The 72,089-nt window shown below is 40.0% G+C and overlaps 5 protein-coding genes across 5 annotated transcripts in view; 2 read left to right on the plus strand and 3 right to left on the minus strand.

Moving 5' to 3' along the window:
- The first annotated feature begins 391 nt into the window (after nt 1–391).
- Nucleotides 392–1,995, plus strand: LOC109870766 (trace amine-associated receptor 13c-like). The gene has a single exon (XM_020461379.2). It carries the CDS (start codon nt 449–451, stop codon nt 1,409–1,411), a length of 963 nt encoding a protein of 320 aa, XP_020316968.2. The 5' UTR covers nt 392–448; the 3' UTR covers nt 1,412–1,995.
- Nucleotides 1,996–12,326: 10,331 nt separating this feature from the next.
- On the minus strand, nt 12,327–13,420 carry LOC109870767 (trace amine-associated receptor 13c-like). Its single transcript, XM_031805665.1, has one exon. The coding sequence runs from the start codon at nt 13,360–13,362 to the stop codon at nt 12,406–12,408; it is 957 nt and encodes a 318-aa protein (XP_031661525.1). The 5' UTR covers nt 13,363–13,420; the 3' UTR covers nt 12,327–12,405.
- On the plus strand, nt 13,381–30,846 carry LOC109870768 (trace amine-associated receptor 13c). Its single transcript, XM_031805559.1, has 3 exons — nt 13,381–13,426; nt 19,553–19,786; nt 28,546–30,846. Exons 1-3 carry the CDS (start codon nt 13,381–13,383, stop codon nt 29,385–29,387), a joined length of 1,122 nt encoding a protein of 373 aa, XP_031661419.1. The 3' UTR covers nt 29,388–30,846.
- An 11,333-nt stretch (nt 30,847–42,179) lies between these two features.
- On the minus strand, nt 42,180–43,847 carry LOC116357737 (trace amine-associated receptor 13c-like). Its single transcript, XM_031806088.1, has one exon. The coding sequence runs from the start codon at nt 43,523–43,525 to the stop codon at nt 42,572–42,574; it is 954 nt and encodes a 317-aa protein (XP_031661948.1). The 5' UTR covers nt 43,526–43,847; the 3' UTR covers nt 42,180–42,571.
- A 14,149-nt stretch (nt 43,848–57,996) lies between these two features.
- The window catches only part of LOC109871406 (trace amine-associated receptor 13c-like), a 19,760-nt gene continuing 5,667 nt past the window's right edge, over nt 57,997–72,089 (minus strand). The window contains exon 6 of the mRNA XM_031806117.1: nt 57,997–59,229. Coding sequence (XP_031661977.1) covers nt 58,394–59,229 — 836 coding nt within the window. The 3' untranslated portion in view covers nt 57,997–58,393. The remainder of the gene's footprint in view (nt 59,230–72,089) is intronic.

Below are 72,089 nucleotides of genomic sequence, written 5' to 3' on the forward strand. Positions count from 1 at the left end.
GGCACATGGAGGCCACACACACTACTGAGCCTCATTTTGACTTGTTTTATGGACATTACATCAAAGTTGGATCAGCCTGTAGTGTGGTTTTCACTTTAATTTTGAGTGTGACTCCAAATCCAGACCTCCATGGGTTAATAAATTTGATTTCCATTGATAATTTAAAGAATGTATGTAAAGAAAAAGTATTTAATAAGAATATTTCATTCATTCAGATCTAGGATGTGTTATTTTAGTGTTCACCTTATTTTTTTGAGCAGTGTATTTTGTGTGTGTGTGTGTGTGTGTGTGTGTGTGTGCAGAGAGACTATGGGGAGGGGAGTGGCTGTCAGTAACTCAGGGATAAATAGAGAGGCAGAGCTCAGAGTTTGTCAGAAGGCGGACCTGACAGGGTCACACACAGGACCAAGCAGGAGCAGGACCTCAGCATTTTTACCTTTTATTACAAATGGAGGAACATGAAGATGTTCAATACTGTTTTCAGGACAGAAACTCTTCTTGCAGAAAGGCTTTTCTATCGACATCTATCTACATAACACTGTACATCTTCTTCTCATTGATTTCAGCAGTTACAGTATTTTTGAACATGCTGGTGATCATCTCCATCTCTCACTTCAAGCAGCTCCACACTACAACCAACCTGCTCATTCTCTCTCTGGCTGTGTCAGATCTCCTGGTGGGATTGATTGTGATACCAGCAACGACTGTAGCAATAATGGAACCATGCTGGGGTTTTGGGGAATATTTCTGTGTGTTTGAATTCTACATTGCTTATTTATGTACTTCTTTATCTCTGGGCAATTTGGTCTTGATATCTATTGACCGCTATGTTGCTGTGTGTGATCCCTTATTGTACCACTCTAAAATAACAATAACAAGAATTATGTGTTGTATATCCATTTCCTGGTGTTGTTGTATCATATATGATGCTGCTATTATACAAATATTTGTAAATGTACAGGTATCCAGTAGATGTTTGAAAGAATGTTTTATTGTGAAAGGGTTAAATTGGGTTAATATAATTGGCCTTGTATTTACAATGGTTGTCCCGTGCTCTATTATTTTAACACTTTATATGAAAATCTTTGCGGTGGCCAGATCACAGGCCAGAAAGGTATTTTCAAAAGAGACCGCCAGTGTGTCTGGTGTTAAAACTGTACAGGCAAATAAGTCTGAGAGAAAAGCAACAAAAACTCTGTCTATTGTTGTTTTCAACTATCTCATTTGTTGGATTCCATCTCTATTTCCTTTTGTTTTTTCCTTTTATTTTAGTGACAATTTATTATCATTTATCATCAGCTTTCTGCCACTTCTTAATTCCTTAATTAATCCAATAATTTATGCTTTCTTTTATCCATGGTTCAAAGTGACATGTAGACATATTTTCACTCTGAAATTAAGGAGTTCGTAGTTCCTATGTTTCTATTCCTAAATTGGACCAAAAAATTGTTATACTGTTTTGTTGTAATTGCTTCTTTCATATAACAATACACTGATATTACTTATCTCAGTGTTGTCATCATCGATACATGTGGTGTTGATAAAGAATGATTTAGCTGGACTGGATTATAATGACTTGGAGAAGGCATAAGGCATAAGCTTGTTTTATAAAATACATTGTTGTCATATTGGGTTGTATATTCCAAATACCTAAGTCTGTTCTTGTTCCATGTTATATAATGTGGACACCAGGAAGAGGACAGCAGGAAGATTAGCTGATGCTTTTGCAGTGGCTAATGGGGATCCTAATAAACACCAAAATTATAAATAGTATGTAAGTATTCTAAAAGTACATTCTGAGGATGTCATGAGGCATTCTAGATTTTGTTTAACATCTCCATTTAGTGGCTCAATTGGGACACAATGACTTCATCAAGTGTAGTAAAGTTTAAATATACAATACTGCATGATGTCATATTGTAACGGCTGTCATCGGTGTAAGAAGGAGAGGACCAAAGCGCAGAGTGGTTAGTGTTCATCTTATTTAATAAAAATCCAAACTGAAATAACAAAAAACAACAAAGAAACAGTTCTGTCTGGTGGAGACACACAAAGACTGAAAACAACCGGAACAGTTCTGTCTGGTGGAGACACACAAAGACTGAAAACAACCGGAACAGTTCTGTCTGGTACAGACACACAAAGACTGAAAACAACCACCCACAAAACACAAATGAAAAGAGGCTACCTAAATATGGTTCTCAATCAGGGACAATGATAGACAGCTGCCTCTGATTGAGAACCATATCAGGCCAAACACAGAAATAGAAAATCATAGAAAAACTAACATAGACAACCACCCACCCAACTCACGCCCTGACCATACTAAAACAAAGACAAAACAAAGGAACTAAGGCCAGAACGTGACACATATAACGTCCAGGTCTAACTCAATGGTGTATTGTGTAAGTACTTGATGGTAAAATATAAGAATATGCAATTATGTGTAACACTTTATAATGTTGTGGAGTAATAAATCATTACTCCCACATTTGTTAAATGTTAGTCAGCTAGTTATTCTCACATTTATAAATGACTTCTATATGCATTAATGATTAAACACAACAGCGCAGGAGACCACAACAGATAGTTCAACCTCAACATACTGGGTATTAACACTACCACTACTCTCACTACCACAACTCTCACTATATCACTGCTACCAGGTCAGGGGTCACACCAGAGCAGGTCTCTCAGATGTTGTTTCGTGTGAATAAATATAGGAATTGGATAACACAATAAATAACTTACAATGGATTAGTAAATAGTTCCCACATTTGTTTTAGTAAGCTAGTTATTCACTCATTTATTATTCACTTTTAAATCATTCATAAGATGTTTAATGAATGCACGTATAAACCATTTACTAATCATTAGTAAAGTAGTTTTGCAGTCCCTAATCTAAAGGGAGGACTATTCAGACTTTCTTACTACTTTATAAATGTTTTGAACAGTGACCAGTGTAATTTATCACAAAAAGATGGATATGCCATTGGTAGATATTCTAGCAGTACCTGATGCTCCTTAAGGTTTCAAAATGACCTAGAACATATCAATGGTTAAACAATAAACAAACAACACAGAGGATGTTAAAGGAAATATATTGAACATTCTATTCCAAAACAGTCAAACTGTTGTAATAGTGTGCTGAAGGAAGTATTGTGTTTTGTCTGAAAATTATAACATTCGTGTTTGTTGGCAGTGACTTTCAAAACCAAATTGTGGATTGCAGTCACTCATTAGAGCAGTTCATAGACTGATTACAGGGGAAGGGAACCAATATCTAAATACATCATTTAATTGAACATTACTTTTACAGGGTTACCACCTTTAATACACTACTAGTAAAGGTGTCATATACAATTCATTTACAAAATGCTGGAGTGAAGAGGCCAGTTGAAAAACAGTTTTACTGCAGAATTTTACTCCCACTGGGCCAACACTGGTTAAATCAACATTGTTTATTATGGAGTTGACATTGAATTGACATCTGTACCCATTGGGCAGAGATTGCTTTCAGTAGGTGCAGTGGCCATAGGATTGCAGTATAATTCACAATCTGTGACTGAGAGGGATAACTTCATTCTATATGAAAGAGAAGTATGTCCGTTCTACAAATTACATTTCTATCTGAACTTTCTGTGTTAGGTGAAAAGTGTGCCTTTGCCAAACTTAGAAGAAACCATCTTTGGGTGGCAGGTAGCCTAGTGGTTAGAGCATTGGGTCTGTAACTGAAAGGTTGCTTTAATCGAATCCCCGAGCTGACAAGGTAAACATCTGACCGTGAACAAGGCAGTTAACCCACTGTTCCTAGTATGTCATTGTAAATAAGAATTTGTTCTTAACTGACTTGCCTAGTAAAATACATCAAATCTGTCTGAATAATACCAAAGCCTTTTCATGACAGGAAACTCCCTGAATACAGAGTATTCAGAAAATATTCATACCACTTCACTTATTCCTCATGTTATCGTGTTACAGCCTGAATTCAAAATGTAGCAAATATTTGATACATTTTTCTCATCCATTTACACACAAAACCCCATAATGACAAACATGTTTTTAGAAATGTTTGTAAATATATTGCAAATTAAATTAAATACAGAAATATCTCATATACATAAGGGTCCAATTTTAAATTACATTCAGTTTATAAAGGATTCATAAAGCCTTTTTAAACACTGCATAAATCTGTCACAAATCATCTATAACCGTATGCCAACTTCTATAAAAGGTTCATGAATGTGACTTAACTGTGTGACATAGGCATTAATGTCAAATGTGTCAAATGCTAAATTTGATATATTATATTACTCAAAAAAAAACATTTCTAGGATGGTCCAACCGCTTTCCCTCTTGGTTACATAGACAATATTATACCTGACCTCAACTTTTCTGACCTCAAATAGAAAAACAACTAAATTGGATTTTCTGTGTTCCTTTTCTGAGGGATTTACCATCATTAAATGGACAGGCTGAAATCAACACCAACGAGCGGTGGAGAGGAACCACTATCACAGCTCGGCCATCCCGAGTTCAACGAGCCAGTCAATTGGGCTTTTCTGCAGTATATTAGAGCATGTCCAATGCATCATGGTAAATGCCCATTGAAATACATTCCAAATGGACAATGTTCAAGTGTACACTTCCAATGTATTTAATGAGGGATTTAACATCACCAAATGGTCAGGCTGAAATCAACACCAATGAGCGATTGGACAGTGTCTTCTGCAAGTTGACTGTGTCCATTGCCAATGTATATCCATAAGGACTTCCCACCACTACGAAATGGACATGATTCAGGGCTTGATACATATAATTTGGTCAGTATAAATGCCATTTGGACATTTCGTATGCCAATATATAGGCATTAATGTCAAATGTGTCAAATGCTAAATTTGATATATTATATTACTCAAAAAAAAACATTTCTAGGATGGTCCAACCGCTTTCCCTCTTGGTTACATAGACAATATTATACCTGACCTCAACTTTTCTGACCTCAAATAGAAAAACAACTAAATTGGATTTTCTGTGTTCCTTTTCTGAGGGATTTACCATCATTAAATGGACAGGCTGAAATCAACACCAACGAGCGGTGGAGAGGAACCACTATCACAGCTCGGCCATCCCGAGTTCAACGAGCCGGCTACGGCTGGCTATGCTTTCCACCTGGCTACCCCTACCCCGGGTCAACAGCCCTGCGCTCCCCACAGCAACTCGCCCAAACCTCCCCCACTTGTCCTTCACCCAAATCCAGATAGCTGATGTTCTGAAAGAGCTGCAAAATCTGGACCCCTACAAATCAGCCAGGCTAGACAGTCTGTACCCTCTCTTTCTAAAATTATCCATCAAAATTGTTGCAACCCCTATTACTAGCCTGTTCAACCTCTCTTTTGTATCGTCTGAGATTCCCATAGATTGGAAAGCTGCCGCAGTCATCCCCCTCTTCAAAGGGGGAGACACTCTAGACCCAAACTGCTACAGACCTATATCTATTCTACCCTGCTGTCACGTCTTTGGCTATGCCGGATTAAGTGATATGACATGCTATTCTATAAAATCCTTTCTTCGTAATTAATATTACCTGATTGAGCTAATCATGTAAATGTAATTAACTAGAGAGTCGGGGCACCATGAAATAATATTTATAGAGCTGTTATTTTCCGAATAAACTCTTAAAGACCTAGTAATATTTTATATCAATAGCAGTCAATACTAATTGTCACCTTAATTCAGTCTCATCTGAAAGTTGTTCATTCTTGGTTATCTTCTAACAACTGGCTAACAAGTTGAATCAGTAATACAACACTGGGTTTAATTATCTAAATACCTAACTAATCACACAGAATTACACATACACATAATTAATCATAACTTGATTACAAATGACGTCATAAAGGAAAACGTCATTAGGGGGCGGAACAGATATGACAGCTTGTTACACAAAAGAAAATGGGCTGGGTTTGAGTGAAAGAGCAGGAAGACTGAGTAACAAAGGAAGAAGCTGTGCTATCGTAAATACCGTATCTTATGCATTCTAAATTACCGCCCATTTGGAAAAGGAAAATGCAATAAATATTTACTCTGAGCTGCGCTTCAGTTGGTGGTAGAAACCGAGTCCTTTGTCCTTTGAAGAATGTCTCTGGTGGTCAATTGAATACGTTGTATTAACGCCGTTGTGTCATAGACGGGAAGCTCTGTCTGTTCCTTCCTAACCCTCGTTTGCAGCTGCTGTTGCTAACTCAACAGCTAGGAGGTATCACTTCTGTAGTGAATAAGAGTTCAAAGTTCATACCATTTGCAACCAAAGCTCACGCTGATATTGGCTTCATTCTGTATTTATTATCTAAACCATTCTGACATCGGACCGTCATCCTCACATCCTCGGAACAGGAGGTTATATTGTCGTCAAGGCTGTATATAGTGGAGCGAGAAGGTTGTGTCTGAAAAGTTTTATAACCCATGACTCTTCACAGGGGTGGGCCACTGATTGAGCAGAGCCCTAGCATTATGAAAACCCAATTCTCACATTTTAGAAGCTAAAATCACATTTCATCCCATCACAAATAATTTAATATTCAAACATTTCAATTGAACAACAATTCCATGTGAATCCGATAACTCTGATGTGTAGACTTTCCACTGTAGAGTTTATGTCATCTTATCATTGATGAGAATGTCTCAGATGACAACCGAACTGACATCATATTCATTAAGTCCCACAGCATATGTTCAATTGGTCGGATTACCAGAATATACTGTAGTTCATTTCCCCCCAACTTCTGATGTTCCCAGAATCTCTATGTTAACCAAGGAGTTTGCAAATGTAACATCAGTAGGGTAGAGAGAGGAAAAAGGGGGGAAGAGGTATTTATGATAGTCATAAAACTACCCCCAGGCCAACATCATGACACTGCCTTTCTAAGGTCTTCAAAAGCCAAGTAAACAAACAGATTACCGACCATTTCGAATCCCACCGTACCTTCTCCCCTATGCAATCTGGTTTCAGAGCTGGTCATGGGTGCACCTCAGCCACACTCAAGGTCCTAAACGATATCATAACCACCATCGATTAGAGACATTACTGTGCAAAAGTAGTCATCGACCTGGCTAAGGCTTTCGACTCTGTCAATCACAACATTCTTATTGGCAGACTCAACAGCCTTGGAATCCCAAATGATTGCCTCATTTGGTGCACCAACTACTTCTCAGTATGTCAAATCGGAGGACCTGTTGTCCGGACCTCTGGCAGTATCTATGGGGTAGCCACAGGGTTCAATTCTCGGGCCGACTCTCTTCTCTGTATACATCAATGATGTCGCTCTTGCTGCTGGTTATTCTTTGATCCACCACTACGCAGACAACATTCTTCTGTATACCTCTGTCCCGTCATTGGACACTGTGTTAAATAACCTCCAGATGAGCTTCAATGCCATATATACCTTCCGTGGCCTCCAACTGCTCTTAAATGCAAGTAAAACTAAATACATACTCTTCAACCATTCGCTGCCCGCACCTGCCCATCTAGCATCACCACTCTGGACGGTTCTGACTTAGAATATGTGGACAATTATAAATAGGTGTCTGGTTAGACTGTAAACTCTCCTTCCAGACTCACATTAAACATCTCCAGTCCAAAATGAAATCTAGAATCGGCTTCCTATTTCGCAACAAAGCATCCTTCACTCATGCTCACAAACATACCCTCGTAAAACGGACCATCCTATCGATCCTTGACTTCGGCGATGTCATTTACAAAATAGCCTCCAACACTCTACTCATTAAATTGGATGATGTCTATCACAGTGCCATCCGTTTTGTCACCAAAGCCCCATACACTACCCACCATTGCGCCCTGTACGCTCTCGTTGGCTGGCCCTCACTTCATACTCATCGTCAAACCCACTGGCTACAGGTTATCTACAAGTCTCTGCTAGGTAAAGCCCCGCCTTATCTCAGCTCACTGGTCACCATAGCAGCACCCATAGCAGCACGTGCTCCAGCATGTATATCTGACTGGTCACCCCCAAAGCCAATTCTTCCTTTGGCCGCCTCTCCTTCCAGTTCTCTGCTGCCAATGACTGGAACGAACTGCAAAAATCTTTAAAGCTGCATACTCTTCCCTCCCTCACTAGCTCTATTAAGCACCAGCTGTCAGAGCAGCTCACAGATCACTGCACCTGTACATAGTAAATTGCCCATCCAATCTACCTCATCCCCATACTGTATTTATTTATCTTGCTCCTTTGCACCCCAGTATCTCTACTTGCAAATTCATCTTCTGCATACCCTACCATTCCAGTGTTTAATTGCTATATTATAATTACTTTGCCACCATGGCCTATTTATTGCTCTCTTATCCTACCTCATTTGCACAAGCTATATATAGATTTTTCTACTGTATTATTGACTTATGTTTGTTTATTCCATGTGTAACTCTGTGTTGTTGTATGTGTCGAACTGCTTTGCTTTATCTTGGCCAGGTCACAGTTGCAAATGAGAACTTTCTTAACTAGCCTACCTGGTTAAATAAAGGTGAATAAATAATATATATATATATATTCCACTCATTAACTGAATTTCATTGATACGGTGTGAGAATAGAGACAGGATATACTGTGTCAGTTGATGTCATGTAAAAAAAAATAAGGTGCTCGTCAACAATGTTGCGTGGGACAGAAATGGCACACAACACTATTCTAGTTTTGTATCCAATTACAAAACTAGAATATTCATACAAACTTTATAAAGATAATACAACTATTAGACTGACATTTTACTTAACATGCTCACAACCTGCCATTGAATAAAGGGAGAATACTGTAAGAACGGCCAATATTCTGAATTCTGTCCATTTCAAAAGTGCTGAACAAATAGGCATATTGTTTGTCTTAGCTCGCTCATTAATGTCTTAATCGAATTTACAGCTTGCCTCTTATCCGCTCATCGTTCCTTAATGCCGTAGTTTGTACATCTCAATTGTTATATTGCTTATATAGTATATCTCATCAGTATCTTATTCATCATTTTAGTCAATGTTGGAATGATGCATTTCTATGTTTTTCTTTCCTTGTGTGTTATGTTTAGCTCATGTGCTTTTCTCCACGAGGAGGGGATACTTGGTCTGTAACCATGTTTGAAGTGGAAATTTCTATCGGTGTCCATTTTGAAAGTGCTGAAGGAAGGCCTGTCTCGTCACAGCTCGTTTGATTGCAATTGCTTATACTTAGAGCTAAGTATAACTTTTTTTATTAAAAAAAATGTCACCTTTATTTAACCAGGTAGGCTAGTTGAGAACAAGTTCTCATTTACAGCTGCGACCTGGCCAAGATAAAGCATAGCAGTGTGAACAGACAACACATGGAGTAAACAAACAAGTCAATAACACAGTAGGAAAAAAAAGAAAGAGTCTATATCCATTGTGTGCAAAAGGCATGAGAAGGTAGGCGAATAATTACAATTTAGCAGATTAACACTGGAGTGATAAATGATCAGATGGTCATGTGCAGGAAGATATACTGGTGTGCAAAAGGCATGAGAAGGTAGGCGAATAATTACAATTTAGCAGATTAACACTGGAGTGATAAATGATCAGATGGTCATGTGCAGGAAGATATACTGGTGTGCAAAAGGCATGAGAAGGTAGGCGAATAAATACAATTTAGCAGATTAACACTGGAGTGATAAATGATCAGATGGTCATGTGCAGGAAGATATACTGGTGTGCAAAAGGCATGAGAAGGTAGGCGAATAATTACAATTTAGCAGATTAACACTGGAGTGATAAATGATCAGATGGTCATGTGCAGGAAGATATACTGGTGTGCAAAAGGCATGAGAAGGTAGGTGAATAATTACAATTTAGCAGATTAACACTGGAGTGATAAATGATCAGATGGTCATGTGCAGGAAGATATACTGGTGTGCAAAAGGCATGAGAAGGTAGGTGAATAATTACAATTTAGCAGATTAACACTGGAGTGATAAATGATCAGATGAACATGTGCAGGAAGATATACTGGTGTGCAAAAGAGCAGAAAAGTAAAGAAATAAAAACAGTATGGGGATGAGGTAGGTCAATTGGGTGGGCTATTTACCGATGGACTATGTACTATGATATAAGCATGATATATGATATAAGCAAGTCAGTCATATCAGCTATGGTTTTTAAAAAGTAAATGAGGCTGAAATAGGGTTAGGGTTTTTAGGGTTAGGGTTTTTTTGCTGCCAGATGAGGCTCCTCTGATAGCCAGGTGTAGCGATGGTAAGGATTCACTCCATGGTGCTGGAAGGAAAGCTCCGCTGTCTGGACAGGTTTATGTCCCAACAGTTTGTGGGCACCGTTTGTCAACGTTATAGTGCAATTAATGTATTGTTTAGTGTTGTGTTGTGTAGTGGCTTCGCTGGCACGCATTTCAAAACATTGGTTAAGTTTGCCCCACCAAGATGTGCATGTTAAAATCCCCTTTTAGTTTTTGTTGTCCAAGGCTACCTGGCTAAAATGCTTGCTCAACTATATTTCATAGGAATCGATAAGCCAGCTAGTTAACATTAGAATTCTACATCTAGCTACATTACATATTGAACTTCCATCCTCTCAGGCAAGGGGCACAATGTATTAATTCATGGTTAGATCAAAATCACCGTTATAATCATTGGCCAGTACGGATAATTAAGTCTCCTTCCATGGCTAATTTAGCAAAGGGCCAATTTTTTACTAGCTAGTGTCCACTTTAATAATTCTTGCTGCTTCAAGTTCAGTAGCTATACCTCTCCTCTCCTAGTTGGGCGTGTGAGATCAGGTGTGCGTGTGATCTTAATTAAAAAGAGTACGCTATATCCTATGCATGTGCAGAGAAGTACAGGGCAGTTGTCTATCCAAAGAAATGTATTTTCTAAGTATGTCTAAGCTATAGTTTACTACATTGCCTAGAAATAAGTATTCACCACCCATATTTGTCTCCGTCTGTAAATTGTCCTGCTCCTAAAAGTAAGACAATTTTAGTAGGCTATATGCAAAACATAGCGCAAGAGAAAGTGCAAGTGTCCTCTCTCTCTGCTCTCTTCAAACTACAGCCCATTGGCTGATATAGCCCACTAATGGCCTAGTATAATGCGCCAGATGAAAATCTATTTCTAAGGTTATTTCTGCACATTATGATATTTCCTATAGGGCACACAATTTCTTGCACCATGGCTTGTAAGCGAGCTGCTTCAAGTATGTTTAAAACCTCTAAAAGGCTAAGCATTTGGGGGTTAATAAACTAACATATGCATTTTTTTTTATGTACGACCATGTATCATTTAGCTATTTGATTTGGAATTTTAGGACCCTTTTAGGTATCCAGAATCTGTCGGATGCCGGTCTAGAGGCACGAAAAAAAATGTCTGTCAGAGGACACAGATCCAAAACCTCTCTTCAAAGTTACAAGAGGTCAAATCTGGAAGCGAGAAAGTGGTGGAGCACTATTATATCTACAACACAGCAGAAACTCCCCCAGCAAAAATAATGGCTACATTTCCAGCAGAGTGGAGGAAACAAAACGACATCATTGGGCAAGCCAACAATAAAATGGGGCAATTTTTTTGTTTGTGCACATTAAATCGCAACATTCAAATCAACATGAATAAATAATTGGCATGTGTTGGTCACTATAGAAGTAGCGCTAATGCTCTGTTTTTGCATACATTTAATGTTAGCTAGCCTGTAGCTATGTTACTTAGCAACCAGTCTAGCAACACAACTTTTGTCTGAACTAGTTTTTCTGGTGGAATGTATTTATTATGAATTTATTTCTTAAAAGCAACATTTTCAATTTAGATGTGTCTTCCTTTCCTTGCTGTGTTGGCAACCGGTTTATAAAAACAATAAGGCACCTTGGGGGTTAGTGGTATATGGCCAATATACCACGGCTAAGGGCTGTATCCAGGCACTCTGTGTTGCATCGTGCACAAAAACAACCCTTAGCCGTGGTCTATAGGCCATATACCACAGCCTTTACTACACTTGTTGAAGGCATTGTGTCCCAATGCAGTAACTAGAGGACAATGATAAACAACATATGGCACCTCCAAATGTACTTTTAGAATACTTGCATACTATGTATCATTAAATAACATGGAACAACAACAGATTTTGGTATTGGAATTGTTTACCCAAAATGACTACAATGTCTTTTGTAAAACAAGCTTGTGCCTTCTAATGCCTTCTCCAAGTCATTCCAATCCAATCCAGCCAAATAATTCTGTACCAAAACCACATGTATCTATCATGACAATACTGAGATACTGTAAGTAATGTCAGTGTATTGTTACATGAAAGATGCAATTAGAGCAATTGTTTAACATAACTATATCAAACCAATGCTTGTAGATTCAAAAAAATATATATAAATATAGGAACTATGAACGCCTTAACTTCAGAGTTAAAATATGTTTAGCTGTCACTTTGAACCAAGGATAAAAGAAAGCATAAATTATTGGATTAATTAAGGAATTAACAAGTGGCAGAAAGCCGATGATAAATGATAAATTTTCACTTGAAAAAAATAACATATTTATGAACAAAAATGGAATCCAACAAATGAAATAGTTGAAAACAACAATAGACAGAGTTTTTGCTGCTTTTATCTCAGACTTATTTGCCTGAATAGTTTTAACACCAGACACACTGGCAGCCTCTTTTGAAAATACCTTTCTGGCCTGTGATCTGGCCACCACAAAGATTTTCATATAAAGTGTTATAATAATAGAGCACGGGACAACCATTGTAAATATAAGGTCAATGATATTAACCCAATGTAACTCCTCTACAATAAAACATTCATTCAAACACCTACTGGGTACCTGTACATTTACTATGTTTTTTATAATAGCAGCACGGTATATGATACAACAACACCAGGTAATGGATATACAACACATCATTCTTGTTATTGTTATTTTAGAGTGGTACAATAAGGGATCACACACAGCAACATAGCGGTCAATAGATATCAATACCAAATTTCCCAGAGATAAAGAAGTACATAAACAAGCAATGTAGAAATAAAACACACAGAAATATTCCCCAAAACCCCAGCATGATTCCATTATTGCTACAGTCGTTACTGGTATCACAATCAGTCCCACCAGGAGATCTGACACAGCCAGAGAGAGGATGAGCAGGTTGGTTGTAGTGTGGAGCTGCTTGAAGTGAGAGATGGAGATGATCACCAGTATGTTAAAAAATACTGTAACTGCTGAAACCAATGAGAAGAAGATGTACAGTGTTATGTAGATTGATGTCGATAGCAATTCCATTCTGCAAGAAGAGTTTCTGTCTTGAAAACAGTATTGAACATCTTTGTTTTTCTCCATTTGTAATAAAAAGTAAAAATGCTGAGGTCCTGCTCCTGCTTGGTCCTGTGTGTGACCCTGTCAGGTCAGCCTTCTGTCAAACTCTGAGCTCTGCCTCTCTATTTATCCCTGAATAGCTGACAACCACTCCCCTCCCCGGAGTCTCTCTGCACACACAATAGAGCACAGAAATGAAAAAAAACTGTTGGATAAACAAATCATTTGTGAAAGCTTGACGTAATGTGTGACAGGATTGGATGTTGCTGTGGTCTCCTAGCCTGTCCTTCAACCTTACTGATAGTTAGAGATTAGAGAAACATTGCATTTTCTTTCAAATCAAATTTTATTTGTCACATGCGCCAAAGAGGGACCTTACAGTGAAATGGTTACTTACAAGCAGTTAACAAACAATACAGTTTTATGAAAAAATAAGTTAAGTAAAAAATTTAAAATAACAGTAGCAAATAATTAGAGAGCAGTAGCAAAATAACAATAGCGAGGCTATATACAGGGGGTACAGGTACAGAATCAATGTGCAGGAGTGTAACGGATTTCTTCATCTGAAGGAGAGCAGCGTGGTGGTTATTCATGTTCTTAATAAAGACGACTATACATGTACAGACTAAACAAAACAACAAAAGTGAAAACCTAAACAGCCCTATCTGGTGCAAACACAGAGACAGGAACAATCACCCACAAACACACAGTGAAACCCAGGCTACCTAAATATGGTTCCCAATCAGAGACAATGACTAACACCTGCCTCTGATTGAGAACCATATCAGGCCAGACATAGAAATAGACACACAAGACATCCAACATAGAATGCCCACTCAGATCACACCCTGACCAACCAAAACATAGAAACATACAAAGCAAACTATGGTCAGGGTGTGACAGCTGCCTACATTTGAGACCCAATCACTGGCTACTTTAATAAATGGATCACTAGTCACTTATACAATGCCACTCCAAATATTGCCATTTTAATAATGTTTTTTATATATCTTACATTACTCATATCACATGTATATACTGTATTTTATTCCATCTATTGCACCTTGCCTATGCCGCTTGACCATCGCTCATCCATATACTTATACAGTGGGGCAAAAAAGTATTTAGTCAGCCACCAATTGTGCAAGTTCTCCCACTTAAAATATGAGAGAGGCCTGTGATTTTCATTATAGGTACACTTCAACTATGACAGACAAAATGAGGGGGAAAAAAATCCAGAAAGTCATATTGTAGGATTTTTAATGAATTTATTTGCAAATTATGGTGGAAAATAAGTATTTGGTCACCTACAAACAAGCAAGATTTCTGGCTCTCACAGACCTGTAACCTCTTCTTTAAGAGGCTCCTCTGTCCTCCACTCGTTACCTGTATTAATGCTACACAAATTGCCATTCTATAAAGGTGTTGCTGGTTTCACCTTGTTGACTTCTCAACTGCATGGTAGAGTTCGTTTTTTTCCCCAAAAAAATTATATTGGAAATTGCTATTTGATTTGTTAGTAATAGGAATTTATGATAAAACATTTTTCGTCATGTTTTTCAAGAAGAGACAGTTCAAGGTATAAAGAACCATGATCGTAAGGTTCTAATTGAAACCTTTATGGTGCTATAAAGAACCCTTTCATAAGGTTGTATAAAGGTTCTGTGAACTGGTGACAGGTTGCCACTTATCAAACCAATCAACTATTTTGCCTATATGGAGCTCCAAACTGAGGTTGTGTTTCTGAAAAATGTTCAGCAACAAGCTAGCTATCGTAAGATACCAAACTAACTGCGAGCGTTAGATGCCAGCCCTTCCATTCAAATGCAAGATGTGAAACTGAAGTTCTTTAGACTTCCAATGTTCAATACAACGAAATAAGATTCAGAAGGATGGCCTTGTGAAACTACAGGACACATCAAGGCATATGTCATTTGGCCAGTGCATTAGAAAATTGACAGTCAGGCAGTTGATAAGATGGTACATCTTTATGGTGTATTTGCTAATTGCCTTTCTTTGGAACATTCCATAGACTTGTAAAAATGTCCATCTGAACTGAATTATGAAACAATGATTCAAGTCAACAGAGACAGTTACATCATTAGGACACATAATATTTGCCAGACATCACCCTGCAGTATTCTGACCCAATCATATTGTTTGTCTAATTAGTTGTTGTCTCAGATTCCAGAGGGACCTGTTAGCACTGACCTGCAAGGCTCTGTAATAATGACACTTACATCACTCTACCAATTAAAGGTGTCAAACAAGAACACACACACGCGTGCGCACACACACAGTCAGACACACACACAGTCAGACACACACACAAACACAGTGAGACAGACACAAACACATACACATACAAACATCTAGTACACTGTAATTTCATCTCTCTAGCACTCATGATTCTCAAAGAGCATATTGCATCAGCAAAACTCAACCTGTGCTCTGTGACTGATGTCACTGGCACAATACTGTAAGTGAACACCTCTTTAATGATATTAGTTTGACTTTAAGTTTCTCACACCAGAGGGTCCTGTTATCACCTGTATGCAAGGCTCTGGAATAATGAGGTCCAAAACTCTAAGGAATTCCACCAATTAAAGGTGTTAGAGACACAAACGCTTTACTCAAGGGACCCAATAAGGCCCCAATAGAGCATAAACATTCAAAGTGACCTGATCAGAAACTCGGCATCCTGTGTGGAAAATAAACATCTTAATCAATTGTCCAAGAGGAAAGTTCCTCTTCGACCGAGGCCCAGGGTGACCCTGACTTTGAAGTACCAGGCAGGGCTACGTCATTGTGAGAGCATGAGTCTGACTCACCTCTGCTACACATTTGACATTTCAGTCATTTAGCAGATATGGGGGGGGGGGGGGGGGGGGTTGATTTCTGAGGAGTGATTTCCATTTAGCCACTCTACCATAAAGGCCTGATTGGTGGAAGGTTCTCCCATCAACACAGAAAAACTCTGGAGCTCTGTCAGACTTACTTTTGGGTTCTTGGTCACCTCCCTGGCAGAGACCCTTCTCCCCTGATTGCTCAGTTTGCTCTAGGAAGAGGTCTTGGTGGTTCCAAACTTCTTCCATTTCAGCATGAGAGGCAACTGTGTTCTTGGGGACCGTATATGCTGCAGAAATGTTTTGGTACCCTTCCCCAGATCGATACCTTGACACAATCCTGTCTCTGAGCTCTACAGACAATTCCTTCGACCTCATGGCTTGGTATATGCTCTGACATGCACTGTCAACTGTGGGATCTTATGTAGAAAGTTTGCCTTTCTAAATCATGTCCAATCAATTGAATTTCCACACGTGGAATCCAATCAAGTTGTAGAAACATTTCAAGGATGGTCAATAGAAACAGGATGCAACTGAGCTCAATTTCGAGTCTCATAGCCTAGGGTCTGAAAACGTATGTAAATAAGCTATTCAGTTTTTTAGCAAATTTCTGAAAACTTATTTTCACTTTGTCATTATGGGGTATTGTGTGTAGATTGATGAGGAAAAACATTAATTTAATACATTTTTGAATAAGCTTGTACCATAACAAAATCTAGCAAATGGGAAGGGATTTTTTTTTACACATATTTAACCTTTTTTTGCATTGGCACAAAACTGGGGGTAAGTAGAATAAAACAGAGAACCCATGGTGTTCTTGAGAATCTTTCCTTTTCACATTAGTTTGTAGCACAAACGGTTTGGATGCTACAAACAGAAGTTGGAACATTGACGGTACCGACAAGTCCCCTGGGGCTTGTGAGGGTCGTAGAGCAAAGCGGTCATTATAAATTTGTAGGCCAAACAGTCAGGACACTACAGAGTTTTTTTGTGAGAAGATTTTTGTGATGTCTCATGGTCTGTCAAATACCGCTGTAGATCGGCCACCTTCCACCGCAGCTGTTGAAGACCGCCATGGGCAGATGCGGTGGATTGAAACGCAGCCCATGCAGACATATCTAGTTTAAACTGATGGATTTTGATGGGGATTTTTTTATTATGTTTCTTACATTGTCGCACCGGTGCTACACTAGACTCTAGGGGATTTAATCAAGATATTCATAAAGACGTAGGTTTTCAGAGTACACCTCCCCTAACCTCATTTAAGTCAAAATCCTACACCCCCCTCTATGGGTTAGGGTTAGGGTTAGACAGATAACAAGTCATTTTCATAAATATTTTTTTATATGGCCTCTCTCAGATTTCATGGGGCATGATCCAGGATCAACACTGATATATGTCCGGTCCAGAATCAACACTGATATATGAAGATCCAGGATCAACAACAATATAATATGATGCAGGATTAACCCAGATATAATATGATGCAGGATCAATATAGACACATCTTACATGCTAAATGCTTGCTTCACAAATGCAGCACTGATTTCATGACTTGAAGCAGGCCTCTGATAAAGGCCTTTAAGTGGTTTACTCAAAGTAGACATTAGTTTGCTTTTTGAGATGTTTACAACATTCATACTGTAACCCTAATTGGTAGCACTTTATAATAACACACTGTAATAAAGCATTTATACTGGATTAATAAATAGGTTATTCATCACTTCATAATAAATGTGTCAATAACTAGCTTACTAGTTATCACTTGTTAATAAACATGTGAACAACTACCTTACTAACATTCACAAATAGTAACTTACTAACATTTACTAACATTTACAAAAATCATTTCCACTGCATTTCAGCCTTGCCACACAAGGACCAGCTGACATCATGTCAGTGATTCTCTCGTTAACACAGGTGTGAGTGTTGACGAGGACAAGCCTGGAGATCACTCTGTCATGCTGATTGAGTTCGAATAACAGACTGAAAGCTTCAAAAGGAGGGCGGTGCTTGGTCTAGGGTTTCTGGGATGATGGTGTTGATGTGAGCCATGACCAGCCTTTCAAAGCACTTCATGGCTACAGGGAGAGGTTAAAAATGTCAGTGAAGACACTTGCTAGTTTGTAAGTGCATGGCCCTGCGGCCTTGTGAATGTTGACCTGTCTAAAGGTCTTACTCACATCGGCTGCGGAGAGCGTGATCACAGGGTCTTCCGGAACAGCTGGTGCTCTCATGCATGTTTCAGTGTTATTTGCCTCAAAGCAAGCATAGAAGTAGTTTAGCTCGTCTGGTAGGATCGTGTCACTGGGCAGCTCTCTGCTGTGCTTCCCTTTGTAGTCTGTAATGGTTTGCAGGCCTTGCCACATCCAACGAGCGTCAGAGCCGGTGTAGTACGACTCGATCTTAGTCCTGTAATGAGACTTTGCCTGTTTGATGGTTTGTCGGTGGGCATAGCGGGATTTCTTATAAGCCTCTGGGTTAGAGTCCCACTTCTTGAAAGCGGCAACTCTAGCCTTGAGCTCAGTGCGGATGCTGCCTGTAATCCATGGTTTTGGGTTGGGGTATGTACATACGGTCACTGTGGGGATGACGTCATCGATGCATTTATTGATGAAGCCAATGACAGATGTGATGTACTCCTCAATATCATTGAAGGAATCCCGGAACATAATCCAGTCTGTGCTAGCAAAACAGTCCTGCAGCTTAGCATCTGCTTCATCTGACCACTTTTTTATTGATCTAGTCACTGGTGCTTCCTGCTTTAATTGTTGCTTGTAAGCAGGAATCCGGAGGATAGAATGATGGTCATATTTGCCAAATGGAGGGCGAGGGAGAGCTTTGAATGCATCTTTGTGTGTGGAGTATAGGTGGTCCAGAGTTCTTTTTACTCTGGTTGCACATTTAACATTTTGATAGAAATGAGGTAAAACTGATTAAATTTTCCCTGCATTGAAGTCCCCGGCTACTAGGAGCACCGCCTCTGGGTGAGTGTTTTCTTGTTTGCTTATAGCGGAATTCAGCCCATTCAATGCTGTCTTGGTGCCAGCCTCTGACTGTGCTGGTACGTAAAACAGCTAAAAATTATATAGACGAAAACTCTCTCGGCAGGTAATGTGGTCTGCAGCTTATCATGAGAAACTACCTCAGGCAATGGCTTGAGACTTCCTTAGATATTGCGCACCAGCTGTTGTTCACAAAAATACATCGACCGCCACCCCTTGTTTTACCAGACGCCGCTGTTCTATCCTGCCGGTACATCGTATAACCCTCCAGCTGTATGTTGATATTGTCGTCGTTCAGCCACGATTCCATGAAGCATAAAATGTGGCAGTTTTTAATGTCCCGTTGGTAGTTTAATCTTCCCACTTGTCCATTTTATTGTCCAAAGATTGCATGTTTGCGAGCAGAATTGAGAGGAGTGGGAGTTTATTCGATCGCCTCCTACTACTCAGAAGGCAGTCCGCCCTCTGCCCTCTCATCCTCCGTCTCCTCTTCATGCAGATCACTGGGGTCGGGGCCTGTTCCCGAGGGAGCCGCATATCATCCACCTCGGGCTCGTGAGAGTCGTGAAAGAAGAACAAGGATTCTGCTAGTCCGTAGTGAGTAATCGAAGTCCTGATGTCTAGAAGTTATTTTCGATCATAAGAGATGGTAGCGGCAACATTATGTACAAAAATAGTTTAAAAAATAAGTCACAAACAACGCAGATAAACAAACAAAAAAACACTAACTTTAGAAGCATAGAACCAAAATAATAAAATATGCTTTACTGTCCCAATAATTACGGAGGGCACTGTATGTAACCCATAACAAATAAATGTGGCCTTTACACATCACTATTAATAGAACCCCATGGGAATGCATTATGTCCAGCATAGAGAGATGTAACCCATTTGAACAAAATGCCTTTATGATGAGACCATTTAGCCTATGCAGAAAGCAAGTAAAGGTCTTAATGAATATATCTAGTTCCATTGCAGATTTAACCAGTTTTCCAAAATGGCCACCAACCATCTTTATCGGTTCTAATTGGTAGGATTCACATGGCTATATCTCCATAAGTAAGTGGTACATAAAGCCAAATGATGGCTTAACTTCGCTACATCGTACCCATATGTTATTTAGAAGACACTTTTATCCAAAGTGATTTGGATTGAACCCACTATCCTGGTTTTGCAAGTACCATACTCTACCAACTGAGCTACAGAGGACCAAGTTACGGTTTATTGTCCCTCTTGAGTAATGGTAGCAACCTTTCACCCTCAAAATAGATAGAATTAAGATCAATCAAGAAATCTGTAATTCATTTGGAAGTTTACATCTAGCTAAGGTGTTTGGTGCAGTATTTCTCAAGTTTTAAAAAATTGCATGAAAACTATAGTTAGTGCACTGCAGACAGTATTGAGTCAGCTGCTGCTGTGCTCATGACTGATTTCTGAGAACATGTCTACAACTCCAGCAGCAGGCTGTCAAACTGTAGTAAATAAAGCACAAGCTATATGCTGTTTATCAGTGTGGAAAATCACTAGCTTGCTAGCTAAGTTCCATCTCTGTGTTTGTCAATGACGCTAGCTAGCAGCTAGCAGGAACATTGAACATCTAGGCTGACCAGATGGTGACCAGATTTCTGAAATTAAAACCGGGGACATTTCCAGTCATTATATCATTAAAATATCCAATGTTGTTATCTATGAAATAAAAAAGGGGGATAATTCCGGTTTCATATATTTAGTCTAACAGGTCCACTGTGATAGAGAAAACAACTATATTACAGAAACACTATAGACAAGACAGTCCAACTCCTGAACAGCCATTCAAGACAAGACAGTCCAACTCCTGAACAGCCATTCAAGACAAGACAGTCCAACTCCTGAACAGCCATTCAAGACAAGACAGTCCAACTCCTGAACAGCCATTCAAGACAAGACAGTCCAACTCCTGAACAGCCATTCAAGACAAGACAGTCCAACTCCTGAACAGCCATTCAGTGGTCCTGGTAGTCTGGGTAGACTAAGAGCAGAAGAGAACATGAGCAAAACTGAAAAAACAGACAATAGTATATGTGAAATACTTAACAACATAATAAAGAAATAAGACGATGATGTGGTTGGTAACTACCATATAATCTGTATATTTCTCAGAAGAATGTATCTTCTTCAGGATTGCTCTGTCTTTGGCCAGCTTCTCCATGAAATCCTGGCAGGGGAGGTTGACGTTTGTCTTCACAATAAGCATGGCCTTGATGGTAGGAACAGTGAATTTCTTGCTGCTGTCCATATATATATATATATATATAAAAATAAAAAAAACTACCCCTTTTTCTCGCCAATTTCGTGGTATCCAATTGTTGTAGTAGCTACTATCTTGTCTCATCGCTACAACTCCCGTACGGGCTCGGGAGAGACGAAGGTTGAAAGTCATGCGTCCTCCGATACACAACCCAACCAGCCGTACTGCTTCTTAACACAGCTAGCAGCCAACCCAGAAGCCAGCCGCACCAATGTGTCGGAGGGTACACCGTGCACCTGGCAACCTTGGTTAGCGCGCACTGCGCCCGGCCCGCCACAGGAGTCGCTGGTGCGCGATGAGACAAGGACATCCCTACCGACCAAGCCCTCATTAACCCGGACGACGCTAGGCCAATTGTGCGTCGCCCCACGGACCTCCCGGTCGCGGCCGGTTACGACAGAGCCTGGGCGCGAACAGCTGGCGCTGCAGTACAGCGCCCTTAACCACTGCGCCACCCGGGAGGTCCTGCTGCTGTCCATATATCATTCATTTGGGAGAACACTCTCTCGACTGGTGCATTAGTTCCAGGTAAGCACATGATAATAGACGCTAATCTAGCCACGTTAGTGTGTGGGATGTCGTTCTCTTTGAAGTGGATAACCACCGTGCTCCATCTCTGACTAAGTCGTGTCTCAGATGTTTCCATTCTTCAAGCGATCCCCCCTTTAGGAACTCTTGCAGGCCAGTAACCTCGTCAAACAATGCATCCTCATTGATGGTCACATTGGGGCATTTTTCCTGCAGTGTGCCTGCTGCCTTCTGGATCTCTTCACGCTGAGGTTGCCTTTTTAAAAGGAGACCATGTAAATATTTTAGATTATCTGTGTGCTTTCCCCATGCTTGCAAGTAGTTCACAGCCGTAGTGAATAATGATTGGGATGTTTTGGGAAAGCTCTCTTTAGACTTTCCTTCATTTCCCTCTAGCTCTCTCAGAAGTCCTCTGACCAAAACTGGAATGAAGTTGTCATCACATCTTGCAGTCAATTTTGCCTCAAAGTTTCTCAGAATTGCAGCTGACTCCACAGCACAGCGGTCCTGGCATTCAAGCATCTTGATCATGTCACTGAATATGGTCAAGTTTCCATGGACAAAGGCCAGCCAAAGTTCAGCCAGTTGATCTTCGAACATTGCTCACAGGACAACAGGGCATTTGTCTTCAGAAAGAAAAAAGGATTTCAATGGCACATACCTTTTCAACACTCTTTCTAGAGCAGGGAGCATGGACAGCCAGCGAACATTGCTGTGTCCTAAAATGTTATGGTACTCCTGGCCAACAAACTCACAAAAGCTCTTCAGTCTTTCTACTCTGATGGTGAAAAGATCCAAATATTTTTGTGAGCAGGTACTCAACTTCAAGGGGAATCATATCCAAAGCTGTTCTGGCCGTGTTATGAATGATGTGGGCAGGACAACCTCAGTCAATCACCTCCCACTGTTATGAATGATGTGGTCAGGACAACCTCAGCCAATCACCTCCCACTGTTATGAATGATGTGGGCAGGACAACCTCAGCCAATCACCTCCCACTGTTATGAATGATGTGGGCAGGACAACCTCAGCCAATCACCTCCCGCTGCAGAGCATTTTTAACTTTGGTATGGACATTGACCCTCCCCTATTGACCCTATTCAGTCATCCAAAGTTGGTATTTGTGTTGGCAGAGAAGGCCACGACTTTGTTTTGCAGGTTACATTTTTGGATGACCACCAGGACCTCAGCTGCATTCTCCTCTGCCGTTTCTCCTTTCAAGTCAACAAAATCATGCAGTTTTGTTTCCACAGATGTGTTGCACCCATATATCTTACAATATCTGACTACTACTGGCAGCAGCTTTACATGTCCATGATTGGACGCATCAATGGACAGGGACACAAATTCAACCTGGTCTAGGTTCTGTGCTACCAAAGTAGTTGCCCATGGTGCTAACACGTTACTCACTGTGGCTTCACATTTTGTCCTAGCACATGTAAACTTCGGCTCATAAAGCTTTCGTGTCAGTTGTGCTGTGCAGTCCATAGATCAGTAACTATGATTGTGTCGCTGTCACAGTCTTCCTCCTCTTCATCTGAAGAGGAGTGGCAGAAGGATAGGAGGACCAAAATACGGCATGGTATGTGTTCAGGATGAATATTTAATTAAAGAAAGTACTGAACACTGAATACAAAAACAATAAACAAATAACGACCGTGAAGCTATCATAAGGACTGTGCTGACACAAGCAACTAACATAGACAATCACCCACAAACAAACAGTGAAACCCAGGCTACCTAAGTATGATTCTCAATCAGAGACAACTAATGACACCTGCCTCTGATTGAAAACCATACTAGGCCGAAACATAGAAATCCAAAAATCATAGAAAAACAAACATAGACTGCCCACCCCAACTCACGCCATGGCCATACTAAATAATGACAAAAACAACAGAAATAAAGGTCAGAACGTGACAGTTGCATAGTGTGGTATGCAAAGACACCCTCCTGCACAGCTAAATCATATTGTTCTTGGGAAGGCTCTACCTTCTTGAAGAATGTGGTGACAGAGTGCATACCAACACGGCCAATCAGAGAGGCTTTATGCTTTTTAGTCTGTTGATGTTCTACCACTGCCGTTCTTCCCCCCACTGCCAATTGAAAAAGAGGAATTACAAAGGGTGCAGTTAACCATTCTATCGTCTTGACCTGAGCGTATAAATGGAAATTCTCTCATCATGTTGTCATTAAAATGGCATTTCCGTTTCTTGGAAAGAGCCATTGTACCTCCTCTGTCTGCTCTTCTTTACTCTCCTTGTGTCACTCTTCTAACTATTAACTTTTTCTTCTCCTCCTCTTTTCTTCACTCATCTTCCTGCTTTCTTCCTTTCCTTTTCTTTACCTTTCCACCTCACTCTTCCACACTATCCTCGCTTCACTCTTTTACTCCCTTAACTTTTCCTTCTCCTTCCTCTCCAATCTTTAATAATAAATAGTACACTATTAGATAAACTACTTTGGTTAACAGATTCCCATTGCTTGCCTCATTTTTGTATTTTATCTATAAAAAAAGGGTTTGCAATAATAAATTGCCAGGCTCTGTAATCATATCTTTACCTTTCCTCCTCTATCTCTTTCACTCTTCTTCCTGTCCAGTCTTCCTCCTCTCCACTCTAACAGAAAACATTATGCTAATGTTATCCATGCAAATTTAAAAATATATTTTCACACTACTTATAATGCCAAACCATTAAAATTGTAATCTACAAATAAATATTCTGATAATTAATTGTGTGCTAATTTAATATAATCATCTTTTCAATATAGCCCGTCCACTGCATGTTTACATGTGAACGTTTTTTAACCTAGCTACCATGACAGTAGCTGGCTAACCTAGCTAGATAACTTACCCGACATAGCTAATTTTAGCTAACATAACCTATTTAAAACCTTATAGAGCAGATCATCTATCTATATAATAAATTGTGACATTATAACATCATTAGCTAGTATCTCAAACGAGTGTAGCTTTGTTTGTTTGTGGGGATGTTGTGGATTCACTTGACACTTGCTAGCTTCTGGCCGAGTTTTCCACAGCAGTTTTCTCTAAAACTAACGCGAACAAGTCGTTAGAAGAAGAAGAGTGAGTGAAGCTGCTACATCGAGCAGCCCCCTCTGCTGGACAAAACAAGCACAACGCGATTGAGACGTCAACCGGTAGGCTCTGCTGCCCGGTATTGCCACGTATAATATTACTTCACTTTGCAGTCTGTTTATAACGCACAGTTAAAAACGGGGACATTTCCGGGAACAGCTCCAGCCGGGGACAGGCCAACAAAAACGGGGACTGTGCCCGGAAAACGGGGACGTCTGGCCACCCTAATCTAGGCCACGTTACCTAAATCAGCTAACTTTGTCACTTTCTATTATAAAGTCGCTGTTATAAAGCTAGCTAGTAGCACATTGAACAGTTAGCTAAATCAACGTATAAAGTCTCTGTTAGGAAGCTAGCTAGTAGCACATTGGACAGTTAACTAAATCGACTTATAAATTCTTATAACGTTCTCATTTTCTATTACTGTATGCTTCTGTCTGGCAGTGTTTCATGTTACAAAACAGGTTGCGGCGTAACACATGATGCTCACAAATGGGTTTTGAATTTGGAAATATTGACAAGTGGCAGTTGGGATGCAAGTGCACATCGTCTCAATTGTCATGTTGACCAAATCAGTGGCAGACTGGAGTGATCACTATCAAACACATCAACAAGTGGCCACTCCATAAAGGGCTAGGGGTCAAGTGTTCTTTCAACATAACATTGGTGATGTGTTGTCGTATGTTAACAAGTCTGAGTTGCTGCAGGTCTGTCTCACTGTTCTGTCTCACTGGTTCTATTGTAGGATTGGTTAGAGCGCAATCTGTGCAGCTGTTTCTCCATGCATGACAATTCTGACGTTACCATCCCCTGTTAGTGGGCAGGACTCAACTCAAAACTCAACCGTCAAATATACAAGTGATCTAGGAAAATACCAGGTTACTTAAATGAAAAAAAAAGATATGTGTTTTGTGAGATATTACCACAATTATGCGATTTACACTTTTATACACTAGAATCAATGTTCCTGACTAATATCGATGCAACATCGGCCTTTTTCAACCAGAAAAGTTGGTTGAGTTCAGCTGCCCCTTAAGGTCTCAGAATGACCTAGAACATATCAATGGTTAAACAATAATCACACAACACAGAGCTAAAATAAATATTTTTATATAAATTCTTTATATTTTTTATAAAATGACCTAGAGCAGTTGTTCCCAAACTTTTTATAGTCCCGTATCCCTTCAAACATTTCTAGTCAAATCAATTTTTATTGGTCACATACACATGGTTAGCAGATGTTAATGCGAGTGTCGCGAAATGCTTGTGAAACATTCAACCTCCAGCTGCGTACCCCCTCTGCGCATTGACCCTGGTGCTACTCTCAAAAGTTTTGTAAGCCTGCCACACTCACATACGGTACATATTTTTAAAATATATTTTTTTAAGGGGTGGATCAGCTTTAATATTGCGGATAGATTGTTGCTTCCATCAATGTAATTGTCTGCATCATTTCCAATCCCCCATATATTTGATATGCTCCAGGTCAACCTTCATCGTCTACCAATGGCATGTCCAACTTATTGTGAGAAATTACACTGGTCTCTCAAAATAGTGATTAATTATTTCAAAAGTATAAATGGCTCTCACTTTATATTAGGGACTGCAAAAATATTTGATTAGTACTAATGATTAGTAAATGGTTTAAATATACAAAATCCAATGACTCATTAATACATCATTTAAAAGTTATTTATAAATGTGAGAATACCTAGCTACACATGTGGGAGTAATGATTAATAAATGGTGATAAAACTGTAAAGGCCTGTAAATGCTTTATTACTGAATGTTATTATAAAGTGTTTGTCTGAAGTCTGATTCACACAATCACACTGTTTACTGTTACAGTACAGTATTTAGACTTGTATTTTAAACTTTATTTAACTAGGCAAGTCAGTTAAGAAAAAATTCTTATTTTCAACGACGACCTACGGTTAACTGCCTGTTCAGAGGCAGAACGACAGATTTGTACCTTGTCAGCTCGGGGATTTGACTTTGGTTACTAGTCCAACTAGTCTAACGCTCTAACCAGTAGGCTACCCTGCCACCCCGGAGGGCTAACTTGATTAAATGGCTGATCGTGAATTATTCCAAAATATTTGTCATTTTTTTCTGAAAGGTTATTTTATAAGTGATTTTGAGATGATTGATTCAACTAAATTAAATGGAAATTACATTACTTCGTCTTTTTTTGTTTAAATCAGAGAAAACAACATTACTGGGTGATTGGGTCAGAATATAGTGTGGTTCTTCTGATGTCTGACAAATAGTATTTTTCACCATGATGTAACTGAGACAGTCTCCCTCAACTTGAAGAAGTACTATTCATAATTTAATTCAGATGGACATTTCTAAACATCTATGGAATGTTCATATGGAATGCCACTATTAATTTTGACTGCATGTGCTCTAGTGCATACCCCATAATGCTCTACAAAGGCAAAACACAGTTACTACGTAATTTATTTTATTGCAAAATCTGACTTCAAAGTCTTTTTCTGTCTAGACAGACACCAATTGCTGATACTCCATGATATATTCTGATCAACTGGCTTGTTCCTGTGTCAGGAAACTAAATACCACATTAATCAGATAATATACCTGAATTCGTAGTTACTGCGTTTTGTCTTTGAAGGGCAGCATAGACTTAAGCCATCTCATCAACTTCCCTACTGTCAACTTTCCTACACACTGGCCAGCTGACATGTGGTGTGCCGTCATGTTTCCTGAGGTTGTGGATTATGGTCCAAACTGAGCACTGACATCCCCCAAACCAGTTAGTCTTCACAGTTACCCTACTTCCCATGTGAAATAGCCTTTGAGTAACCAAAACATCACCTATACTATATTTTCCATATTAAAATGCTCAGTTGAGAAAATGTATCTTTATTCTCATTTCTAACTATCAATAAGGTTGAAAGGACAGGCTAAGTGGGCACAGAAACATCTAATCCTCTCATATATTACATCATAAATTATTTGTTTATCTAAACATTAGTTAATTTGTGTGATCACGTGTGTGTGTGTGTGTGTGTGTGTGTGTGTGTGTGTGTGTGTGTGTGTGTGTGTGTGTGTGTGTGTGTGTGTGTGTGTGTGTGTGTGTGTGTGTGTGTGTGTGTGTGTGTGTGTGTGTGTGTGTGTGTGTGTGTGTGTGTGTGTGTGTGTGTGTGTGTGCAGAGAGACTCCGGGGAGGGGAGTTTCTGTACGTAACTCAAGAATAAATAGAGAGGCAGAACTCAGAGTTTGTCAGAAGGCGGACCTGACAGGGTCACACACAGGACCAAGCAGGAGCAGGACCTCAGCATTTTTACTTTTTATTACAAATGGAGAAACATGAAGATGTTCAATACTGTTTTCAAGACGGAAACTCTTCTTGCAGAAAGGCTTTTCTATCGACATCTATCTACATAACACTGTACATCTTCTTCTCATTGATTTCAGCAGTTACAGTATTTTTGAACCTACTGGTGATCATCTCCATCTCTCACTTCAAGCAGCTCCAGACTCCAACCAACCTGCTCATCCTCTCTCTGGCTGTGTCAGATCTCCTGGTGGGACTGATTGTGATACCAGTAACGACTGTAGCAATAATGGAATCATGCTGGGGTTTTGGGGAATATTTCTGTGTGTTTCATTTATATATGGCTTTTTTATGTACTTCTTTATCTCTGGGCAATTTGGTCTTGATATCTATTGACCGCTATGTTGCTGTGTGTGATCCCTTATTGTACCACTCTAAAACAACAATAACAAGAATGACGTGTTGTATATCCATTACCTGGTGTAGTTGTATCATATACCGTGCTGCTATTGTAAAAAGCTTTGTAAATGTACAGGTACCCAGTAGGTGTTTGAATGAATGTTTTACTGTTGAAGGGATAACCTGGGCTAATATCGTTGAAATTGTAATTACAATGGTTGTCCCGTGCTCTATTATTATAACACTTTATATGAAAATCTTTGTGGTGGCCAGATCACAGGCCAGAAAGGTATTTTCAAAAGAGACCGCCAGAGTGTCTGGTGTTAAAACTGTACAGGCAAATAAGTCTGAGAGAAAAGCAGCAAAAACTCTGTCTATTGTTGTTGTCAACTATTTCATTTGTTGGATTCCATCTCTATTTGTTTTCTTTTTTTTGTCATTTTTAAGTGACAATTTATCACTTTTCATCCGTTTTCTGCCACTTGTTAATTCCTTAATTAATCCAATAATTTATGCTTTGTTTTATCCATGGTTTAAAGTGACAGCTAAACATATTATAACTCTGAAGGTAAGGCGTTCATAGTACTATGTTTTTATTCCTAAATTTGACGAAAGTAGGTTTGATATAGTTATGTTATAGAATTGTTGTAATTTCGTCTTTCATGTAACAATACACTGACACTACTTATCTCAGTGTTCTCATCATAAATACATGTGGTACTGATACAGAATGTTTTGTCTGGATTGGATTGGAATGACTTGGAGAAGGTATAAGCTTGTTTTATGAAATACATTGTAGTAATTTTTGGGTTGTATTTTCCAAATATCAAAGCCTGTTGATGTCGCATGGTATTTAATGTGGACCACAGGAAGATTAGCTGATGCTTTTGCAGTGGATAATGGGGATCCTAATAAATACCAAAATTATAAATAGTATGTAAGTATTCTAAAAGTTAATTTCAAGAATGTCATGAGTCATTCTATGTGTTGTCTAACATCTCCCTCTAGTGGTGTAATTTGGACACAACGCCTGCAACAAGCGCTGTAAAGTTGAAATGTACAATACTGCAAGATATCAGATAACGTCCAGGTCTAACTAAATTGTGTAAGTAGTTGATGGTAAAATGTAAGAATATGCAATTATTGGTAACACTTTATAATGTTCAGTTATAAACCATTTGTAAGGCATTTATAGTGTTAACCATTTATTATTAATTACACATTTGGCGGAATTTTACTCAGATATTCTCACATTTATAAATAACTACTACATTATATGCGTTAATTATTTAAAACTACAGTGCAAGACACTTCAACACTACATCACTGCTAACAGGTCAGGGATCACTTAAGAGCAGCTCTCTCAGATGCTGTGAATATAGAGAGTGGATATCACACTAAAGAATTTGTAATGGATTAGTAAATAGTTTATTTATAATTAGGGATACAGCGACCAGTGAAGCTCTTCCATTTTGCCAACTGCTCCCTCATGATTACCAGCAGCTGAGCTGAACAGGTTTGCTGGATAATTATATACAATAATGACAGTGGGCAGGTAACCATCAACTGGAACGGGACAGCCTTCCCCCGGGTGGTGGGATATGAAGGTGTCCGTGGTCAGTGCGTGGCCTGGATGTGGCTGCAGTTCCAGCACCAGTCCATAGTTATGACCCGGTTTAAGTCAGTTCTCTGCCAGCACTGTGAGGTGTCTGGGCTCTGGTTCTCGCTTAACCAACTGGGACAGCACTAGCCTGCATTTGGCCTCGTAGCTTGATCCTCTCCCTTGTACAGTGACACGCTGAGGGCCTGTGGCACCAGGAGGAATCTTGGTGTGCGGAAGACAGACATGTTGAGGAACAGATGTTTCTCCACGCATCCGTGGCAGCTGCCGCTATAGCCTGATACCAGTCTACCTGCAGGGGACAGACAAAACAAGACATATTAGGTTCACACTCCAGAAGTAGGACCTAGACTTCAATTGACAGTACTTGAAATGTCAGAGTCAATATAGGCCTTTAGCTGCAATAAACAAACCAAATGCTCTCCGACTTAGCCTGCCTCATTCCTTTTTCTTTGGTTAATTTTTGCCCCAAAACAAATGAGAGTGAATGAACTTCAGATGCAGTTGTTTTCAAAAACCAAATGGTACAGTAATCAAATGAAATGTATTTGTCACATACACACGGTTAGCAGATGTTAATGCGAGTGTAGCGAAATGCTTGTGCTTCTAGTTCCGACAATGCAGTAATAACCAACGAGTAATCTAACCTAACAATTCCAGAACTACTACCTTATACACACAAGTGTAAAGGGATAAAGAATATGTACATAAAGATATGAACGAGTGATGGTACAGAACGGCATAGGCAAGATGCAGTAGAGGGTATCGAGTACAGTGTATATACAGTGGGGCAAAAAAGTATTTAGTCAGCCACCAATTGTGCAAGTTCTCCCACTTAAAAAGATGAGAGAGGCCTGTAATTTTCATCATAGGTACACTTCAACTATGACAGACAAAATGAGAAAAAAAATCCAGAAAATCACATTGTAGGATTTTAAATTTATTTATTTGCAAATTATGGTGGAAAATAGATAGAGGTGAGTTGGTGTTACAACTGTTGTTAGTTATTTCTTTTTTTATTCGTTTCATTTATTTATTTACTTATCAAGACATAATCAATGGTGAGTGTAAGTGAATTACTTGTGAGTTCATCAATAGTTCCTTCAATCACAGGTTAATTTTGCGCGTCATTACTGCGAGCCATCATGACACTCAAAAGCCGGAACAGCAGCAGTTTACTTGTGAGGCTAATGTTAGCGCAGCCCTAAACCCCTCTTCAAATTCGACACAACCCTTCAAACAGGTATGTAATGAGACATTACATGAACTCTTTATATTGTTTTATTTACATTTGAAAGTAGATTAGTTGGACAAATCAGAACATCTTCCCCCTTTCACTATCACTTTGTAGCCTTCGCTCCCCACCCGCCTTTTTTAAAAAGGCCCGGTGAAGCGCCATCACCTAACCAAATTCGCTTGTTAGCAGCTCCCAAACAGGGCGTACCTTATCACACAGCTCTAGCGATGCCTCTCACTTAGAGGTTGGAAAACGATAAAATGTACATATGTTTATTGGAGTAGTGGTTACAATCCGGGAACGTTACATAGCACAGAACCATCCTTGCTTCTGGTCGACGGAGAGACCTAAGGTAAGCTAATTATCAACAAAGGCAGAGGTTAATTGAAAAACATTAAGTAATTTAAAAATGCTAAGGTAGCTAGGCATGGAATTTAAAAAATGCTGAACAAGAATACACACGATAAACCAAAACGCATATATTATCTGTTTCTTGCTAGAAAGGAGGAGTTTTGCATGGAGAAATGTGCCTTGAGGGTTTGACGTCATACTTTGCGACAAGATGTGTAGTTCTTTATGAAAGTCCCATTGGCATTTCATTTTGGGAGGTAATTACACGTGAATATATTGATACAATTTACCATGTCTGAGAGATTTGCGCGGTTAATAAAATGTCGTGCCAGATTAAGCCTATATGAAAAAAAATAGTTTAAATGAAGTAGTTCTAAAATCACAGATGCAAAAATGTATGGTATATAGGTGTAGAGTTAGTTGGTGGTATGTAATAGTGGTACACCATACAGTGCATTTGGAAAGTATTCAGACCCCTTGTACTTTTCCACATTTTGTTACGTTACAGCCTTATTCTAAAATGCATTAAATAAATACAATTCCTCATCAATCTACACACAATGCCCCACAATGCCCCACACAAGGTTTTTTTGTAAATGTTTGCACATTTATAAAAAAAAGTACTTATTTACATAAGTATTCAAATCAAAACAAATCAAATTGTATGTGTCACAATGCGCCAAATAAAACAAAACAGGTATAGTAAACAGTGAAATGCTGACTTGCAAACCCTATCCAACAATGCAGTTAAAAAATATATATATATTTTTTATTAAAAACATATTCCTAAAAATAACAAACAAAAAAATTATAAGATAAAGAGTAGAAGTAAAGTAACACTAGCGAGTCTATATACAGGGGGTACCGGTACAGAGTCAATGTGTGGGGCACCGGTTAGTCGAAGTAATTGAGGTAATATGTACATGTAGGTAGAGTTATTAAAGTGACTATGCATAGATAATAAACAGAGAGTAGCAGCAGCGTAAAATACGGGGGGCACTGAAAATAGTCTGGGTTGTCATTTGATTAGATGTTCATGAGTCTTATGGCTTGGGGGTAGAAGCTGTTTAGAAGCCTCTTGTACCTAGACTAGGCGCTCCGGTACCGCTTGCCATGAAGTTGTAGAGAGAACAGGGTGGCTGGAGACTTTCACCATTTTTTGGGCCTTCCCCTGACACCGCCTGGTATAGAGGTCCTGGATGGCAGGAAGCTTTGCACCAGTGATGTACTGGGCCGTGTGCACTACGTTCTGTAGTTCTGTAGTGCTTTGTGGTCGGAGGCCGAGCAGTTGCCATACCAGGCGGTGATGCAACTAGTCAGGATGGTGCAGCTGTGAATATAAGTGAATATTTCATCTTTATATGTGAATGTATGAAACATGTGCCTTTGGAAAAAATATTTTTTACGTGGGGCGCCGTCCTCAAACAATCACATGGAATGTTTTTGCTGTAGTAGCCACTGTAAATTGGACAGTGCAGTTAGATTAACAATCATTTAAGCTTTCAAATGATATAAGACTCTTATGTGTACCTAAATGTTTAAAATCTATAATAACTATTTGAATTTATTTGAATTACGCGCCCTCCAGTTTAACTGGAAGTTGTTCCGCTAGCGTGACGTCTATCCCCAACATGCTGATATATATTTGGTCAAACGGATTTAAGTTTACCTGCATTAACAACAAGTTTATCTTTAAAATGTATGTTTGAGGAATTTTAATTATGAGATTTCTGTTGTTTGAATTTCCCACGTACCCTAGAGCAGTTAATGACCTAAGGCTCGTATTTCTGTGTGTTATTATGTTATAATTAAGTCTATGATTTGATAGAGCAGTCTAACTGAGCGGTGGTAGGCAGCAGCAGGCTCGTAAGCATTTATTCAAACAGCACTTCCGTGCGTTTTGCCAGCAGCTCATCACAATGCTTCAAGCATTGCGCTGTTTATGTCTTCAAGCCTATCAACTCCCGAGATTAGGCTGGCAATACTAAAGTACCTTTTAGAGCATCCAATAGTCAAAGGTATATGAAATAGAAATGGTATAGAGAGAAATAGTCCTATAATAACTACAACCTAAAACATCTTACCTGGGAATATTGAAGACTCATATGTTAAAAGGAACCACCAGCTTTCATATGTTCTCATGTTCTGAGCAAGGAACTTAAACGTTCGCTTTTTTACATTCTTCTCCAACACTTTGTTTTTGCATTATTTAAACCAAATTAAACATGTTTCATTATTTATTTGAGACCGAATTGATTTTATTGATGTATTATATTAAGTTAAAATAAAAGTGTTCATTGTTCATTCAGTATTGTTGTAACTTTCATTATTACAAATATATGTATATATATATATATATATATATATATATATATATATATATATATATATATATAAAATAATCGGCCGATTAATCGGTATCTGCTTTTATTGGTCCTCCAATAATCGGTATCGGCATTGATAGGTTGAGCTTGATACCCTTTCCAGGCCCTCCTGCACTTGAGACAACACAGCCTACAGCCCTCAGAAACTTGCATCTCTGTAGAGCCAGGGGGGGGGGATATGTACATCAATATCATAAATATATGATTTTAACCTCCCAAAATGAATTTTCCAGTCACTGAGAAGGTCCTCTTTTATATATGATTTCCCCCCCCTGATAGACCCAACTGTTAAACATTTAGAGCAACATTTTTGAATACTGTTCCAAATAGAGCAAAAATATCTGGTGGAAACAGCTATGTTTTGACTGTTGTTGTCCATGTTTGATATGGTTTTTAAACAGCTTTTTCCAATCAGCCCTGATTTGAAGAGAGAGTGGTTACAGCATTCATTGGACAACACCTAGTAAGCAATACTATACACAATAAAAAGTGAAATACTGTAAATATGTTATCAAAATTGCAACTCCAAACTAGAAGCATCAGAACCCCTTAGAAAGGTAGTTCCACCCTTGAATATGACTGGGCAAAGTGCCAAGAATAGGAGAGCCATCTATTTCATAGTACCCTAATAGGACATTTCTTTGTACTCCCTGATGAAGGCCATGAAGCCAAAACGCGGCAGAGTTTTTAAACTTTGTTTCCATTGAACATGCCATACAAATAAAAGGCATTTTAATTAATTATATGAAGAATGCCTTAATCCTCCTTTCTTTTTGATGACTGTTCCAAAGTCACAAATCAATCAAATGATGACAATTTATGACATTTTATAATTTTTTAAAGACTTTTATGGCCAAATGTCAGATCACTGTCGCTCGGCCTCTAAATATCACAGGAAAAACATACAGTTGAAGTCGTAAGTTAACATATGCCAAATACATTTAAACTCAGTTTTTCACAATTCCTGACATTTAATCCTGGTAAAAATTCCGTCTTGGGTCAGTTAGGATCACCACTTTATTTTAAGAGTGTGAAATGTCAGAATAATAGTAGAGAGAATCATTTATTTCAGCTTTCATTTCTTTCATCACATTCCCAGTGGGTCAGAAGTTTACATACACTCAATTACATACACTCAATTAGTATTTGGTAGCATTGCCTTTAAATTGTTTAACTCTGGTCAAACGTTTTGGGTAGCCTTCCACAAGCTTCCCACAATAAGCTGGGTGAATTTTGGCCCATTCCTCCTGACAGAGCTGGTGTAACTGAGTCAGGTTTGTAGGCCTCCTTGCTCGCAAATGCTTTTTCAGTTGTGCCCACAAATTTCTCATAGAATTTAGGTCAGGGCTTTGTGATGGCCACTCCAATACCTTGACATTGTTGTCCTTAAGCCATTATGCCATTACTTTGGAAGTATGCTTGGGGTCATTGTCCATTTGGAAGACCCATTTGCGAAGAAGTTTTAACCTCCTGACTGAGGCCTTGAGATGTTGCTTCAATATATCAAGATAATTTTCGGACCTCATGATGCCATCTATTTTGTGAAGTGCACCAGACCCTCCTGCAGCAAAGCACACCCACAACATGATGCTGCCACCCCCGTGCTTCACGGTTGGGATGGTGTTCTTCGGCTTGCAAGCCTCCCACTTTTTCTTCCAAACATAACGATGGTCATTATGGCCAAACAGTTCTATTTTTGTTTCATCAGACCAGAAGACATTTCTTCCTTGCTGAGCGGCCTCTCAGGTTATGTCGATATAGGTCTGGTTTTACTGTGGATATAGATACTTTTGTACTTTTTTTCTCCAGCATCTTCACAAGGTCCTTTGCTGTTGTTTTAGGATTGATTTGCACTTTTCGCACCAAAGTACGTTCATGTCTCGGAGACAGAATGTATCTCCTTCCTGTACATGCGTACTATTGTTTGTACAGATGAATATGGTACCTTCAAGCATTTGGAAATTGCTCCCAAGGATGAACCTGACTTGTGGAGGTCTACAATTTATTTCCTGAAGTCTTGGCTGATTTCTTTTGATTTTCCCATGATGTCAAGCAAAGAGGCACTGAGTTTGAAGGTAGGCCTTGAAATACATCCACAGGTACACCTCCAATTGACTCAAATGATGTCAATTCGTCTAAGGTTCTAAAGCCATGACATCATTTTCTGGAATTTTCCAACTACTTTTTCAACCACTCCACAAATTTCTTATTAACAAACTATAGTTTTGGCAAGTCGGTTAGGACATCTACTTTGTGCATGACACAAGTAATTTTTCCAACAATTATTTATAGACAGATTATTTCACTTATAATTCACTGTATCACAATTCTAGTGGGTCAGAAGTTTCCATACACTAAGCTGACTGTGCCTTTAATGACTCCAACCTAAGTGTATGTAAGCTTCCAACTTCAACTGTACACATATCCTTGTGATCAGCATGGATAGACCTTTACTGCACAGAATACAATTTGTTACTAACACAAAGGTCAAGGTCATGTTGACTTCAGATCACTGTTCCTTAGTGAATGAGCATCCTAGGAACATCATTATATCAATGTGATCATCATGGTTGTGTAGCCGATGTGAAATGGCAAGCTAGTTAGCGGTGGTGCGTGCTAGTGGCGTTTCAGTCGGTGACGTCACTTGCTCTGAGACCTGGAAGTAGTGGTTTCCCTTTGCTCTGCAAGAGCCGCGGCTTTTGTGGAGCGATGGGTAACGATGCTTCGGGGGGTGACTGTTGATGTGTGCAGAGCGTCCCTGGTTCGCGCCCAGGTCGGGGCGAGGGGACGGACGTAAAGTTTATACTGTTACAGTTGCACCATTCTTGTGCATGAAGCAGCTTGTTTCAAGGACAAAGCATTCAATAATTACATAGACCAAGGTCAAGGTCAATTTGCTGGGTCAAACTGACCCAGAATATCACGGATGTCACTATTTTAGCCCTTCCCTTAGTTCCAGTTCAGTCCCTTCAAATTGACCCGGAACACCAAGGCCACTGTACTGGGATACTGGTTTTCCATGAGGTGGACCCCTGGTCCTCCAATAGATTTTTGAGAGGTAAGGCAATCATGTAGAACATGTGATAAGTCACCTATAATACCCCACAATGCACCGGAACTGACTCACTGTGTTAAGCGTATCCCATGCATTTTCAGCTTTGACCTTGCCAGGGTCCGGTGTGAACCCCTGGGTGCCCGCCACATGCCCAAGGTAAGTGACCTGCCTCTAAAACAGGTGACACTTTAGGGGTTGTAGTTTCAATCCATGGCTCCAGAGGTGCTCAAACACTCCCTCCAAGTGGGTCAGGTGGGTTTGCTGCAGGTTTCTCTCAAGATCTTTTTTGCATCCTCTGACAAGGTATCTAGAGGATATTATACTGTACATCAAGTATTTAGAAGATAATTTAACGTTAATATAAAGTGGATGGCCATATAAAACATACATTCATGAGAGAGCCATGAACAGTACCTAGTAATGCCTTATGTTATAAAGCTCAGATTTGTTGCTTATCTATGCTTCGTATGCATGTTTTGCACTAGGTTTGCACTGCTATTGTAAATATGATGACAAATAGTACATTGTAGATTTCAGTTTCAAATGTCATATGCTCTGAACAACCTATTCATGAAAAATAGTGATTGAGTTTTTCTGTTGATAAACTACATATACTCACAATCAATAAGATGTATAACATTTCAGATGCCTTAATACTGTAATAATTTTTTATATAGTTAGTGGTCAGAGAAAATCCAACTGATTTTCTTGTGCACTCCTGTTTTATTTATTTTTTTAATTTTATTTAACCAGGCAAGTCAGTTAAGAACAAATTCTTATTTTCAATGACGGCCTAGGAACAGTGGGTTAACTGCCTGTTCAGGGGCAGAACGACAGATTTGTACCTTGTCAGCTCGGGGGTTTGAACTTGCAAACTTCCGGTTACTAGTCCAACGCTCTAACCACTAGGCCACGCTGCCGCCCCTGTCATTCATTGATGTCTCTGTCCACCTGTGAATGTATTATTTAATAATTAATTAGTACCATATGCCTTGATAAAATGGCCATAGTGCCCAACAAGCTCATTACAAAGCTCACGGTGAAAGAAGGCAACCTTACCTCTTCAACATTGATTCTCAACACAGGGGCCCCACAAGGCTGAGTCCTCAGTCCCCTCCTGTATTTCCTGTATACCCACAACTGTGTGACCTCCGACTCCATCATCAAGTTCGCTGACTTCACAACAGCAGTAGCACTGATTACCAACACTGATGAGACAGACTACAGGGAGGAGGTAGGCACACTGACGGCGTGGTGCCAGGTAAACAACCTCTCCCTCAATGTTAAAAACAAAGCAAAGAACCTGATTGTGGAATACAGGAGGAACCAGGCTGGACACGTCCCCATCCTCATCAACAGAGCTGCTGTGGAAATGGTCAATAACTTTAAATTCCCCTGCAGATACATCTCAGAGAAGCTCAAATAGTCTGACCACACAGACACCGTGAGGAAGAAGGCACAACAGCAACTCTTCAACCTCAGGATACTTTAGAAATTAGGTCTGTCCCTGAGGGCCCTCACAGTGTTCTACAGGAGCACCAGAGAGCATACTGTCGGCTACATCACAGCCTGGTACTGCAACTCCACTGCCGCGGACCACAAGAAGCTTCAGAGGGTGATACGTGCAGCCGAACGCACCATTGGGTGAACGTTGCCTGCCCTACAGGACAACTACAACACCAAATCCGCAGGGAGGCCAAGAAGATCATCAGGGACCTCAACCGCCCATGCCCTGTTCTACCTGCTTCAAACACTCAGACGCAACACAGCAGCATCATGGCAAAAACTGGAAGACTGTCCAATAGTTTCTACCCTTAGAATATCAGGCTGCTGAATAGCCATCACTAGTCAGCTACCTACTCCTCCTCCCCCCTCCTACTCCCTCAATGGACACCCTCCCCCTCACCCCCCAACTGCCTTTTACTCTGCCCCCACCCCAATGACATTCATCACTGTTGCAGTTGTTAATATGGTTATCCTATTTTTATTTAACTTGGTCCCCACATTCGTTCAATGGTCATGCTGCTCCCCCTATGGTCATTCCCCTCCACAACATTAGCAGTTTTTACTCTGCCTCCAACCCAATGGACAAGTATTTATAATGCTATTTCAAATGTTTTATTATTTTTTATTACCATTTTCATTCTTTTATTTCACTTAGTCCTGCATGTTCAAGCTCGGAGCCTGAGATTTTCACTGTACTCTGCAATCACACGTGTACATATGGCTATTAAACACAGAATCTAAATGAAAATGAAAGTCCCCTAAATTTGGGAATTAACATTAAAGAAGTTAATATGAGATCATTTCAGGATCACATATTAAAGTGACAATTATCTTGTATTAATGTGATCATGATGTTGTATTAACTTGATAATTATCTCATCAAAGTTACAGGAATTCTTGCCAAAAAGTTTCAGATACAAATTTAGTCTAGTACACAAAATAAGAACTTCAATTGACAGCACAATTAGTGACAGTTCGAATACGGCTGGGGGGGGGGGGGGGGGGGTTAGGAAAGCTACTTCCCTTATATACACTAGCCTACTCCACAGTAACCACATGGGTTGCCACTGTCTGCTCTGGGCTCATTTGAATCACACTCACACACCTTTGATATTTGCCTCTCTGAAGGCCACAAAACAATATGTTTCATTGCACATGATGAGACTTTTTTATAAAGTTATTGACTTCACAATAAACCAGAACTTCCATGACAGCTTTGTGTTGCTGTAACTTGAAGCATCAACCACAGCACAATCAATCGGGATGTGGACTATACATAGAGCTAATTCAAATAATTCCTCCGCAGGGCTACCTGGCCAACTTCCACCACGGGGAGAGTGCCCATTGCCGCTGAGCGAGAGACTGAACGGCACCAACCACGCCATCCTGCACACCATTTTTTTGCTGGAGCCTCAGGACTGTTAGGGTTAACAGGTGGTAGGTGGAGTAAATATAAGGAAAGTTTGGTTTGACATGTTTTGTGCATATTTTTTCATCAATCAAAATGAGACCATTATATTCAGGGAGTCTCCTGTAATGAAGTCTGGTATTATTCAGACAGATGGTCTCTTCTCAGTTTGGCAGAGACACACTTTTCACCTAACACAGAAAGTTCAGATAGAAATTGACTTTATAGAGCAGATATAATTGTCTTTCATATAGAATGAAGTTATCCTTCTCAGTCACAAATTGTGAATTATACTGTCATTCTATGGCCACTTCACATACTGAAAACAATCCCTGCCCACTGTGCACAGACGTCAATTTAATGTCGACTCCATGTTGATTCAAAAGGAAACTACGTTGATTCAACCAATATGTGCCCAGTGGGTGTAAAACTCTGCAGTAAAACTGTTTTTAAACTTGTCTCTTTAGTCCAGCATTTTGGATTTGAGATCAATTGTTTCATATGAGGCGACATTATAGAACGTCACCTTTAATTTGAGGGTATTTTCATACATATGTTTTACCATTTAGGAACAAAAACAAATGATGTATCTGGTCCCCCCAGTTGAAGACGTCATAAGTATTTGGACACCTTCACTTGTAGTGTATTAGAGGTGGTAACCCTTTAAACATAATGTTCAGTTAAATTGTTATATATGTTTATATATATATAGTTATATAATAGTTATGTATTTAGATATTGGTTCCCTTCCCCTGTAATCAGTCTATGAACTGCTCTAATGAGTGACAGCAATCCACAATTTGGTTTTGAAAGTCACTGCCAACAAACACGAATGTTAGCATTTTCAGACAAAACATGTTACTACTTCAGCACACTACCACAACTATGTGACTGTTTTGGAATAAAATGTTCAATATATTCCCTTTAACATCCTCTGTGTTGTGTGCTTATTGTTTAACCATTGATATGTTCTAGGTCATTTTGAGAACTTAAGGAGCATCAGGTACTGCTAGAATATCTACCAATGGCATGTCCATATTTTTGTGATAAATTACACTGGTCACTGTTCAAAACATTTATTAAGTAGTAAAGTGTGAATATTCCTCCCTTTAGATTCTGCAAAATGACTTTACTAATGATCAGTTAATGGTTTATACGTTCATTCATTAAACATCTTTTGAATTATCTTATAAATCATTATTACAGACTAAAAAGTTGTATAAAATGTGTGAATAACTAGCTCACTAAAATAAATGGAGTAATGTTAACTAAATTATAAACTATTTACTTATTAATTATTTAGTGTGTTACCCAATCACTATATTCATTCACACTAAACAGCTTCTGAGAAAGCTGTTCTGGCGTGACCCCTGACCTGGCAGCAGGGATGTAGTGAGAGTAGTGGTAGTGTTCATAACCAGTATGTTGAGGTTGAAGTGTCTGCTGTGGTCTCCTGCATTATTGTGTTTAATCATTAATGCATATAGTAGTAATTTATAAATGTCAGAATACCTAGGTGAGTAACATTTAACAAATGTGGGTGTAATCATAAATGGTGACCAAAAATGTAAATGCCTTACACATGGCTTATTACTGAACATTATAAAGTGTTACACATATTTGCATATTCTTGCATTTTACTCTCAACTACTTACATATACCATTGAGATAGACTTGTACGTTATCTGATATCATGCATATTGTACATTTAAATTTTACTGCACTTGAAGGCATTGTGTTCCAATTGAGCCACTAGAGGGAGATGTTAAACAATATACACAATGGCTCGTTCTCAGAATGTATTTTTAGAATACTTACATACTATTTATTATTAAATAACATGGAACAACCACAGCCTTTGGTATTTGGAATATACAACCCACAATGACTTCAATGTATTTTATAAAACAAGCTTATGCTTTCTTATACTTTTTCCAAGTCATTCCAAACCAATCCAGACAAATAATGCTGTATCACCACCACACGCATCTACCATATGATGACAATACTGAGATAAGTAATGTCAGTGTATTGTTACATCAAAGAAGCAATTACAACAATTGTATTGCAAAACTATATCAAAACACATGTTTGTCAAACGTAGGAAAAAACTATTTACTATTTATGCCTTAAGTTAGGCCGACATTGTAAATAATAATTTGTTCTTAACTGACTAGTTAAATAAAGAATAAAAAAAAATACAATTTAAAAGTTCAGAGTTAAAATACGTTTAGCTGTCACTTTGAACCATGGATAAAAGAAAGCATAAATTATTGGATTGATAAAAGAGTTAAAAAGTGGTAGAAAGCCGATGATCATAACTAAAAATAAACTGCCAATTAAAAAATACAAAAAGAAAACAAAAAGAAATGGAATCCAACAAATGAGATAGTTGATAACAACAATAGACAGAGTTTTTGCTGCTTTTCTCTCAGACTTATTTGCCTGTAGAGTTTTAACACCAGACACACTGGCAGCCTCTTTTGAAAATACCTTTCTGGCCTGTGATCTGGCCACCACAAAGATTTTCATATAAAGTGTTATAATAATAGAGCACGGGACAACCATTGTAAATATAAGGTCAATTATATTACCCCAGCTTATTCCTTCGACAATAAAACATTCATTCAAACACCTACTGGGTACCTGCACATTTACAAAGTTTTTTATAATAGCAGCACGGTATATGATACAACAACACCAGGTAATGAATATACAACACATTATTCTAGTTATTGTTATTTTAGAGTGGTACAATAAGGGATCACACACAGCAACATAGCGGTCAATAGATATCAAGACCAAATTGCCCAGAGATAAAGAGGTACATAAAAAAGCCATATATAAATGAAACACGCAGAAATATTGACCAAAACCCCAGCATGATTCCATTAATGCTACAGTCACTACTGGTATCACAATCAGTCCCACCAGGAGATCTGACACAGCCAGAGAGAGGAGGAGCAGGTTGGTTGTAGTGTGGAGCTGTTTGAAGTGAGAGATGGAGATGATCACCAGTACGTTCAAAAATATTGTAACTGCTGAAATCAATGAGAAGAAGATGTACAGTGTTATGTAGATAGATGTCGATAGAAAAGCCTTTCTGCAAGAAGAGTTTCTGTCTTGAAAACAGTATTGAACATCTTCATGTTTCTCCATTTGTAATAAAAGGTCAAAATGCTGAGGTCCTGCTCCTGCTTGGTCCTGTGTGTGACCCTGTCAGGTCCGCCTTCTGACAAACTCTGAGCTCTGCCTCTCTATTTATCCCTGAGTTAATGACAGAAACTCCCCTCCCCGGAGTCTCTCTGCATGCAAACACACACTAACAAACGGTTAGATAAACAAATAATTTATGATGTAATGTATAACAGGATTGGATGTTCATCTGCCCACCTAGCCTGTCCTTCAGTCTTACTGGTAGTTAGAGATGAGAGCAAAGGTACATTTTCTCAACTGATCATTTTAATGGGAAAATATAGTGGGAAAATACAGTGCCTTGCGAAAGTATTCGGCCCCCTTGAACTTTGCGACCTTTTGCCACATTTCAGGCTTCAAACATAAAGATATAAAACTGTATTTTTTTGTGAAGAATCAACAACAAGTGGGACACAATCATGAAGTGGAACGACATTTATTGGATATTTCAAACTTTTTTAACAAATCAAAAACTGAAAAATTGGGCGTGCAAAATTATTCAGCCCCTTTACTTTCAGTGCAGCAAACTCTCTCCAGAAGTTCAGTGAGGATCTCTGAATGATCCAATGTTGACCTAAATGACTAATGATGATAAATACAATCCACCTGTGTGTAATCAAGTCTCCGTATAAATGCACCTGCACGGTGATAGTCTCAGAGGTCCGTTAAAAGCAGAGAGCATCATGAAGAACAAGGAACACACCAGGCAGGTCCGAGATACTGTTGTTAAGAAGTTTAAAGCCGGATTTGGATACAAAAAGATTTCCCAAGCTTTAAACATCCCAAGGAGCACTGTGCAAGCGATAATATTGAAATGGAAGAAGTATCAGACCACTGCAAATCTACCAAGACCTGGCTGTCCCTCTAAACTTTCAGCTCATACAAGGAGAAGACTGATCAGAGATGCAGCCAAGAGGCCCATGATCACTCTGGATGAACTGCAGAGATCTACAGCTGAGGTGGGAGACTCTGTCCGTAGGACAACAATCAGTCGTATATTGCACAAATCTGGCCTTTATGGAAGAGTGGCAAGAAGATAGCCATTTCTTAAAGATATCCATAAAAAGTGTCGTTTAAAGTTTTCCACAAGCCACCTGGGAGACACACCAAACATGTGGAAGAAGGTGCTCTGGTCAGATGAAACCAAAATTGAACTTTTTGGCAACAATGCAAAACGTTATGTTTGGCGTAAAAGCAACACAGCGCATCACCCTGAACACACCATCCCCACTGTCAAACATGGTGGTGGCAGCATCATGGTTTGGGCCTGCTTTTCTTCAGCAGAGACAGGGAAGATGGTTAAAATTGATGGGAAGATGGATGGAGCCAAATACAGGACCATTCTGGAAGAAAACCTGATGGAGTCTGCAAAAGACCTGAGACTGGGACGGAGATTTGTCTTCCAACAAGACAATGATCCAAAACTTACAGCAAAATCTACAATGGAATGGTTCAAAAATAAACATATCCAGGTGTTAGAATGGCCAAGTCAAGTCCAGACCTGAATCCAATCGAGAATCTGTGGAAAGAACTGAAAACTGCTGTTCACAAATGCTCTCCATCCAACCTCACTGAGCTCGAGCTGTTTTGCAAGGAGGAATGGGAAAAAATGTCAGTCTCTCGATGTGCAAAACTGATAGAGACATACCCCAAGCGACTTACAGCTGTAATCGCAGCAAAAGGTGGCGCTACAAAGTATTAACTTAAGGGGGCTGAATAATTCTGCACGCCCAATTTTTCAGCTTTTGATTTGTTAAAAAAGTTTGAAATATCCAATAAATGTCGTTCCACTTCATGATTGTGTCCCACTTGTTGTTGATTCTTCACAAAGAAATACAGTTTTATATCTTTATGTTTGAAGCCTGAAATGTGGCAAAAGGTCGCAAAGTTCAAGGGGGCCAAATACTTTCGCAAGGCACTGTATATGGGGGAAAAAATGGGAATATATAGTATGGGAGATGTTCTGGTCACTCAAAGGCTATTTTACATGGGAAATAGGATAACTGTGCAGACTAACAGTTTTGAGTGATTAGTGCTTAGTTTGGACCATAATCCACAACCTCAGGAGACATGACCACATGTCAGCTGGCCAGTGTGTAGGAAAGTTGACAGTAGGGAAGTTGAAGTAGACATTTTGCTGCCCTACGAATTTGATCTGTTGTAATGGCCAGTTATATTATCTGATTAATGTGGTATTTAGTTTCCTGACACAGGAACAAGCCAGTTGATCAGAATATATCATGGATTATCAGCAATTGGTGTCTGTCTAGACAGAAAAAGACTTTGAAGTCAGATTTTGCAGTAAAATAAATTACGTTGTTACTGTGTTTAGCCTTTGTAGAGCAGTATGGGGTATGTACTAGAGCACATGCAGTCAAAATTAATAGTGGCATTACATATGAACATTCCATAGACGTTTAGAAATGTCCATCTGAACTGAATTAGGAACCATACTTCTTCAAGTTGAGGGACACTGTCTCAGTTACATCATGGGGACAAATACTATTTGTCAGACATCAGAACAACCACACTGTGTTCTGACCCAATCATCCCTTAATGTTGTTTTCCTTTTCTGGTGTGTTGTTTTCTCTGATTTAAACAAAAAGACTAAATGTCATTTCCATTTAATTTAGTTGAATCAATCATCTCAAAAGCACTTATAAAATAACCTTTCACAAAAAAATGACAACTCAATTGGAATAAATCATGATTAGCCCTTTAGTCAAGTTAGCCCTCCTCAACAGCTTCAGCGTTAGCCCCCAGACCCTGGACACAAGGACCATCTATAATGCAAGTCTAACTACTGTACTGTAACAGTAACCATACCGTGATTGTGTGAATCCCACTTTTGGGGCATTAATATTTATGACCTAATTCAGTAACACTTTATAATAACATTCAGGAATAAAGCATTTGTAAGGCAAAAACAAGTAGTTTTATCACCATTTATTAAATCATTACTCCCACATTTGTTAAATGTCAGTAAACTAGGTATTCTCACAAATACAAATGGTATAGAGAGAAATAGTCCTTTAATAACTACAACCTAAAACGTCTTACCTGGGAATATTGAAGACTCTTGTTAAAAGGAACCACCAGCTTTCATATGTTCTCATGCTCTGAGCAAGGAACTTAAACGTTAGCTTTTTTACTTTCTTCTCCAACACTTTTCGTTTTTGCATTATTTAAACCAAATTGAACATGTTTCATTATTTATTTGAGACTAAATTGATTTTATTGATGTATTATATTACGTTTTTTTTAAAGTGTTCATTGTTCATTCAGTATTGTTGTAATTGTCATTATTACAAATATATATATATAATAATCGGCCGAGTAATCGGTATCTGCTGTTTTTGGCCCTTCAATAATCGGTATCGGTATCGGCATTGATAAATCATAATCGGTCGACCTCTTGTAGCAGTGAAAGTTAACATTATGTTTCCGAATGACATTACCAAGAGGTGAAATATATAGTGAAAACAATAGTGGACCTAAAACTGAGCCTTGAGGAACACCGAAATGTACAGTTGATTTGTCAGAGGACAAACCATCCAGAGACAAACTGATATCTTTCCGACAGATAAGATCTAAACCAGGCCAGAACATGTCCGTGTAGACCAATTTGGGTTTCCAAACTCTCCAAAGGAATGTGGTGATTGATGGTATCAAAAGCAGCACTAAGGTCAAGGAGCACGAGGACAGAAGCAGAGCCTCGGTCTGACACCATTAAAAGGTCATTTACCACCTTCACGAGTGCAGTCTCAGTGCTATGACGAGGTACAAAACCAGACTGAAGCGTTTCATATACATTGTTTGTCTTCAGGGTGGCAGTGAGTTGCTGAGCAACAGCTTTTTAAAACATGGAGATTTGATATAGGCCAATAGTTTTTAGGCCGATAGTTTTTTTCTGGGTCAAGGTTTGGCTTTTTCAAGAGAGTCTTTATTACTGCCACTTTTAGTGAGTTTGGTACACATCCGGTGGATAGGGAGCTGTTTATTATGTTCAACATAGGAGGGCCAAGCACAGGAAGCAGCTCTTTCAGTAGTTTAGTTGGAATAGAGTCCAGTATGCAGCTTGAAGGTTAAGAGGCCTTGACAATTTTCCTCAATGTTTCAAGGGATATAGTATTAAAAACTTGAGTGTCTCCCTTGATCCTAAGCTTTGGAGGAATACGCAGATTTAAAGATGAGTCCGTAATTTGTTTTCTAATGATCATGATCTTTTCATTAAAGAAGTTCATGAATTTATCACTGCTGAAGTGAAAGCCATCATCTCTTGGGAAATGCTTATTTACGTATTTACATATTATGTACAAAAAAAATATTTTTTGAAAGTTACTAACCACGTAAAACGTCTGCCATCTACTGGGTCTGAAACTGTGAATTCAGACATAAAGGTTCGGACAACTCTAGCTGAGGTTAACAAGGTAGTAGGTTTAGTGGAGGATCGATCTAAATGTGGGTCTAACCAACAGTTAAAGTCACCACCTAAGATCAACATATGGGAGGACATATTGGGGAGTGTAGAGAAAACCGATTTGAAAAAATCACCATTGTCCCAATTAGGAGCATAAGTATGAACAAGAAGTTTATTCGTATTGAGCGGCCTACCACTGACAATTATGTATCTACCACGGGGATCTTCGATCACATTAGAACATGTAAAGGGTACCGATCTGTGAAGTAAAATAGCCACCCCCTTTGCCTTACTCTGAAATGAGGAATGGAAGACCTGACCCACCCATCTGCACCTAAGACTTGAGTGTTATGTTACCATCAGATTAGTTTCTTGGAGAAAGATGATGTGAGCCTTCAATTGATGAAGGTGGACTAGCACCTGACTATGTTTAACTGGGTAATTGATGCCCTTGCAGTTCCAAGTAAGAATCATTAGAATCAAGTCGGTGTCCTTCAATCCAAGATGGCGTAGCAGTAAGACGTCTTGTCGTGTCGCATTGTATATAACGTTTTTTTTTTTAAATCCCGTATTTGTTCGCATATCTTTTAAAACATTTTGCTAAACCTCAACTTCTAAATACTCTCCTGCAACCCGCCTCACCCAATGTAGCTATTTTTCATAAAGTATTTAGATTTACTTCGGATCCGGAACCCCTCGACTGAAGCTAGCCAGCTAACTACCAGCTATCAGTCAGCAAAACATTGCTAGCGGTCTTCAGCTAACCGGTCATCAGCTAACCTTTAGCTCGGAAAGCTCTCGCCAGTTCGAACAACGCGACTCTAACCAGAGCATAACGGACCTATTTTATTTTTTTTATCCCCGGATTCCCACCGCAAACGGAACATCTTCAGCTGGATCTTCACAACTAGCTATCTAGCTAACCGCAACCCCGGATGATTACTCCTGGCTAGCGTTTCCACCCACTTAGCTTGAAGCTAGCCCGGCCAGAGCCCTTGTGCTACCACCGTAGCATACTCCTGGGCTACAATATCCGGACCCACGACCGGTCTATCGATGTCACCGCATGAAGAGGAATAAACAGACTCACCCCATCGTGACGTCCCCCAAAGGCTAACTCTCTAGCCCTTGCTATCTCCTTGCTTGCTAATTCGGCCTGCTAACTGCTAGCTTGTTTAGCCCCGGTCCACTAACTGCTACCTTGTTTAGCCCCGGCCTACTATCTGTTAGCTTGTTAGCACAGGCCTGCTAACCGTCTGAATCGCCGCATCCCAAACACTCACTGGACCCATATTTACTTTCTATCTCTTTCGATTTTTAATTTGTTTATACCTTCCGGTAACCTGCCTCACCCAATGTGATACGGAATCGCTATTATTTTTAATTTTTAGAACACACTCAAGAACCTCCAGAAGCTAACCAGCTAACTAGCTACAAGCTATTTAGTCATTGTTCGTTTTTTTAACCTGGATAACACTCGCCAGTCCAGCTTCCCTGCCCCATCCACCGCTGCCCCCTGGACACTGATCACTTGGCTACATAGCTGATGCATGCTGTACTGTCCATTAATCACGGTACTCCATTCTGCTTGTTTATGTTTTATCTGTCGGCCCCAGCCGCACTCAGGCTCTGTGTGTAGTTAATCCGACCCTCCCTCTGCCTAGTTAACGCCATTTTACCTGCTGTTGTTGTGCTAGCTGATTAGCTGTTGTTGTCTCACCTACTGTTTTAGCTAGCTCTCCCAATTCAACACCTGTGATTACTGTATGCCTCGCTGTATGTCTCTCTCAAATGTCAATATGCCTTGTATACTGTTGTTCAGGTTAGTTATCATTGTTTTAGTTCACAATGGAGCCCCTAGTTCCACTCTTCATACCCCTGATACCTCCTTTGTCCCACCTCCCACACATGCGGTGACCTCACCCATTACAACCAGCATGTCCAGAGATACAACCTCTCTCATCATCACCCAGTGCCTGGGCTTACCTCCGCTGTACCCGCACCCCACCATACCCCTGTCTGCGCATTATGCCCTGAATATATTCTACCATGCCCAGAAACCTGCTCCTCTTATTCTCTGTCCCCAACGCTCTAGGCGACCAGTTTTGATAGCCTTTAGCCGCACCCTCATACTACTCCTTCTCTGTTCCGCGGGTGATGTGGAGGTAAACCCAGGCCCTGCATGTCCCCAGGCACCCTCATTTGTTGACTTCTGTGATCGAAAAAGCCTTGGTTTCATGCATGTCAACATCAGAAGCCTCCTCCCTAAGTTTGTTTTACTCACTGCTTTAGCACACTCTGCTAACCCTGATGTCCTTGCCGTGTCTGAATCCTGGCTCAGGAAGGTCACCAAAAATTCGGAGATTTCCATACCCAACTATAACATCTTCCGTCAAGATAGAACTGCCAAAGGGGGAGGTGTTGCAGTCTACTGCAGAGATAGCCCGCAAAGTAATGTCATACTTTCCAGGTCCATACCCAAACAGTTCGAACTACTAATTTTGAAAATTACTCTCTCCAGAAATAAGTCTCTCACTGTTGCCGCCTGCTACCGACCCCCCTCAGCTCCCAGCTGTGCCCTGGACACCATTTGTGAATTGATCGATCCCCATCTAGCTTCAGAGTTTGTTCTGTTAGGTGACCTAAACTGGGATATGCTTAACACCCCGGCAGTCCTGCAATCTAAGCTAGATGCCCTCAATCTCACACAAATCATCAAGGAACCCACCAGGTACAACCCTAACTCTGTAAACAAGGGCACCCTCATAGACGTCATCCTGACCAACTGGCCCTCCAAATACACCTCCGCTGTCTTCAACCAGGATCTCAGCGATCACTGCCTCATTGCCTGTATCCGCTACGGAGCCGCAGTCAAACGACCACCCCTCATCACTGTCAAACGCTCCCTAAAACACTTCTGTGAGCAGGCCTTTCTAATCGACCTGGCCCGGGTATCCTGGAAGGACATTGACCTCATCCCGTCAGTTGAGGATGCCTGGTCATTCTTTAAAAGTAACTTCCTCACCATTTTAGATAAGCATGCTCCGTTCAAAAAATGCAGAACTAAGAACAGATACAGCCCTTGGTTCACTCCAGACCTGACTGCCCTCGACCAGCACAAAAACATCCTGTGGCGGACTGCAATAGCATCGAATAGTCCCCGCGATATGCAACTGTTCAGGGAAGTCAGGAACCAATACACGCAGTCAGTCAGGAAAGCTAAGGCCAGCTTCTTCAGGCAGAAGTTTGCATCCTGTAGCTCCAACTCCAAAAGGTTCTGGGACACTGTGATGTCCATGGAGAACAAGAGCACCTCCTCCCAGCTTCCCACTGCACTGAGGCTAGGTAACACGGTCACCACCGATAAATCCATGATTATCGAAAACTTCAACAAGCATTTCTCAACGGCTGTCCATACCTTCCGCCTGGCTACTCCAACCTCGGCCAACAGCTCCGCCCCCCCCCCGCAGCTACTCGCCCAAGCCTCTCCAGGTTCTCCTTTACCCAAATCCAGATAGCAGATGTTCTGAAAGAGCTGCAAAACCTGGACCCGTACAAATCAGCTGGGCTTGACAATCTGGACCCTCTATTTCTGAAACTATCCGCCGCCATTGTTGCAACCCCTATTACCAGCCTGTTCAACCTCTCTTTCATATCGTCTGAGATCCCCAAGGATTGGAAAGCTGCCGCAGTCATCCCCCTCTTCAAAGGGGGAGACACCCTGGACCCAAACTGTTACAGACCTATATCCATCCTGCCCTGCCTATCTAAGGTCTTCGAAAGCCAAGTCAACAAACAGGTCACTGACCATCTCGAATCCCACCGTACCTTCTCCGCTGTGCAATCTGGTTTCCGAGCCGGTCACGGGTGCACCTCAGCCACGCTCAAGGTACTAAACGATATCATAACCGCCATCGATAAAAGACAGTACTGTGCAGCCGTCTTCATCGACCTTGCCAAGGCTTTCGACTCTGTCAATCACCATATTCTTATCGGCAGACTCAGTAGCCTCGGTTTTTCGGATGACTGCCTTGCCTGGTTCACCAATTACTTTGCAGACAGAGTTCAGTGTGTCAAATCGGAGGGCATGCTGTCCGGTCCTCTGGCAGTCTCTATGGGGGTGCCACAGGGTTCAATTCTCGGGCCGACTCTTTTCTCTGTATATATCAATGATGTTGCTCTTGCTGCGGGCGATTCCCTGATCCACCTCTACGCAGACGACACCATTCTATATACTTCCGGCCCGTCCTTGGACACTGTGCTATCTAACCTCCAAACGAGCTTCAATGCCATACAACACTCCTTCCGTGGCCTCCAACTGCTCTTAAACGCTAGTAAAACCAAATGCATGCTTTTCAACCGTTCGCTGCCTGCACCCGCACGCCTGACCAGCATCACCACCCTGGATGGTTCCGACCTTGAATATGTGGACATCTATAAGTACCTAGGTGTCTGGCTAGACTGTAAACTCTCCTTCCAGACTCATATCAAACATCTCCAATCGAAAATCAAATCAAGAGTCGGCTTTCTATTCCGCAACAAAGCCTCCTTCACTCACGCCGCCAAACTTACCCTAGTAAAACTGACTATCCTACCGATCCTCGACTTTGGCGATGTCATCTACAAAATTGCTTCCAACACTCTACTCAGCAAACTGGATGCAGTTTATCACAGTGCCATCCATTTTGTCACTAAAGCACCTTACACCACCCACCACTGCGACTTGTATGCTCTAGTCGGCTGGCCCTCGCTACATATTCGTAGCCAGACCCACTGGCTCCAGGTCATCTACAAGTCCATGCTAGGTAAAGCTCCGCCTTATCTCAGTTCACTGGTCACGATGGCAACACCCATCCGTAGCACGCGCTCCAGCAGGTGTATCTCACTGATCATCCCTAAAGCCAACACCTCATTTGGCCGCCTTTCGTTCCAGTACTCTGCTGCCTGTGACTGGAACGAATTGCAAAAATCGCTGAAGTTGGAGACTTTTATCTCCCTCACCAACTTCAAACATCTGCTATCTGAGCAGCTAACCGATCGCTGCAGCTGTACATAGTCTATTGGTAAATAGCCCACCCATTTTCACCTACCTCATCCCCATACTGTTTTTATTTATTTACTTTTCTGCTCTTTTGCACACCAATATCTCTACCTGTACATGTCCATCTGATCATTTATCACTCCAGTGTTAATCTGCAAAATTGTAATTATTCGCCTACCTCCTCATGCCTTTTGCACACAATGTATATAGACTCCCCTTTTTTTCTACTGTGTTATTGACTTGTTAATTGTTTACTCCATGTGTAACTCTGTGTTGTCTGTTCACACTGCTATGCTTTATCTTGGCCATGATAACTCTTACTTGGAGCTACCTGAGATTTGTGACCATTTAACCAGAGTAAACCATACATGCATAGATTGGTCCCCAGTAGAGTCTAAGGAAAACTAACCTCGGTTAAGAGAGGTTTAAGAGCAATAAAAGTGGTAAAACTGCAACTGAACCATGAAAACAGACAGATATTGGCATTAGAGAAGCCTTAGAACAAAATAAAATAGTAGTGATACAAATACAAAGCAACAATGTGAGTGGAATAAAGAATATATACAGTGCCTTGCGAAAGTATTCGGCCCCCTTGAACTTTGCGACCTTTTGCCACATTTCAGGCTTCAAACATAAAGATATAAAACTGTATTTTTTTGTGAAGAATCAACAACAAGTGGGACACAATCATGAAGTGGAACGACATTTATTGGATATTTCAAACTTTTTTAACAAATCAAAAACTGAAAAATTGGGCGTGCAAAATTATTCAGCCCCCTTAAGTTAATACTTTGTAGCGCCACCTTTTGCTGCAATTACAGCTGTAAGTCGCTTGGGGTATGTCTCTATCAGTTTTGCACATCGAGAGACTGACATTTTTTCCCATTCCTCCTTGCAAAACAGCTCGAGCTCAGTGAGGTTGGATGGAGAGCATTTGTGAACAGCAGTTTTCAGTTCTTTCCACAGATTCTCGATTGGATTCAGGTCTGGACTTTGACTTGGCCATTCTAACACCTGGATATGTTTATTTTTGAACCATTCCATTGTAGATTTTGCTGTAAGTTTTGGATCATTGTCTTGTTGGAAGACAAATCTCCGTCCCAGTCTCAGGTCTTTTGCAGACTCCATCAGGTTTTCTTCCAGAATGGTCCTGTATTTGGCTCCATCCATCTTCCCATCAATTTTAACCACCTTCCCTGTCTCTGCTGAAGAAAAGCAGGCACAAACCATGATGCTGCCACCACCATGTTTGACAGTGGGGATGGTGTGTTCAGGGTGATGCGCTGTGTTGCTTTTACGCCAAACATAACGTTTTGCATTGTTGCCAAAAAGTTCAATTTTGGTTTCATCTGACCAGAGCACCTTCTTCCACATGTTTGGTGTGTCTCCCAGGTGGCTTGTGGCAAACTTTAAACGACACTTTTTATGGATATCTTTAAGAAATGGCTTTCTTCTTGCCACTCTTCCATAAAGGCCAGATTTGTGCAATATACGACTGATTGTTGTCCTACGGACAGAGTCTCCCACCTCAGCTGTAGATCTCTGCAGTTCATCCAGAGTGATCATGGGCCTCTTGGCTGCATCTCTGATCAGTCTTCTCCTTGTATGAGCTGAAAGTTTAGAGGAACGGCCAGGTCTTGGTAGATTTGCAGTGGTCTGATACTCCTTCCATTTCAATATTATCGCTTGCACAGTGCTCCTTGGGATGTTTAAAGCTTGGGAAATCTTTTTTGTATCCAAATCCGGCTTTAAACTTCTTTAAAACAGTATCTCGGACCTGCCTGGTATGTTCCTTGTTCTTCATGATGCTCTCTGCGCTTTTAACAGACCTCTGAGACTATCACAGTGCAGGTGCATTTATACGGAGACTTGATTACACACAGGTGGATTGTATTTATCATCATTAGTCATTTAGGTCAACATTGGATCATTCAGAGATCCTCACTGAACTTCTGGAGAGAGTTTGCTGCACTGAAAGTAAAGGGGCTGAATAATTTTGCACGCCCAATTTTTCAGTTTTTGATTTGTTAAAAAAGTTTGAAATATCCAATAAATGTCGTTCCACTTCTTGATTGTGTCCCACTTGTTGTTGATTCTTCACAAAAAAATACAGTTTTATATCTTTATGTTTGAAGCCTGAAATGTGGCAAAAGGTCGCAAAGTTCAAGGGGGCCGAATACTTTCGCAAGGCACTGTACGTGCAGCCGAACGCACCATTGGGTGAACGTTGCCTGCCCTACAGGACACCTACAACACCAAATCCGCAGGGAGGCCAAGAAGATCATCAGGGACCTCAACCACCCATGCCCTGTTCTACCTGCTTCAAACACAGCAGCATCATGGCAAAAACTGAATATCAGGCTGCTGAATAGCCACCACTAGTCAGCTACCTGCTCCTCCTCCCCCCTCCTACTCCCTCAATGGACACCCCCCCCCTCACCCCCCAACTGCCTTTTACTCTGCCCCCACCCCAATGACATTCATCACTGTTGCAGTTGTTAATATGGTTATCCTATTTTTATTTAACTTGATCCCCACACCCGTTCAATGGTCATGCTGCTCCCCCTATGGTCATTCCCCTCCACAACATTAGCAGTTTTTACTCTGCCTCCAACCCAATGGACAAGTATTTATAATGCTATTTCAAATGTTTTATTATTTTTTATTACCATTTTCATTCTTTTATTTCACTTAGTCCTGCATGTTCAAGCTCGGAGCCTGAGATTTTCACTGTACTCTGCAATCACACGTGTACATATGGCTATTAAACACAGAATCCCCTAAGTCCCCTAAATTTGGGAATTAACATTAAAGAAGTTAATATGAGATCATTTCAGGATCACATATTAAAGTGACAATTATCTTGTATTAATGTGATCATGATGTTGTATTAACTTGATAATTATCTCATCAAAGTTACAGGAATTCTTGCCAAAAAGTTTCAGATACAAATTTAGTCTAGTACACAAAATAAGAACTTCAATTGACAGCACAATTAGTGACAGTTCGAATACGGCTGGGGGGGGGGGGGGGGGGGGGGGTTAGGAAAGCTACTTCCCTTATATACACTAGCCTACTCCACAGTAACCACATGGGTTGCCACTGTCTGCTCTGGGCTCATTTGAATCACACTCACACACCTTTGATATTTGCCTCTCTGAAGGCCACAAAACAATATGTTTCATTGCACATGATGAGACTTTTTTATAAAGTTATTGACTTCACAATAAACCAGAACTTCCATGACAGCTTTGTGTTGCTGGAACTTGAAGCATCAACCACAGCACAATCAATCGGGATGTGGACTATACATAGAGCTAATTCAAATAATTCCTCCGCAGGGCTACCTGGCCAACTTCCACCACGGGGAAGAGTGCCCATTGCCGCTGAGCGAGAGACTGAACGGCACCACGCCATCCTGCACACCATTTTTTTGCTGGAGCCTCAGGACTGTTAGGGTTAACAGGTGGTAGGTGGAGTAAATATAAGGAAAGTTTGGTTTTACATGTTTTGTGCATATTTTTCATCAATCAAATTTAATGTCGACTCCATGTTGATTCAAAAGGAAACTACGTTGATTCAACCAATATGTGCCCAGTGGGTGTAAAACTTTGCAGTAAAACTGTTTTTAAACTTGTCTCTTCACTCCAGCATTTTGGATTTGAGATCAATTGTTTCATATGAGGCGACATTATAGAACGTCACCCTTTATTTGAGGGTATTTTCATACATATGTTTTACCATTTAGGAACAAAAACTAATTATGTATCTGGTCCCCCCAGTTGAAGACGTCATAAGTATTTGGACACCTTCACTTGTAGTGTATTAAAGGTAGTAACCCTTAACATAATGTTCAGTTAAATTATTATATATGTTAATATATATATAGTTATATAATAGTTATGTATTTAGATATTGGTTCCCTTACCCTGTAATCAGTCTATGAACTGCTCTAATGAGTGACTGCAATCCACAATTTGGTTTTGAAAGTCACTGCCAACAAACACGAATGTTAGCATTTTCAGACAAAACATGTTACTACTTCAGCACACTACCACAACTATGTGACTGTTTTGGAATAAAATGTTCAATATATTCCCTTTAACATCCTCTGTGTTGTGTGCTTATTGTTTAACCATTGATATATTTTGGGTCATTTTGAGAACTTAAGGAGCATCAGGTACTGCTGGGATGTCTACAATTAGCATGTCCATCTTCATGTGATACATTACACTGGTCACTGTTCAAAACATTTATAAAGTAGTAAGAAAGTGTGAATATTCCTCCCTTTAGATTCTGCAAAACGACTTTACTAATGATCAGTTAATGGTTTATACGTTCATTCATTAAACATCTTTTGAATGATCTTATAAATCATTATTACAGACTAAAAGGTTGTTTAAAATGTGTGAATAACTAGCTTACTAAAATAAATGGAGTAATGTTAACTAAATTATAAACTATTTACTTATCCATTATTTAGTGTGTTACCCAATCACTATATTCATTCACGCTCAACAGCTTCTGAGAAAGCTGCTCTGGTGTGACCCCTGACCTGGCAGCAGGGATGTAGTGAGAGAAGTGGTAGTGTTCATAACCAGTATGTTGAGGTTGAAGTGTCTACTGTGGTCTCCTGCACTGTTGTGTTTAATCATTACTGCATATAGTAGTTATTTATAAATGTGAGAATGCAAAGCTGATTAACATTTAACAAATGTGGGTGTAATCATAAATGGTGACCAAAAATGTAAATGCCTTACAAATGGCTTATTACTGAACATTATAAAGTGTTACACATATTTGCATATTACTCTCAACTACTTACATACACCATTGAGATAGACTTGGACGTTGTCTGATATCATGCAGTATTGAACATTTTAAATTCAGTACACTTGTTAAAGGCATTGTGTTCCAATTGAGCCACTAGAGGGTGATGTTAAACAATATACATAATGACTCGTTCTCAAAATGTACTTTTAGAATACTTACATATTATTTATTATTAAATAACATGGAACAACAGACATTGGTTTTTGGAATGTACAACCCACAATGACTACAATGTATTTTATAAAACAAGCTTATGCTTTCTTATACTTTTTCCAAGTCATTCCAAACCAATCCAGACAAATAATGCTGTATCACCACCACACGCATCTACCATATGATGACAATACTGAGATAAGTAATGTCAGTGTATGAAAGAAGCAATTACAACAATTGTATTACAAAACTATATCAAAACACGTTTGTCAAACGTAGAAATAAAAACTATTTATGCCTTAAGTTAAGCCGACAATGTAAATAAGAAATTGTTCTTAACAGACTAGTTAAATAAAGAATACACATTTAAAAAAAAAAATACAATTTAAAAGTTCAGAGTTAAAATACGTTTAGCTGTCACTTTGAACCATGGATAAAAGAAAGCATAAATTATTGGATTGATAAAAGAATTAACTAGTGGTAGAAAGCCGATGATCATAACTGAAAATAAACTGCCAATTAAAAAATACAAAAAGAAAGAAAATAAAAATGGAATCCAACAAATGAAATAGTTGAAAACAACAATAGCTAGGGTTTTTGCTGCTTTTCTCTCAGACTTATTTGCCTGTACAGTTTTAACACCAGACACACTGGCAGCCTCTTTTGAAAAGACCTTTCTGGCCTGTGATCTGGCCACCACAAAGATTTTCATATAAAGTGTTATAATAATAGAGCACGGGACAACCATTGTAAATATAAGGTCAATTATATTTCCCCAGGTTATTCCTTCAACAATAAAACATTCTTTCAAACACCGACTGGGTACCTGTACATTTACAAAGTTTTTTATAATAGCAGCTCGGTATATGATACAACAACACCAGGTAATGAATATACAACATATCATTCTTGTTGTTGTTATTTTAGAGTGGTACAATAAGGGATCACACACAGCAACATAGCGGTCAATAGATATCAAGACCAAATTACCCAGAGATAAAGAACTACATAAGAAAGTAATGTAGATCTGAAACACACAGAAATATTTCCCAAAACCCCAGCATGATTCCATTAATGCTACAGTCGTTACTGGTATCACAATCAGTCCCACCAGGAGATCTGCCACAGCCAGAGAGAGGATGAGCAGGTTGGTTGTAGTGTGGAGCTGCTTGAAGTGAGAGATGGAGATGATCACCAGTAGGTTCAAAAATACTGTAACTGCTGAAATCAATGAGAAGAATATGTACAGTGTTATGTAGATAGATGTCGATAGCAAAGCCTTTCTGCAAGAAGAGTTTCTGTCTTGAAAACAGTACTGAACATCTTCATGTTCCTCCATTTGTAATAAAGGGTAGAAATGCTGAGGTCCTGCTCCTGCTTGGTCCTGTGTGTGACCCTGTCAGGTCCGCCTTCTGACAAACTCTGAGCTCTGCCTCTCTATTTATCCCCGAGTTAATGACAGAAACTCCCCTCCCCGGAGTCTCTCTGCATGCAAACACACACTAACAAACGGTTAGATAAACAAATAATTTATGATGTAATGTATAACAGGATTGGATGTTCATCTGCCCACCTAGCCTGTCCTTCAGTCTTACTGGTAGTTAGAGATGAGCGCAAAGGTACATTTTCTCAACTGATCATTTTAATGGGAAAATATAGTGGGAAAATATAGTGGGAAAATATATGGGGGAAAAAAATGGGAATATATAGTATGGGAGATGTTCTGGTCACTCAAAGGCTATTTTACATGGGAAATAGGATAACTGTGCAGACTAACAGTTTTGAGTGATTAGTGCTTAGTTTGGACCATAATCCACAACCTCAGGAGACATGACCACATGTCAGCTGGCCAGTGTGTAGGAAAGTTGACAGTAGGGAAGTTGAAGTTGACATTTTGCAGCCCTACGAATTTGATCTGTTGTAATGGCCAGTTATATTATCTGATTAATGTGGTATTTAGTTTCCTGACACAGGAACAAGCCAGTTGATCAGAATATATCATGGATTATCAGCAATTGGTGTCTGTCTAGACAGAAAAAGACTTTGAAGTCAGATTTTGCAGTAAAATAAATTACATAGTTACTGTGTTTTGCCTTTGTAGAGCATTATGGGGTATGCACTAGAGCACATGCAGTCAAATGAATAGTGGCATTCCATAGACGTTTAGAAATGTCCATCTGAATTAAATTATGAACTATACTTCTTCAAGTTGAGGGAGACTTTGTCTCAGTTACATCATGGGTACAAATACTTTTTGTCAGACATCAGAAGAACCACACTATATTCTGACCCAATCATCCCATAATGTTATTTTCTCTGATTTAAACAAAAATACTAAATGTAATTTCCATTTAATTTAGTTGAATCAATCATCTCAAAAGCACTTATAAAATAAGAACATTTCAGAAAAAAAAAAGACATCTTTTGGAATAATTCACGATTAGCCATTTAATGAAGATAGCCTTCAACAGCTTCAGCGGTAGCCCCCAGACCCTGGGTACAAGGACCACCTATAATACAAGTCTAAATACTGTACTGTAACAGTAAACAGTGTTATTGTGTCAGACTTTTGGGGCATTAATATTTATGACCTAATTCAGTAACACTTTATAATAACATTCAGTAATAAAGCATTTGTAAGGCAAAAACAAGTAGTTTTATCACCATTTATTAAATCATTACTCCCACATTTGTTAAATGTTACTAAGCTAGGTATTCTCACATTTATAAATAACATTTAAATGTATTAATGAGTCGTTGGATTTTGTATATTTAAACCATTTACTAAATCAATAGTACTAATCAAATATTTTTGCAGTCCCTAATCTAAAGTGAGAGCCATTTATACTTCTGAAATGATTAATAAATGTTTTGAGTGACCAGGGTAATTTCTCACAATAAGTTGGACATGCCATTGGTAGACGATGAAGGTTTCAAAATGACCAGGAACATATCAATGGTTAAAGAATAAGCACACAACAAAGGATGTTTAAGGAAATATATCTAACTTTCATTTCACAAATACTGTTGTTTAAGAACTATTGCAAAGATGTGAGGAAGTGTATTGCAAATATTTAGCTAAAGTTGTCAACCTCAAACTAATTATAAAACAGGGAGATGTGGCCTACACACAAGAGCTGGTCGGACTGGACAGTTTTTATCTAGTGGATTTTATTCCTTCATTACTACTGATATGTGATTGAAATGTAGAGGTATTTTTAGGTAGAAATTATACACTGCTCAAAAAAATTAAGGGAACACTAAAATAACACATCCTAGATCTGAATGAATGAAATATTCTTATTAAATACTTTTTTCTTTACATAGTTGAATGTGCTGACAACAAAATCACACAAAAATTATCAATGGAAATCAAATGTATCAACCCATGGAGGTCTGGATTTGGAGTCACACTCAAAATTAAAGTGGAAAACCACACTACAGGCTGATCCAACTTTGATGTAATGTCCTTAAAACAAGTCAAAATTAGGCTCAGTAGTGTGTGTGGCCTCCACGTGCCTGTATGACCTCCCTACAATGCCTGGGCATGCTCCTGATGAGGTGGCGGATGGTCTCCTGAGGGATCTCCTCCCAGACCTGGAATAAAGCCTCCGCCAACTCCTGGACAGTCTGTGGTGCAACGTGGCGTTGGTGGATGGAGCGAGACACGATGTCCCAGATGTGCTCAATTGGATTCATGTCTGGGGAACGGGCGGGCCAGTCCATAGCATCAATGCCTTCCTCTTGCAGGAACTGCTGACACACTCCAGCCACATGAGGTCTAGCATTGTCTTGCATTAGGATGAACCCAGGGCCAACAGCACCAGCATATGGTCTCACAAGGGGTCTGAGGATCTCACCTCGGTACCTAATGGCAGTCAGGCTACCTCTGGCGAGCACATGGAGGGCTGTGCGGCCCCCCCAAAGAAATGCCACACCATGACTGACCCCAATGAAATACCACCCCACACCATGACTGACCCACTGCCAAACCAGTCATGCTGGAGGATGTTGCAGGCAGCAGAGCATTCTCCACGGCGTCTCCAGACTGTCACGTGCTCAGTGTGAACTTGCTTTTATCTGTGAAGAGCACAGGGCACCAGTGGCGAATTTGCCAATCTTGGTGTTCTCTGGAAAATGCCAAACGTCCTGCACGGTGTTGGGCTGTAAGCACGACCCCCAGCTGTGGACTTCGGGCCCTCATACCGCCCTCATGGAGTCTGTTTCTGACCGTTTGAGCAGACAGATGGACATTTGTGGCCTGCTGGAGGTCATTTTGCAGGGTTCTGAGCCACTTGTGTGGGTTGTAGACTCCGTCTCATGCTACCACTAGAGTGAAAACACCACCAGCATTCAAAAGTGACCAAAACATCAGCCAGGAAGCATAGGAACTGAGAAGTGGTCTGTGGTCCCCACCTGCAGAACCACTCCTTTATTGGGGGTGTCTTGCTAATTGCCTATAACTTCCACCTGATGTCTATTCCATTTGCACAACAGCATGTGAAATGTATTGTCAATCAGTGTTGCTTCCTAAGTGGACAGTTTGATTTCACAGAAGTGTGATTGACTTGGAGTTACATTGTGTTGTTTAAGTGTTCCCTTTATTTCTTTGAGCAGAGTAGATGTATATCCTAACCTTTAAATATTTCCTGCAGTCTTTTAATCGCGGACTATTTTCAAACTTTGCTTTGTTTGGCTGCACTCTTACTGTGACTTTAAAAGGTACTGATCCTTTAACTGTAAATGTTCAGCAAGTTATGCATGTAGATATTGGTTCCATTGCCTTGTAAGCAGTCTAGGAACTGCTCAAATGAGTGACTGCAATCCACACTTTCACATTTGCAGTGACAGGTCTACCAAAACCAATGTTAGCATTCTCAGACAAAAAAACGGTAATTTACTCAGAATAGAGTGTGTCTGAAGTTACACACCACACTATTACAGTGTGGCTGTTTCAGAATAAAATATTAAATACATTTATTTTAACATCCTCCGTGTTGTGTAATTATTGTTTTACCATCGATATGCTCTTGCTTGGGTTACGCGCAATGTCGTCAGGGGTACGCCAAATAAAACTGTGATTCACATTTTTAAACAGACCATGTAGATTTTCCAATGGGGCTATATATTTGGGTGATGTTTGTTTTTTTATCGCCTAAGTAGCCTCGTTTCACTGCCAAAAATAAAATTCAACCATCTAGTGTTCAGCGAAATAACAACAATGTCAAATACAGGTAGCCTCGTCAAATAATTAACATCCAATCACATTAACCGTTACTCTCTCGCGGGAATTCCACTACCGGTCCATATGTAGCCAAACGTAGCTGCTACTCATTCCGTTAACTCGAAAATTGATAAATGGCAACAAAAAAAAGAAGGTACGGTCACATCCATAGAGGTATACATGGACAGATACTCCAATCTCCGCTGTGGAGCTTTGCAGCTCCTTCAGGGTTATCTTTGGTCTCATTGTTGCCTCTCTGATTAATGCCCTCCTTGCCTGGTCTGGTGAGTTTTGGTGGGCGGCCCTCTCTTGGTAGGTTTGCTGTGGTGCCATATTCTTTCCATTTAAAAAAATAATGGATTTAATTATGCTCCGTGGGATGTTAAAAGTTTGATATTTTTTTTAATAACCCAAACCTGATCTGTTCTCCACAACTTCATCCCTGACCTGATCGCCATGGTGCCGCTTCATTGGCGGTGACCCTTCCTTAGTGGTGTTGCAGACTCTGGGGCCTTTCAGAACATGTGAAAATATACTGAGATCATGTGACACTTAAAGTCCACCTGTGTGCAATCTAACTAATTATGTGACTTCTGAAGGTAACTGATTGCACCATATCTTGTTTAGGGGCGTCATAGCAAAGGGGGTGAATACATATTCACTCACCACTTTTACATATTATTATTTAAGAAAAAATTTCACTTCACCAATTTAGACTATTTGGTGTATGTCCATTACATGAAAAATAAATCAAATAGATTTAAATTACAGGTTGTAATGCAACAAAATAGGAAAAACGCCAAGGGGTATGAATACTTTTACAAGGCACTGTACCACGGCTGTCAGCCAATTAGCATTCAGGGCTCGAAACACCCAGTTTATAATCCACAGTAAATGTAGAAACCTTATATTCTTATTTATCACAAGCGAGCGACACTCCAAAATAACAATACATTATTTACCATAATTTCTATTGGGCACGAAATAATCTGAACCACCACCAAAACAAACTGCAAATGCATCCAAAAAGTTTGTAGAGTCACTAGCTTGATTTAGTCATTGCGTGCTAGCAATATGGTACTAAATACTAACATTGACTACTTTATTGTAAGAATCTTTAAAAAGTCTCAATCATTTTTACCCTTACCTTTGAGAAATTTGCTGTCTAATTCTGTCTATACACACACACACCACCTATTGATATTCTGTCTATACACACACACACACACACACCACCTATTGATATTCTGTCTATACACACCACGCTAATATATCTACTTGGTTATTTATAGATTTTTTGTTCGATTAATTGTGTTATTGTATTGTATGTACGATACTAGCTCCAACGGCGCAGTAGAATGTAACAAGCGTTTTGCTGCACCTGCCATAAAACCTGCAGATCTGTGTACCTGACCAATATATGTTGATTTATTTTATTTTTTAAAGTATAGTTTGTTGTTCTATCAGATTCCAGAGGGTTTTGATAGTACAACACTACTATATACTGCATTGTCCATTTACATTTACAATTAATTTAGACGTCGGCATACAAATACACAATAATATTACATGACGTACGGAAAAACTAACGTTAGTACACAAGTCACACATGTACATATTCAAAACATGCAGGGCTCTGTCATAATGACACATATCACTCTACCAATGAAAGGTGTGAGTCACCATTGAGACCAGGATCTCATTTGCAGGGGAGCCCTATGAACATGAACATATATTATTTATTGTAAGATAAAAAATAAATTTAAAAAAACTCAAAAACGGGCGGCCGATATTCTAGCAGTTCAAATGTTGGGCCAGTAAGATAAAGGTCACTGGTTCACATCCCTGAGCCTAGGTGAAAAATGTTCTCTTGAGCAAGGCACTCAACCCTAATTGCTCCTGTAAGTCACTCTGAGTAAGAGAATTTGCTAGATGACAAAAAAATATCATCAAATATATGATCCACTTTAGTCTGCATGATTCCTAAAGAGCATCTTACATCAGCAAAACTCTATCTGTGCTCTGTGACTGATGTCACTGGGACTATATTGTCTCTACTGGGTACGTGGACAACTCTTTAATGATGTTAGTTTTGACTTGGTTAAGTTTCTGACACCAGAGGGTCCTGTTATCACCTGTATGCAAGGCTCTGGAACAATGAGGTCCAAAACTCTAAGGAATTCTACCAATTAAAGGTGTTGGAGACACAGAAATGCTTTCCTCCAGGGACCTAATAAGGCCCCAGAACAGCATAAACATTCAAAGTGAACCCGAGTTAGGGCTGTGGCTGTCATGACATTTTGTCAGCCGGTTATTGTCATGCCAAAGACTGCTGGTCTCACAGCAATTGACCGTTAATTAACATCAACACGTTTAGCATCTCTAGGCCTCAATGCATTTTATTTAACCTTTATTTAACTAGGCAAGTCAGTTAAGGGTAGCCTAGTGGTTAGAGCGTTGGACTAGTAACCGAAAGGTTGCAAGTTCATATCCCCGTGCTGACAAGGTACAAATCTGTCGTTCTGCCCCTGAACAGGCAGTTAACCCACTGTTCATAGGCTGTCATTGAAAATAATAAATTTGTTCTTAACTGACTTGCCTAGTTAAATAAAAAATAAAAAAATTCTTATTTACAATGACAGACAAACCCATACAAACTGCTGGAACATCTACTTTAAAAAAGTTGAATAAATCAATTTAATATACACCATCACAATAAAGAAAGAACAGAATAGGAGTTGTGCTACTGTATGTTATCTGTCTGTGCGCCATGCCACAGGCTCTAAGCTTGTTCATTTAGCAGACAAGATATGCTTATAAATCCCGTGGCACTAGTTTATAGTAAGAAGAATGTAATTGAACTTAGCTGAATACAATAGAAAGGATATTTTTCCCATTCTGGAGGAATTGGCTATGTTGAGCATAAAAGGGATACTTTGAAACAGGTCCTATACGCTAGACTTAAGAGTTATTTGGCAACTTTAGTTCGTTTGTCTTAAATAATCAGAACATATATGAGCTGCATGATGCAACTATAAGTTATTGAAGATTTGAGAAAGTAGAAAAAAAAAGAAGCTTGCGCAGTGTTGCTTACCTCAGTCTAACATGTCATATTAGTTTAGATTTAGAATGACCCATCGGTCAGGAACAGGGGCAGGGGAATAAAGACATCTCATCCATATGCACTTGAATAGTGAAAGGAGGCCACTATTTGAGGAGCATGCAGTGAAAGACAAAACAGTACATATAAGAAAAGAAAGAAAGTGTGCAGGTGTCACAACAACTCCCGCTCCAGCCTTCAACATTGCTGCGTCTACTAACCACCGGTCCTGGCAACCATCATTACGCACACCTGGACTTCATCACCTTGATTAGCTTTCCTTTATTTAGCCCGCAGGCGCCAGGCACTATTGGTTTGTTTTCATGTTCAGTACGCTTCTCCTGTTTTGTTCATTTGCCTTTCATCATTTTTATTAAAAAGTCTCCTTCCGCACCTGCTCCCTGCCTATACGTGACAGCAGGTGAGGTTCGAAGCCAAAAAGGGCATATGTGAAATCCACATTACAAATATGAGTACAACAAAAATGTCTGTTCAATCAGTTAACGCATATCACTTATAAATTGTACATGATATACTCAGTATACAATAGATATCGTATTGATTGTGTGTGTAGAGAGTTAGACTACATGGAGGGGATTATTGGGTAGTTTGGTTCATCAGACTTACCTCCAGTCTTCACTTTAAGTTTTTGAGAGCTGATATGGTCTTGGTAATGTGAAGATAAGAGTTGATATTCTGCCAAAACTTTGTTTTCCATAGGCTCTGCAACCCAGTTTCTGAATTTACCCAGTGCATAATTTGGGAAAGCTAGTGAACTCTGTGCGAGAACATTGATAGTAACATGTTTTCACAACAAAAAAATATTTCATTCAACTGTTGCCAGCCCCTCTCTCTGTGCACTGGGGAAAGGAATGAAGGAGAGAGAGGAAAATATGGAAAATGTATGGTGGTGAGATATTCTGTAGCAAAAGATGTGTATATATTAATAATAATGCCTATGAAAAAGTATAATCCATATTTCGAGTCTATTCAAAGGCACTATAAATTGTAGGCATAGCCACCCTGCACAATCAATGAACCAACAGCATCGTCTAGGCCTACACGTTTTCTCCTAGACTCATGAATGGAACTTTTGAAGCATAGAATAAAAGGTAACCAGTCCATCTAGTATACATAATAATACAGTCCACACTCAAAAAGTGATTAGCAGACCCAACCAGGCCGCACTGCTTTTTAACACAGCGCACCTCCAACCCGGAAGCCAGCCGCACCAATGTGTCGGAGGAAACACCGTACACCTGGCTACCTTGGTTGGCGCACACTGCACCCGGCCCGCCACAGGAGTCGCCGGTGCGCGATGAGACAAGCCACACTCAAAAGGTGATTAGTAGAATTTGTTTAATAATAGGCTAGACAAAATCTTTTTATGCAGGATTCTTGACCAGTGCAAGGTGGACTTGTTCAGGGAAAGGTTGATCCTAATGGATGTTCTGTATTATTATTTTTTTTAAGTTGACCTTAAACTTTACTAGGAAAGTTAGTTAACCCAGACAACACTGGGACAATTGTGCGTCGTCCTATGGGTCTTCTGATCCGGATCAAACTCGGGTCTGTAAGTGATGCTTTAGACAGGTGCGCAACTCAAAAAAATCAAATCAAATTTATTTGTCACACACATGGTTAGCAGATGTTAATGCGAGTGTAGCAAAATGCTTGTGCTTCTAGTCCCGACAATGCAATAAAAACCAACGAGTAATCTAACCTAACAATTCCAAAACTATTACCTTATACACACAAGTGTAAAGGGATAAAGAATATGTACATAAAGATATATGAATGAGTGATGGTACAGAACAACATAGGCAAGATGCAGTAGGTGGTATCGAGTACAGTAAATACATGTACATATGAGATGAATAATGTAGGGTATGTAAACATTATATTAAGGTAGCATTGTTTAAAGTGGCTAGTGATATATTTTACAAATCAATTCCCATTATTGAAATGGCTGGAGTTGAGTCAGTGTTGGCAGCAGCCACTCAATGTTAGTGGTGGCTGTTTAACAGTCTGATGGCCTTGAGATTGAAAAACAGCTTCTGTCTCTCGGTCCCTGCTTTGATGAACCTGTACTGACCTCGCCTTCTGGATGATAGCGGGGTGAACAGGCAGTGGCTAGGGTGGTTGTTGTCCTTGATGATCTTTATGGCCTTCCTGTGACATCGGGTGGTGTAGGTGTCCTGGAGGGCAGGTAGTTTGCCCCCGGTGATGCGTTGTGCAGACCTCACTACCCTCTGGAGAGCCTTACGGTTGTGGGTGGAGCAGTTGCCGTACCAGGCTGTGATACAGCCCGACAGGATGCTCTCGATATATATATATATTGTGTATATACTGTGACAAGCTGAATTTCTTCAGCCTCCTGAGGTTGAAGAGGCGCTGCTGCGCCTTCTTCACAACGCTGTCTGTGTGGGTGGACCAATTCAGTTTGTCCGTGAAGTGTATGCCGAGGAACTTAATAAAAAATAATAACTTACTACCCTCTCCACTACTGTCCCATCGATGTGGATAGGGGAGAGCTCCCTCTGCTGTTTCCTGAAGTCCACAATCATCTCCTTTGTTTTTGACGTTGAGTGTGAGGTTACTTTCCTGACACCACACTCCGGGGGCCCTCACCTCCTCCCTGTAGGCCATCTCGTCGTTGTTGGTAATCAAGCCCACCACTGTCGTGTCATCCGCGAACTTGATGATTGAGTTGGAGACGTGCATGGCCACACAGTCGTGGGTGAACAGGGAGTACAGGAGAGGGCTCAGAACGCACCCTTGTGGGGCCTCAGTGTTGAGGATCAGCGGGGTGGAGATGTTACCTACCCCCACCACCTGGGGGGCGGCCCGTCAGGAAGTCCAGTACCCAGTTGCACCGGGCGGGGTCGAGACCCAGGGTCTCGAGCTTGATGACGAGTTGAGGGTACTATGGGTTTAAGTGCTGTGCTATAGTCAATGAACAGCATTCTCACATAGGTATTCCTCTTGTGTAGATGGGTTAGGGCAGTGTGGTTGAGATTGCATCGTCTGTGGACCTATTTGGGCGGTAAGCAAATTGGAGTGGGTCTAGGGTGTCAGGTAGGGTGGTCCTTGACTAGTCTCTCAAAGCAATTCATGACGACGGAAGTGAGTGCTACGGGGCGGTAGTCGTTTAGCTCAGTTACCTTAGCTTTCTTGGGAACAGGGACAATGGTGGCCCTCTTGAAGCATGTGGGAACAGCAGACTGGGATAAAGATTGATTGAATATGTCCATAAACACACCAGCCAGCTGGTCTGCGCATGCTCTGAGGATGCGGCTGGGGATGCCGTCTGGGCCTGCAGCCTTGCAAGGGTTAACACGTTTAAATGTTTTACTCACATCGGCTGCAGTGAAGGAGAGTCCGCAGGTTTTGGTAGCGGGCCGTGTCAGTGGCACTGTATTGTCCTCAAAGCGGGCAAAAAGGTTATTTAGTCTGTCTGGGAGCAAGACATCCTGGTCCGTGACGGGGCTGGTTTTCTTTTTGTAACCCGTGATTGACTGTAGACCCTGCCACATACCTCGTGTCTGAGCCGTTGAATTGCGACTCTACTTTGTCTCTATACTGACGCTTAGCTTGTTTGATTGCCTTGCGGAGGGAATAGCTAAACTGTTTGTATTCGGTCATGTTTCCGGTCACCTTGCCCTGGTTAAAAGCAGTGGTTCGCGCTTTCAGTTTCACGCGTATGCTGCCATCAATCCACGGTTTCTGGTTTGGGAATGTTTTAATCATTGCTATGGGAACGACATCATCAATGCACTTTCTAATGAACTCGCTCACCGAATCAGCGTATTCGTCAATGTTGTTGTCGGAAGCAATGCGGAACATATCCCAATCCACGTGATTGAAGCAGTCTTGAAGCGTGGAATCAGATTGGTCGGGAGCCCAATCAGGCCTTCGCGGTCAAATTTCTGCAAAGAAACCACTATTGAAGGACACCAATAAGAAGAGACTTGCTTTGGCCAAGAAACACGAGCAATGGACTTTAGACTGGTGGAAATCTGTCCTTTGGTCTGATGAGTCCAAATTTGAGATTTTGGGATTCAACCGAGATGCAGAGTAGGTGAATGGATCATCTCCGTAGATGTGGTTCCCACCATGAAATCAAATCTTAATTGTCACATGCGCTGAATACAACAGGTGAAATGCTTACTTATAAGCCCTTAAATTAACCAACATTGTAGTTAAGAAAAACAAGTGTTAAAACCTCTTTGGGATAGGGGGCAGTGAAATTCAACTTCCTGCTACCCATGCCAAGAATATAAGATATGCATATTATTAGTAGATTTGGATAGAAAACACTGACGTTTCTAAAACTGTTTGAATCATGTCTGTGAGTATAATAGAACTTATGTAGCAGGAAAAATCCCGAGGACTAACCATTCAGATTTTTTTTTTTTGACGTCACTGTCTATTCAATGAGATTTCATTGGGAAACTAGGACACTTGTTTGCAGTTCCTACCGCTTCCACTGGATGTCACCAGTCTTTGGAATTTGGTTGATGTTATTCCTTTGTGCAATGAAAAAGTACAGCCATCTTGGATCAGGGTAACGTTATGTGTACTGTTTGAGAGTTGCAGATAGACCTGTCTTCAATTTGATTGATTATTAACGTTTAAAAATACCTAAAGTTATATTACAAAAGAAGTTTGAAATGTTTTTGCAAAGTTTACAGGTAACTTGAGATATTTTGTAGTGACGTTGCGCAAATTGGAAGCTGTTTTTTCATTAATCGAACAAAAGGACCATTTGTGATGTTTATGGTGCATATTGGAGTGCCAACAAAAGAAGCTTGTCAAAGGTAAGGCATGATTTATATTTCTGCGTGGTGCCTGCAGGGTTGAAATATGCTATTCTCTCTTTGTTTACTGTTGTGCTATCATCAGATAATAGCTTCTTATGCTTTCGCCGAAAAGCCTTTTTGAAATCTGACATGTTGGCTGGATTCACAACGAGTGTGGCTTTAATTTGGTATCTTACATGTGTGATTTAATGAAAGTTTGAATTGTATAGTATTTTATTTGAATTTGGTGCTATGCATTTTCCCTGGCAGCTGGCCAGGTGGGACATTTGCGTCCCGCCTATCCCAGTTAAGTATTTACTAAAATAAACTGAAAATTTAAAAAAAATATTAAAGAGCAACAAAATGACAGTAAGGAGGTCATCATTGTAAATAAGAATTTATTCTGAACTGACTTGCCTAGTTAAATAAAAGGTTAAATAAAAAATAAATATACAGGGGCATGGAAGAGGTGTGATGGTGTGCTTTGCTGATGACACTGATTAATTCAGAATTCAAGGCACACTTAACCAGCATGGCTACCACACCACAGCATTCTACAGCAATACGCCATCCCATCTGGTTTGCACTTCGTCGGACGATCATTTGTTTTTCAACAGGACAGTGAGCCAAAACACACCCCCAGGCTGTGTAAAGGCTATTTGACCAGGAGGAGAGCGATGGAGTGCTGCATCAGATGACCTGGCCTCCACAAATCACACAACTTTAACCCAATTGAGATGGTTTGGGATGAGTTGGACCGCAGAGTGAAGGACAAGCAGCCAACAACTGCTCAGCATATCTGGGAACTAACAAAACAAAAGAAAAACCTTTGAATGAGTAGGTGTGTCCAAACTTTTGACTGTAGGTGTAGGGTTAATTGTTGGTATGAAATAGCGGTAAAACCCAGTAACGGTTCCTACAATTTTATTCACCATTCATTTTTGCATCTTGGATT

Source organism: Oncorhynchus kisutch, linkage group LG26, assembly GCF_002021735.2.
Source record: "Oncorhynchus kisutch isolate 150728-3 linkage group LG26, Okis_V2, whole genome shotgun sequence".
NCBI lineage: Eukaryota > Metazoa > Chordata > Actinopteri > Salmoniformes > Salmonidae > Oncorhynchus > Oncorhynchus kisutch.

Coding starts and splice junctions, on each gene's coding strand:
- LOC109870766 (XM_020461379.2), top strand. CDS start 449: ATGGAGGAACATGAAGATGTTCAATACTGTTTTCAGGACAGAAACTCT.
- LOC109870768 (XM_031805559.1), top strand. CDS start 13,381: ATGCTGAGGTCCTGCTCCTGCTTGGTCCTGTGTGTGACCCTGTCAG. Junction 13,427..19,552: donor CCTGTGTGTGACCCTGTCAG/GTCAGCCTTCTG, acceptor TTAATCTTCCCA/CTTGTCCATTTTATTGTCCA. Junction 19,787..28,545: donor AAGGATTCTGCTAGTCCGTA/GTGAGTAATCGA, acceptor CATTGATTTCAG/CAGTTACAGTATTTTTGAAC.
- LOC116357737 (XM_031806088.1), bottom strand. CDS start 43,525: ATGGAGAAACATGAAGATGTTCAATACTGTTTTCAAGACAGAAACTCT.
- LOC109870767 (XM_031805665.1), bottom strand. CDS start 13,362: ATGGAGAAAAACAAAGATGTTCAATACTGTTTTCAAGACAGAAACTCT.